Source organism: Alosa sapidissima, chromosome 23 (genome assembly GCF_018492685.1).
Source record: "Alosa sapidissima isolate fAloSap1 chromosome 23, fAloSap1.pri, whole genome shotgun sequence".
In the NCBI taxonomy this organism is placed as follows: Eukaryota; Metazoa; Chordata; class Actinopteri; order Clupeiformes; family Clupeidae; genus Alosa; species Alosa sapidissima.
The window spans coordinates 3869204-3927931 of NC_055979.1; the positions used below are offsets into that span (position 1 = coordinate 3869204).

Consider the following 58728-nt stretch of genomic DNA (forward strand, 5'->3'; position numbering starts at 1 on the left):
AGACTCATTCACAAAGTGAACAGTCTGGTGACTCTCGATTGGGAAACGTTTTCATCACTTCGCATCACGGCACTAACTTTGATCATTGGTCCAGCCACCAATCACATTGATCAGAGATTCCTAACGTTACTTCCTACTTCGCCTAAACTTTATAAACTGACAATAAACAGCATCAACAGTCAGGAAACAATTTCACTAGTTCGCCCGTTGGTATGATTGCTATTGCTGAGCGTATAAGCTAAGCGTGTGTTTCGGCATGGTAGCTGGCCGTGGTCCTGGAATGCCTGAAGTTGAGTTTGCAATGGAGTGATGGCTGCTTGCACCCCCCTGTATAAGGAGGGTGAGTACACTAAGCTACTAGTGAAATGGAGCAGTAGGGGGAGGAGGAGGGATCATTTTGCGAACGCCAGGGCGTGACGTATGGATAAGGAGGCCGGCTTAAATATCCTGGCGCCGGAAGACAGGTGAGTTAATTGCTGTCAATCATCCCAGTGGGCTTCTCGTGAACTTAGAAAACATAATTTATGTGGGTCTACATTGCCTATGGCAGTCTATGCCAATGGCAGGGCTGGGCTGACTGGCTATGCATAGAGGTGTGTATGTTGGGCATGCTGGATTTCCGTATAGGGAAGGGAGAAGAATATAGTATGCAAAAGAGAGACGTTACTCTATAGCGTCTGTTGAATAATTCACACTTTCATCAGTGGAGGTCTGTGCTCATATAGGGAGCCTCAGCATCTCTGTCTTTTTCTCTCTTTGTTATTTAAAGCTCCCAGCCCAACAGGGAGACACAGTCACACACCATAGTCTGCACTCAAACACCACAAAAGATTGGAGTGACACATTTTATTGTTTAGAGATGGCCACCTACTTTGTGGACATTTCTGCACAAAGGAAACTTATTATACAGTTGGTAATGTGGTCCATTTGAATTCATGCCCACACACAAATCTCTTTCTCCATATATCTAAACACACCAAAAGTTCAATCCCTGTCAAGTTTCTTCTCACTCTATATATATATATATATATACACAGTACTCCCTCGCAAACACACACACTCACACTCAGACAACACACACATAGGCAGGCACACACATACATACACACACACATACTAATTGTGAGAGAGATGATGCTTGAAGCAATTAGCATGCTGTGCACTCAGAGCACAGAAAGAGAAAGGTGATTCCTCTCTGCGTCTGGACGGTGAGAATGCCAGCAACTGGCTTCTGGGTTTCAAGGGACCAGCTGTAACCATAACAACAGACACCTAATTGCATTGTTTGTTTGACTATATTATTTAGTGTGTGTGTGTGTGTGTGTGTGTGTGTGTGTGTGTGTGTATTTGTTGCTAAAGTTTGTGTGTTTTCTGGCAGGTTAGTGGTTTTGGACCCTGTACATTAGTCAAACAACTGCTCTGTCACATTGGTTCAGTCTAACATATTACGCTGTCTGTTTTCTGTTTTAATTCATCATGTTCACGGTTGTTACAAGTATGGAAATGTGTGTGTGTGTGTGTGTGTGTGTGTGTGTGTGTCCATGATGAGTACTCACCAGCATTACACACACAGACAGACAGACAGACACACACTCACAAATATACCAAACATTCCAACCTTTTTAGAGCTTCCATATTGTGTGGTTTACATCCACTGATGAATGTGCTATATGTTTAACAATAATCACATAAATGGCATGAAAACAGACGGTGATGTGAATAGCTGGTGTGCCTCAGCCGTGCTGCATTGTGCTTCTGCCAAGAGTTCTGACGCCATTCAGAACACACTCCACCTCGTTGCCATAAACTCATCTCCACGGGGACTCCATGGTAACTGCACATTTTTGCTCAGAACCGTCTATCAGTCTATCTATAGTGTGCAGACATTTTATTCCACCAAGGTCCATTGCACAAGTTTTGTAAACATATGGACACTATGTTTGTGTCTGTTTGTGTTTCAGGATGCCATCAATGGGATAGCAAGCATGGCTGAAGTGTGTGCACTTTGTGTAGGTGTGGATGTGTTTGCACACTGCTGTGTGTGTGTGTGTGTGTGTGTGTCTGTACAACTGAGAAAGAGAGCAAATCAGTGTGTGTATGTACATCTGTGAGTGAGTGTGTGTTGTCTGCTGCTGTGGTAAAGGGGTGTAGGAAACCTGCACCTTTTGCATTTTCAGTATCCTGGAAATTGTCACATTAATCTAGGATGCTAAGTAGTTGTGTTTCTATTAAATCCATCTTTCTTCTCAGGTTAGAACAGCCTTCATCAGTGCTCAAGCAAACGGAGCTTGCCTGACTTGATCTCCTGTCTGAAATCACACAGGGCCATTGTAAACAGAGTAAAAACGCTCAAGACACAGGGGAACGAGTAGAAGAGCTCAGCACCAATCAACCACTGTGTCTTTCTACACCCAAAGAGGATTATTTATATCCATTTAATTCAATTGAAAAAACTTTATTTATCCCTCAGCGGAAATCCCAAAAAATCAGGCATAGTAAAGGGTATAACCTACATACGCACATGACAGACAACACATGGATTACATTACCAGCTAACACCTCACGCTTCAGAAGGGAGCCACACTAACACTCAAACTTCTCCTCTCCCTACTCATGCAGGAGGGACCTGCTTAGCGTGTCTGCTGTCTGCCTGATAATGAGGCCCCTGACTGGAGAGCTCCACAGGGATGTGTGGGGTGTCGGAGGGGCTAGGAGCCAGCAGAGAGGGGCGGAGTGCGGTCTGGAGGGTCTCCTCAGAGCTGAACCAGTGACCCGTTTGGCTTGGAGACTGATGGGCTGGCTCCTGGATACAAGAGAGAGGATGAAGAATCTCATTCAAAGGGCGATGAGCACCGCAAGGACACACACAAGCACACACATGCACACACCTGCTGTGCTTAAATACACGCGTGTACTTACACACACACACATACACACACACACACACACACACACACACACACACACACACACACACACACTTTTCCATTTGTGGGCCAAGAGGCCTCCAAGCAAACTTTAACAGAGTGAAACTTCTCTCACAGATCACACAGACCCCACTCTGTGGAATGGGTCACAAGAACAAGTTGAGTGATACAAGCAGATAGAAGCACTGAATACTAAAGCTGTGATATGACAGGCTTCATCTATCTGTTCTATTGTTACAGCATGCAGCATGCCATCCGCTATGGATTTTTACATTTTCATTCATTTTGACAGGACCTGACTGATGTCAGACTGATATCCTATTTTTCCATCTTATGCTCAAAGTTCAGTGAGAGTCTGGTTGATATCTTAACAAGGCAGGGCTTGCATTCAATCAGCCCAATTCAAAGAGAAGTACAAAATATCTATTATCTTTGGGACAGCTGAACTATATCTGTCTAGCCATATGTACGGCATTTACGGCCAGAGTTTATAAATGGGTAGTTTCTTAATCAGGGTAAGCACTGGACAGTATCCACATACATATCTGTGTATTTAAAATATGTCATATGTGACAATATTAGATAACTTTGTGATTATTACAGTAATTACTAGACTTAAAGGACAGTTTCGGTATTTTACACTTAAAGCCCTGTTTTCAGATAGTTTATGATTAAATAGAACGCAATTCGGAACTGCACAAAATCGCCTCATTTTTAGCTGTCTGTTGCAAAATACTTCAAGACAGCAATCTTCTGCTTCTTCTGTGTATTCAATGAAATGCCAGTGGTTTGCTTGTAATTGGCAAGACGGTGTAAGGTGCATTATCGCCACCAACTGGGCTGGAGTGTCTATTATTCAAGCTCTCAACGGAAGAATGTACGGGTGTGAGGCGTTTAGAAAAATAGCTCCACAGTTTTACAACGCATGGTAAACACCTGTTGGAAAGCATCTTTTGCAGCGATTTTTGTGTGAGCATATCAGTGAACACCCCTGACCACTCGGTGAGTTTCACGTCTTTGTAAACGAAAGTTTAATGCGTTTTAGGAAGGATTGTTCCAGTGCACCTATGCAGCGTTCTGGAGGAGGGGGGGCGCTACCACAGAAATCGAAAATTCTCAGGACAGCAGCATGTGTCCAAATTTCAATCTTAAACGTTCCATTTAATCATAAACTATCCGGAAACAGGGCTTTAAGTGTAAAATACCGAACTTGTCCTTTAACACCACCAATACATTTGTGTGTGTGTGTGTGTGTGTGTGTGTGTGTTTGGGTGTGTGACCTCATTTGGACCACCTGCTTTTCAGAAGAGCAACATCGTTTCAGTCACATCTCCAGATCCATTCCACAGATTGAGAGTGGCGTAGAATTGCTTTCCAGTGGGTGAATATTTCAGGGCTGCCTCCAGCTAAATATATTGCCATTGAATTTAAGTCAAGTTAGTGCTAAATGCTCTCAATATGTCTAAGTCTTTCACCATCTCCTCTCGCTCTCGTTGTCTCTCTCTCTCTCACACACATATACACACACACACACACACATTCACATACACACTCCACCCCCAACACCAACCATATTGATTTACCAGTAGAATTATATTGAAATAATGGAGGCAGTGATGACCTCCAGTGTGCTCTTACAACAAACAAAGCGCCCTGCCGATCCTATTATAGCTCCCCCTGTGACGTCTTCTGCAGTGGCCTCCAGCTGCACTACAGAATGCAGATTTAGAACCAGAGTGCTGATACATCACTTGGCTTCAGCCCTGAATAACTTTTCCATGGAAGGTCTGGCAGTAATAACTTGTATTGTCTTGAGGAGATCTACGAGCTCTGCTGTGCTGATGAAATGTTACTGTGTGCATAGCAAGCATGCCCCCCCCGCCCCAGCCATGTTGCCATAGACTCTAGTGAGATTTGACGAGGCTTAAGAGACTCATCGGACTCATTCGGGCTAAAAGAGGGTTGGTGCTTTGATGTTGTCTACTTTCATGTATAGATTAGATATGGTGATATAGTATGTTGAGGTGTGTGTGTGTGTGTGTGTGTTTGTTTGTCTGTGCGTGTGTGTTATTACTGTAGGTTCAGTGTTGTCAATATAAAGAAGATGCTTTGTTAAGTTGTAACTCAAAATACATAAAGGAAATCATATGACAAATGTTACCGATACCAATACATTTTCAAATGTGTGATTACTTTTTAATCAATTAATCATGTTGATGGTTCATTAAATATTGATCATAAACAAGCATGATTTTACTAAGACAGGGAGATCTGAGGTATCACACATGCGCTTTATATAATGTGATAGTCTCCCAACATTTCAAGCCTAGGACAGTAATCAAAATAGACACATTTGGGTGCGCTTTGAGATCACCCTAGCTGCCATTCAATGAGCCAACATCAGAGGCAATGTAGTGCAGTATAGATGCCATTTTAAGTAGAGCAGATTCCCTCCGTGGGAATGTGCTTTTGAAGCCTGAGACATACAGGTGTTTATCTGCATCAGAGTGAATTTACAGCTTTGAAATCTTTGGTATATGGTATTCTTTAGTCACTTTAATGAACTTAAATTTGCTATTAAATTACATTTCTTTTTATCTTATTTTGGATCAATTACAGTGAGGTTTACAAATTAAAATTGTAGTTTGATTGTAAGATTATGGGTGGCCCAACATAGCTATCATACCACAAACAAGTAATCACTGAAGCCTTTGCATCACAGCTGAAGCTCGGGGACAGATAAACAGCTTTGCTAATCCACAGCAATGAACACAAGGTACGTTGACTGTTATGAACTCCACAAGGTTTACAGAAGATTTGAAATACTCTTCTGGGGAAATTTGCCATAGAGATCTTTGTTATAAATAAGAAAAGATGATAACATTGATGTTTTTTTCTAAGAGGTTATTAAGACAATCTGACTCATTCGGTGTAAAAAGAGAACATCTGACTGAAACTGAACCTGTATTCATGACGAGGAGCAATTAATAATTAACAAAGGTCCAGAATATTAAACAACATAATGCATACAATTGCTGGTCACGTTCATCCAAGATGTGTGTAACACACATGCATAGATTTTCTCATTGTCTCACTCTATTGGTCTTGTCATGACTTGAATCATGCGACACTGTTGCAATGGTAGAGGCTGTTACCGGTATATTGTTTTATTCTCCCAGGACAGTAGTCATCATTTGGTTGCGTTTTTTTTTTATTATTCTCTGTAGATATAGACACGACACAAACACACACACACACACACACACACACACACACAGAGAGAGAGAGAGGGAGAGAGGCCGAGATACAGAGAAAGATGCAGGTGTCACAAGCCCATAACTTTATGATCATAATTACTTTCCACCAAGAATGAATTTCATAAACCCTTGACTTAATTAACCCATTTCCTGTGTTTGTGTCCAGGCGCGCCTGCAGGTGTACGTCCGTACGCACTGTGCGTACCATCAGGCTCAACAACGAGAGAAAATTTCCCTGTGTGTGTGTAATGTGTATTCACACCAAATTGGCCCACCATACCTTCCCAACTATGCACAGTATCCCATTAGCTGCAATCAGGCTATTTACAATTTTCTATTACGTAACTTAGTGAACACTTATCAAAATTAACGCGCACACATTTTGTTTGAGCAGGAGACACAATACGCATGCAGGCACGTAGGCTACTTGTTTTCTTTTACTCGGCTATCTATCTATATATGGTTATCAGCACACAATGTTGAGCTAATTCACTAATTCAATACTCATGATGGATCACAAGTTTAAACAACAGAAAGTATGGAGGCAGCAAAGCTAGAGGATTTATTCCAGATGGGCAAGAACAAGGTAGGCAATTGGTGTGCTTGTCAGACTGCATTACAGCTGTTTAAAGCCAGACGTCAAGAACAAAACAAGGTAACTTTAGCCTGTATAGGGCTGTATCAAGTTGTCCAAATGAATAGGTCATAGTAGACGTTGTTGTTGTATTATTGCAGGTGGATGTTCCTATGTTATGTATATTGTTATGTTATTTTTTTTGCGGGGGGGGGGGGGGCGATGGGTCGGGTGTGCGTACCATAGCATTAATTCCTGCAGGCGCCCCTGTTTGTGTCTGTGTATGTGTGTATGTGTGTGTGTGTGTGTGTGTGTGTGTGTAAGGTTTTATTGAGCGGTAAATCCAAACCACAGTCTTGAATTATTTACTACATTCTGGTTAAATAAAAATCAGCAATTTGGTGGGATATCAGTGTGGCTGAAATCTTGGTCAACACATAAATGTTATGTTTTTCACCTCTATCCTTGTACATTGTCAAATACCCTCCTGAGAACAGTGAATAATTAAATTGATTTATGTCGCATTTATTATGATTTTCGCTTACCTTAATAAATTCATCCATTTAGTAGGTATTGATTTGATTGTGCCTTCATTTGAAAAGGCAACCTTTGGTATACTCCACAGTGCATGTGTATCTTCAGCCTTAGAAACATCAGTCACCACCTGACAACCCTTTGTTTGAAATATTAGGGTTAAAGGTCAGACACATGAATGATCACTTCATCACTGATTGGACACTTGGTCCCAGTTACTGACTGCCTCTTGCTGCAGGATTCCTTCTCTCCTTAATGGAAACAGTCACAAGTCCCCCCGTCGTTTACTTAATTCACTCAGTAATGTTCCCATGATGTCAGTTTTGCATATAATATGAAATATGAGGCAAATATTGTTTTCCTGTGGGTAAAAATGGGAAAACTTAGCTCATTTTATGTTGAATTATTCCGTGCCACTCTAGTGTTACCTTTGAGGGGTCTTTAATTAAGGAAACCAGAAGTCTCCTGAAATCCATCAGACTCTATTGGCTATCTACAGTGAGGTTGCATTTTAATTTACAAGAAGACCTGTTGCTCAAGGTCACCAAGTACTGTTTGCTACCTAACACGAGTTAGCGTGCTAGCAGATAATGCAGCCAAGTAGCTACAAAGCTATTCTCTGGGGGCATCACGTAGGGCTATATTTTGGCGATCTAAAACGCATGGTCACTGGCAAATAGTTTAAACAAATTTAGGGGTTTGTCCAGTCCATATTGGGTGTGGTTTAGTTATGAAGCGTTATGAAACATCCGGCGCATGGCGCAAGAAGGTGGGCCTTATGTTTCTTAATCAGTCATGGGTGTGTTTTAGGCGTAACATCATTTATACGAATGAGAATGACATATGTCATTCCCTTTAACAGCAAGCAACGCAACTTTAAACAGTGCATCGGTATTTTGATAGTCAGTGGCACATTTGAAGGAATCTGCTTGTACACGAGACCATATGGAACAGTTATTCCACTAAACCATGCTTTAAAACCTAGCAGAGTATAGCCTATACACGCATTTGCACTCGTCTATTTGAACTCATTGGCAAAGTGAAGCTAACTTCACCATGGTCTCATAGTCAACAACAAAGTTATACAGTTACTTTCACTATTGACTGAAATAGATTACCATCGAAAACAGCCTGAAAAAAGCAACATTTACCCCAATAGTGACTGAATAAAAAAACCTAAGGACATTTATCCTGCAGAGGAGTTGCTGCTTACATCTTGTGACAGCGCGTCTTCAGCTGTGCTTCATACCTGCCTCAATAATATTAACAACTCGCCATGGACTTCTGACCAGGTTTCTCTTGGTCAGTGGCGTAATGCGTTTTAGGTAGTGTACAATAGCGTGCAAAATAAGAATTTAATGTTGTGCTGGGATAATAACCCGCTTTCCGCCATGCGTCAGGTCGGAATATAGGGGCCTTTATGTTAAAAATGGCCGGATTTCTCCTTTAAATACATCCTATCTACCAACCTTTAAAATATAATGGCATGACAGCCATGTTTCCTTCTAAAACTTTCAACATCAAGCTTTCCCTCTTTCACAGACACAGACACACACACATACAGTACATGCACACATATTAAATACACACACACACACACATACAGTACATGCACACATATTAAATACACACACACACACATACAGTACATGCAGACTTATTGACATCCTGCATTGCCTCGTTGCCAAACAGGCTCCTTCCGCCTCCGCATACACTAAACAACCAGACCAAGCCAGAGATTTCTACAGCACTGATCAAAGGACCCATCCGTCTCCTTCTACCTCTCAGAGAAAAGGCACAGACAAACACTCGTGCTCATGATGCTCATGAGTCGTGGTGCAGTTAGTCTCAGAAATGCTCAAAGCTGCCCACCACTGCCTATTCCATAAAGCCCCAACTCACATCATCAGACCTGAATGACCTCATAGGGGACACCAGGGCTGCCAGTGTGTCATCCCTCAGGGCTAGGTAATGTATCACACACACACACTCTCTCTCTCTCTCTCTCTCTCTCTCTCTCTCTCTCTCTCTCTCTCTCTCTCACACACACACATACACACACACAGCGGATGCTGGCAGGCACAATGAGGTGTAATGACGCAGGAGCAGCTTCAGCTGCTGTAATGAAGACCGTTTGTAATGCTGCATTATTTATACCGCCTGTGAGAGGGGAGGCTGTGCATAGCAGCCTGGAGCAATGTGTGTGTGTGTGTGTGTGTGTGTGTGTGTGTGTGTGTGTGTGTGTGTGTGTGTGAGAGAGAGAGAAAGTGTGTGTGAGAGTGTGTGTGTGTGTGTGTGAGAGAGAGAGAGAGTGTGTGTGTGTGTGTGTGTGAGAGAGAGAGTGAGAGAGAGAGAAAGAGAGAGGCAGAGAGAGTACATTATAAAACATTATAAAATTTAAAGTAGGCTGATATCCTTTGTTGATTTTGTGCCCTCACTAGAACTGATTTCATCAAAATATGAAGATAAACACACACACACACACACACACACACACACACATTTACCTGCCTCAACTTCATTCCACCTCAATGTCAAACTATCTCCTACTGTATATGCCCATGCATTCACACACATCTATATAGCCAAACACACACACACATCTAAACACACACGTATCACTCATGCCTTCACAAACTCAACTACATCAGTCTCCATAGTTACTGAAGGATCACAAATGGAATGGCACCCACCTGTGTGTCATCCTCAGAAACACTCCAGCGCATCAGGTATGTGAGCGGATCTTTTGGGGGTTCATAGCGATTTGTTATTGTAATATTGCACTGACAGCACTGAAGTATAGATGAAGTAAATGTAAACTTTTTTTCCCCAAAAGGAGTAGAAAGCATGAAGTGTATGAGGATGCAGATCAAATAGCTCACTGTTGAGACAGTTTGAAAAGAACAGTGGAACAAACAAACAACCAAAAAAACAGCAAACAACTAGTGAAACCAATATTCCATCAGGCAAACAGCATTGACTGGATAAAACCACTGTCCAGCGTGTCATGTCCTCAGCGATCTGTGGAGGTGACCAAGTGAGAGGACAGATTACTATTGTGCATCAATACGGGGCTTTAAAGCAAACCTCTAAACCCCTCTCTTCTGTCATAATTTCATCGCTCATGGCATAAACACCCTGGCATGGATGTGTGCACAGGTGTGCTTTGCCTGCGGCACTGTATGCATGTGTGATGTGAAGGAGGAAGTTTGTGTGTGTGTGTGCATGTGTGTATATGTGTGTATGTATGTGTGTGTGTGTGTATCAAGGGAGAGTATGATCAGTTACCGTAACACCAAAGAGAGTGAGGATTGGCTTGGATCCCAGCAGCCTATTGATGCAGTCCTTTTAAAGAGGGCTGGAAGAAGCTCCTGTGGCTTTAATGCTGACATGCTCTACTATCAACCCTTCAGCCTAACAAATCAGCCCTTCTGTGGAATAAGAGCACGTTTGCCATATCCTATACTTAGCTCAAATCTCTCTTTTCCTCTTAGCCTCTACCTATTCAAATTCATAAAATGATTCATCTATTTCATCCATGACAGGGGTACATTTGTAGTGCCAGGCTGAGCTCATAAATGAGATATTTCTGAGGCCACACAGGAAAGCTACACTGGGTGCGTAACTGAAGCGTTCTGTTCGCATTTCCTCTACTGCAATAATTAGCTTCCACTGTAATCAATGGATGTAGCTACACCAGACGTGATAGCAGCGTGTACGTTTGAAAAATAGACCAGTCTTCTAAAATGTTTTTGCGCGTTGGGAACGGAACGCTTCAGTTACGCACCCGATGTAGATTCCCTGTCAAAGACCCCTACATCTGGTATTGTTCATGCCTGTAATTACAAGCATGCATCACTTCTGGACATAGAGAATTGTGATGAATGTATGTATGGATTTCTGACTTATTATTTATACAATTTATTTTGAGTACATCCATCAAATAGACTCGTTTAATTGAATTACTATTAATCTAAAGGAATGTGATTTTTCATTACCACACTATTAATGTTTTATTTGTGTTGCAATTCACGCTATTACGATGAAAGTGACCCGTTTTCAATTACATTTCTTGACAATGAATGTGAATCAGGACTGGATTGGGTGAGTGATTGTGATACTAGCTGTGCTGTGTTAACTGTCTACCCAGAGACATGATCCAAATTTACCACTGAATCTGCATTCTTCTTAAAGCAGACACTTAAATCAAATCCAATTCAGAGGAAAGTCCTAAGGGTCTCCTCCAGACATTTCTGTCTATACTCTAAGCAGTCTATTTCCATACACCATAATTTCGCTTAACCACCTGTTGGTCTATAGCAGAAGACTCCCACTTGCCACCTTGATAAAAGGTGCACAGGGACATATTTCTAGACCATTCTGAGTGGGTGCTGATAACACAGTACTTCCCACTGCACACCTGTGATTTGGCTTCTCTCTGAGAACTCCCAACTTATTACACTCCTCACTATGAGGAGCCCGTCTGCCTTTTATTTTCTCATTTGTGAGGGCCTTTTTTGTTTTTATTTGTTTTCTTTTATGATGTTTCCCCACCTGAATCCTTCTTAATGCCCTTGACATCTGTGGTCCATACTGTTATGGCCCATGCTTGATTTTTGTTCTCTTGTTTTTAATTTAGTTTTTCATTCTCAAAACATCAGTCACGTCTGACATTTATGGCGATGGGGCAAAAAGTTGAGGGCATCAATCAGCACACAGAGAGCTCCCTCAGGTGCTGAGTCACGGCAGGGGCCATGGCAGGACTGGACAGGTGACTGAGAGAGCTTTCTAGAAGGTTCTGACAAATAGCTCCCTGGGTCCAAAGGTGCAGTTCAGAAAGGAACAGGCTTGCTAGAAGCTTATGTCATGACAAATAAACTCCAAAGTCCAAGTCAGAACTGGTTTGAGGTTCTTTAGCCATGACAGCATCTTAAACACAATGACTCCTGAGTCACCAAATTAAATCTGTATTATGTAATACCACAACTTCAGGTTCGACATGGATGGCTGTCAATGACTGAGAGTTGTAAAATTTCAGCCCTTTTCTACAGCACTTTAAAAATTTCACTAGTTCATTAAAAGTTATCCCGCTGGGAACTGCAAAGACAGCTCTTAGTCAGTGAAAAGTGCAACACATAAGATGGAAATTACAGAGAAATTATAGTGCAAATACGACAGGTGGTTACCCTTGAAGTAGTGAATTACCTGGCTGTTTCTGTTTCATGTGATTGAAAGGGACTGAAAGCTTGTTTGCTCATTTGAATGACTAACATCTGCAAGATTCCACACCCGGGAGAAGTTGTGTAGGCCTATTGACCAGAACAACCAGCTAATAATCTCTTCCGCTATAACATGTGCAATGGTTATTGAAGTGAAATGCAATAAGGCTCAAGGAGGGTATCTTTTTCCATAGAGCAGAGAGCACTGCCTACGCCTATTCGGGACTGGGGAGTTCTAATCAGGTAGGCCTAATTATGTGATGTGTATTAAAAGAATCATTGTCTTTCTTGATTGCTAAGATGTACTTAATGCAACTTGGATGCATGAATTACACATAAAATGTGTTTTGAGTCTTTTAGGGCCCTATTTTCGTGACACAAACCTGGTGCAAAACGGATTATTATCCCGACGCAAAGTTTATTCCTATCTCACTCAGATGTTTCACCATGCACTGTACTTTTATTAAGCTTTGTACCCAGGGGTGTGGCAGAAGGTGTGTTCTGGCGCAAAATCCAAAATTTAACATTATTCAAACATTATTGGGGTAAGTTTCAAAACAATCGCCTTACTGAGAGTCCACCCTCACTGAGAATTCCTGTGTGCATGTTAGGGTATTTTCTATCTCCTTACTGAAAATGTATCCACACTAAAAAATCTTGCTATAGCTACAGTATAGTCTACTATAACATTACCTGTTATATGTCTCTCAATGGAGTTGCATGAGTAATGCCAACCTTTTTTCTGGCTTGTGTTTGAAGTTGTGAATTCGTCATTGTCATTGTGATCCAATCATTGGCTGTGTAGTGCTTTTTCTGTGTGAGTCTTCTCTTACATAAACCCATTAGAGCCCCCATGTGGTGAAGACCCTGTTAGTCTGACCTCTGACCTGTGGGAGCCCTCAGCCATGGCGGGCCTCTTCACCTTTGCCATTCGTGTGTCTGTTCTAAATGGAAAAGTGGTATTTTGTGGGGATTTTGTTTGTTTTTAGCTATTTTGGCCTGAACCCCTAAAATTTTGATAACAGCAGCTACTGCAAATGCTCATTGATCTCCATATTATTACGTCTGAAACTTCAGTTGCTTTGGCCTGTGTAGGCATAATGCTTTTACCTGAATACAAACACTTGTATAACAAAACAACAAAAACACACTGCATCTTTACCTTTACGTCACATAAATAACACATCCAATAATGTAGTAGAAAATGTCAAATCTAATCTATATACAGTAATTGATCTTTGACCAATATGTTATTTAATGACAGCAGGGCATTGGGCCCTATTTCAGTAATCTGAAATGTCTGGTCAGAGATGTATGGTTTAAAGACATTTAGGGTGTGTCCAGTCCACATTCGCTAATTTAACAACGTGATTTTGTGATCAGAGGATAGGCGCATTGTTCAAAAGGGTTGTTCTTATATTTCTTAATCAGTCATGGGTGTGTTTTTTGCGTGACTTCTTTTCAAATTCTAAAATTTCTCTTGGGATGAATAAAGTATCTATCTATCTATCTATCTATCTATCTATCTATCTATTTATCTTAAACCAATGAGAGTGACATCTGTCACCAGCTCAACATCAAACGTTAGTATTTTGTCAGTCAGCCATCTGAAGGAATTCCACTAATACTTGCTTTACTAAAACCTGTGACTAGCTGAGTATATCGTATATTTATCTGCACTCGCCTATTATTTGAACTCATAGACAAACTGAACTGAAACTAACTTCACATGGTCTCATAGTCCATTACTGAACAGTTATACACTTCAGGCAATGAAAAAAACTATTCAGTTAAGCTATTTACTTTCACTATTGACTGAAAAGGGGTTTCTCTGAAATTCTCTGCCACAGCCTATGTTGGTATTTTTCTACCCAAAGGTCATTAATGCTGGCATTGTCATTGCCATCAGCAAAAACCTAAACATATTACGAGCAAATAAAACTGTTTACTTTAAGCCAACCAATATCTGTCATCATTTGTGTTTAATATCTGTGTTAAAAAAAAAATATAGCCTCGACAAATGTTAAGGTATCGCTAATTTTATTGTCTATCTTATGGCTTACTGCCAGAGTTTGCATTCTCTCTCTTCTTTTCACTTTTGTGTAAAAGCAGGCCTACGAAACACAACAATAGTTTTTGTTCCAACCTATCCTAAATATTTATAGTTCCTCTACATCAGTGGTTCTCAAACTGGGGGTCACCAAAAATATTGGAGGGGTCGCAAAATGATTTGCAGTCTGGATTAAAGATATTTTTGTAAAGGTTTTTAGTCAAAGGCTGCCATTGACATAATGCCTTTGATGTTGACATACCTATGAGAGAAGACATTTTCTGCCTCTGCTTCCAATGCCCATCTCACAACATTTTGAAACCAAATTCCGCCGGTTAGAGATTAGGGGGTCACGAGACTTGGCCCATGTTTTTTGGGGTCACCAGACAAAAAGTTTAAGAACCACTGCTCTACGTTGAGAGACCATTAGGAACGACATCAATTAAAAACTAGATGTACCGGATAGCGGTACAAAATATGACCGCCGCTCAGTCCTGTACATCCGTTCCGCGAAAATAAATCACACTTGAATTTGTCTCCCTATTTTACTCCATCCCCCACTCTTGAAACTTTTGTGTATGCTTGTTTGGCATGCCTGAGTGTGTGTGTGCGGCTGCACAGAAAGTAGCCTACTGGTGCTGAAAATGTGAATAGATTGTAGAATAGCCAAAGAAGATGTAGCATTGTTATAAAACCTTTAAAATCTCTAAACAATCACAAGTAGGGCAGTTCATCACAGTTTATCCATTGCAACTGGATTGATGAAAGGTCACTTACACCTGTAGGCTACATTGTATTTGGGAAAAGCAAAAGATATCAACATAATGTTATTTATTTATTTATTTATAAACAAAAACATCTCTGTCAGTTCCATACCGTTTTCAACAGCTATCAAAAACAAAGGTCATTTTTGGATGGATGGATTTTTTGTGAATGTTTCTTCTTCTACATAAGATTTTAGTCATCTTTAGTTCATGTAATACTTTATTGCACAAATTAAGTAACAGTAGTCTGAAACGTTATTGTTAATGCACAAATTAAGTAACAGTAGTCTGAAACGAAATGCTGTTTTACATCTAACCAGTGGTGCAAATAACTGACTTGTCCAAATGGGCCTTGATGAAATGCGTCGCTAGACTGTTCATACACATTTTAACAGGCCAAAGTTGAAGAGCTGTTGTCCGTTATTGTTCGTGCAAATATAGGCTGATTCATGTTCCCTTGCATTGTGTAACTGAGGTCCATGGCTGGCTTTCACCAGACCAAGCTCAATCTTTTAAGAAATCAAAAAATAAATAGCGGGCATCAGGCTGGGTTCACCCAGCCTAGTCCATAGGCACCCGATATTGTTTAATTTTCCGATTGAGATATCCACGCTCTGGCTATTCTAAATGCAAAAATGCATCAGGGAGTTATGACAAAACTGTAACTAACAAACTAGATCCTAATAGAAAGCTGTTAGCTTCCCTAAGCTACAGGTAGGCTTATAAGGTAGGCCTACTTACAACATAAATTGTCAATAGGCTATGCTGGCGACACAAATAAAATCTCCTTTGGAAACTAATGGCTTACGCCTTACAGTATCAAGCAGACTTAAACTGCCATATCGTGGCGAAAAGTTGTAATAAAATTCACGCAGCTCCAGGAGTCAAGGAAAGCGCGAATGAAGTAGCCACTTCTAAATGGGACCCACTACACAGTAGCTTAAGGTGTGTTGCTAAAGCAGCCATAATGAAATGAAGGTGTCATTGGATACTTCACACACACGTGCTTTTTAATTTCACAGACTACAACTACCAAGCTGGAATCAAAGCATATCGATTCCCCTCTCACACCCTGCACGCACTTAAACAAAATAAACAGGCGTCTCAGTCTCACGCATGTATAGGCAAAAATGTATCAGACCGGTGTAACGTTGGTAAATCCTCCATTGCACAGAATGATTTTGTAGCACGTGCAACAAATGACAGTCGAAAGATACAATTACAGTGCTGCTATCAATTTGCTTGGTATAACCGCATTTATAGTTTTCTACAAATGCAATCAATCAAATTGGCCTCCATCACTCAACCAACGCTAACGGTAACATTACCTAGGTCCAGTTGTTGGGTTAAATTTAGTAACCCAATTTGCTTGGTTAAGATAACCCAATGCTGTGTTGGACCCCATTTTACTCAGCGGCTGGGCTGTTTTCAACCCAGCATTTTTTAGAGCGCATGTTCCACTGTTTCTAGACTGCGCCTTGTGCACTGCTCACATATACCATCTACATGTTTATTCATAAGAAACAGGGTGTTATTTAAGTAGGTGTGACCAAGCCTCAGCCTAGTCAGCACCACTTCTTCATGTCTGGATCTGTTAGCACTTATGCTCATGTCTTTCCTCACGTTAGGTTGGAGGTAATAAAGATGCCTCCCAGCGGTTCCATTCTCCCAGGTGTACTGCCATCTCTCATAGGACCTTACCTTAACTATGCTTTTAACCTCTGCCTTGCTGAGCTTGATCTCCACCTCAATGTCATTAGCTGCTGCTTTCTTAGCATATTTGTCAGCCAACTCATTCCCCTCCACCCCCTTATGCGCTGGGACCCACAAGAAAGAAAACTTAAAACCTGCTTTTTGCATTCCACTAGCCAGTTGTAATATTTCTAATAAAACGTCTTTCCTTGATGTGAAGCGTCCATTGTTTTTCCAACCCACTTTTAACTTCCAACAAAATTATGTCTCACTGCAACGACTCGCCATCTAGTGGACAAACGACTACTTATCGCCAATACTGGAAATGCAGCCATGATGATGATGATGAATATTTATTTTGGCTTTCTTTTAATCCTACTGAATTTGTAATTATGTATCGGCCGTTCTAATACCGATAGTATGTGCCTGTGTGTGTGTGTGCATGTGTATATGTGTGCACCGCCATCTACAGGCCAATGAGTGTACAGTCACTAAATGTACACATAACCTAATTTTTTTTAGACCCCCCATGGATGAAATTCTACAAAACTTGGCATACCCCCAGAGAATGCTAGGTCAAAAAATCATACACATAAAATTTGGTGCAGTTCTGAACATCTTAACTGAAGATAGGGGCGATTAAAGCAGAATAATATTGCATTTTAATTTTTTACCGGGGGGGTGCGAATCACAAATGAGTGATTATGGGCCAGATTGCTTTTTTTGCGGTTCGGGGAGCCTAGCACGGGGGGGGGGGAGTGGCCCTCGGGGAGGAAACAAAATTTTTCCGTAAAAGTCTAGTGGGGCTACATACCTACCAAATTTCATGTGCCCCGGTGGTTCGGTGTCCCGGGTATCGTTGACCAAAAATTCAGGAAGTAGATGATTTTTTAGAAAAAAAAAAACTTTGACAATCCCTATATGACCGCTTCGCTAGCGGCGGTCATAATAATTTCTACAGCATTATTTAGTATGCTATTTCCAAGTTTCAATACACAAGGTCAGAAACAATAGTGCAAGCTCACCAAATGAGGGGATAGAACCTACCTGCTTAAGCCAAGTCACCTGCTTAAGCCACAGTACCATTGAGTGTGCTTAATGACAGGGTCTGGGAATACCATAAGAGTAGCCTACCAAAAGGTAAACCAACACGTGAATTAACATAAGTAGCAAGAATGAGCCCAGCAGGGGAGTCCGTCTTTTAATGAACATTAAGCTACAGCATAGATCAATCATTGAGTCACGAGAAAAACAACCACCTTGTGATTTTTAGTTAGACGGTTGTGATTTTTGGTTAGGCACTCGGACAGGTACTGCGATTGAGAGTTCGAGCTACCATTTCTAGAACCACAATATCCAAGCTGTGATGGATCAGACTACAAAGGTTGCAACGGAAGTTAGTCAACCACACTTTCTAGAAGTGCACCACTGGAGCGCATTCATCACTAAGATAAGATCGAGCCTTGCATTGAGCTTGGCGCCGAGTGTACGATATAACCCATTGTCTCACAAAGTGCCACTGCTGATATCGTCATGTAATAACAATAGTCATGTAAAATATGTGTGTGTTGGATTTAGCATTGAATACATATTAATAAATAAATAAGACCCTCAAGTGTTTAGAAACTGGACAGTGGGTATTCTAATATTAGCTGAGATAGATCTGTGGATATTCCCCTATTAGCTGAGATTGATCAGAGGACAGTCCTGTATTAGCTTATTAGTGGCTTGAAGTGTAGGAGTGTGATGCCCAGAAATCAATGCCTATTTTTGGTAGTGTAGGCCTACTCTGTACTCTTCACTTGCGAAACGAACACAAATTTTATCAGGCAACCATTGATTGCCATGGAAACACCTTCAGAACATTAAAAGGATAAAAAGAGAATCATGGAGAGAGCAAGTGCAGATATGACAGAAGCACTTTAGTTGAGTTTAAGCCCAGCACAATGGGCTGGTTTTTAACCATCCACTCGATGGGGGTTAAATGCTAAATCCCCTTGTGCTGTATCTGAGAGGCTCCAAAACAATCTCCAGCCAGCAGCCAAACACACTTCCTCCCTCTCCGTGAGTGATATGCAGCCCTCATGCACTTTCACAGGGCATGTCAAGCTGGCGTTCTGTCACACATATCACTGAACATACAAGTGGTTTGCATCTTCATCAGTCCACTGATGTGATGTAGCATCCATAGACATGGGGTGGGGGTCGGGGAGGAGATCATCAGCTCTGGTCGAATAAATGTCCAATCTATGAGATTATTTTCTTTTTGGAAGGACAGGCCGGATTAAAAAGAGACTGTAGCTGGGAGACAGAGTTATGGCAGCATGGAGGACATTGAGGGGAGTGAAGCACTAGCTTCAGAATAATCAGCGCAAAACCGCCTCTGACTGAGAGACGAACAATCAGGCTTGGCAGCCCCAGTGTAATTTTTGGAAAGCCAGAGACAAAGAGAGAGAGGGGGAGAAATGAGGTGGGGTAGAACGAGGGAGGGAAGGAGACCGTGTGAGAGAGCAAGAAAAAAAGATAAGTGAGAAACAGATGGATGGAGGAAAACAGAGCGAAGCGGAGATACCGACAGGAATAAAGAAGAAATGAGACACAGAGAGAGAAAGAGAGGGAGAGGTATTAGCTAAAATGAGAAAAGAGAGACAGGAAGGAAGTGAATTGAAGAAAAAGACAATGAGTAGAGTAAGAAAGGAATGAGGCAAAAGGGATAGATGCAGGGAGACACCTCCAGCAAGTACGAGAGAGATAAACAGAGAGAAAGAGAGGTCTTTGACCAGTCAGCTGAGACAGCCTTTATGCAGAGTGTATGGTAATGAATAGATTGTGAGGAACGTGCATCACTTCTCTCTCCTTCAGGGAAAGGGTCCTTTTCCACTTCTCCATTCCCGTTTTAGTTTCCATCAGTGCGAATGACAGACAACTGAGGTCCAGGCCAACCTAATTGGCCCTTTGTGTCACTAATTCCGTGATTCCCTGGGACAAGGAATGACCTGAACACAAAGATCTACACACTACCCTTATTAAAGAAAGAGTCCTGTGTTTGACTCCATTAAAGAAATATATTTATTTTACTGAGAAAACTGATGGGGGATGCCTTTGTGGAACCTTTGGCTTATCAGATTAACTGGATTTTCAACTGTGAAGAATTTAATCTCTAAGGAACCAACCAGTGATATTCCAGATTCTGAAGAACCTCCAACTTTAAAAGAAATCTATAGCTACATCCTATATAACTTTAAAGCTCATGAAAATGTCAGTTTTTCGGTGCTTTTACTTATGTATCTGGGATTGCTACCAATGCAAAAACACAGAAATAACAAAAGCCAGTTGTTTGTTTATGGGATGTCTTGAAAGCAGTGATCCAGTGAGGTGAGCTGGAGCCATTCAGAACTTTTCCCTTTTCAACTGACCAAGAATCTACTCATAAACGAAAGGGCGGGACGAAAGGGCAAAAGATTGCCTTTATCCTGCAAGGATCTCAAAATGTTGAAGCAAAGCCATCGTGCAATATGCTCATGTTTGTAATGGAATAGGAACACAAACGGAATGCTTTAGAACAGGGCTCTTCAGACAGCACACAGAAGGTATAATAATTTCACTGTCAAATTACAGTCCGTAGACTGAGGGAGTGCACAGGTAATGTGATTTTAATAGACTTTGTGGAACTCTCGCACGTCCCTGAACACTTAGTTCTTTTAATAGCCACAGGTTGTTTTTCAATAGTATTTCAATACAATTAAAACTGCATTTGAAATGTTATGGGAAATAATCATGATTCATCATCATGATTGTGTGATGTTTGCAGAATAATTAATGAATCCTTTATGCTATCTTCCTCTTTGGAAGCTGTTATTCAGCTTATGCCCATACATCACTCCTAAAACCTGTATAAGGACCCTTATTGTAAGGTGGTGCCCATTTACATTTATAGTTTACTATTTAATATACTGCTAATTTATCCACCATTCATATCTCTTCTTGTGTACTATGCATCTAATGCACCATTAGCTGATAAACTAGTTGGTCATATTGGAGGTCCATTTCTAAATTTCATGGAGTCAGATCAATCGTAGTTTCTCTAAACATTTACCACTGATGCATTGTCCTGTCCCCTAACGTTCAGACACACTTAAATCTTTCAGCTGAAGTGTTTCTCTACCTGGGATGCATCTGGGGTGCCTTAGCACTACAGTATGTCATCGTACATGTGTACTGAGAAAAAAGAGCCAACCATCCATCACAGCTGCTCTGATTTCCTATAATGGTCAACCTGTGGTCTTAGCTAATGATCTAAGCAGGAGACCATTTCATTCTCTAGTCTAGTATCAGTCTATATCCTATCAATTCAATCAAATTAATGACTATTAAATTCAGTTATTGTTTTCATATTATCATTTAAAGCATATCATTTGTTTCCCTACTATCTCTGGGATCTCTGAATGAGGAAGTCTGATTTTTTTCATGTTCTCTCCTACAGTTCTCCACTCTTCTGTCTAAATTGTTTTTGACAGCCTATCTTTCTGTTCTCTAAATTTCTGGAACAAGGCAGTGAGTCAAGAGAGTTGACCAGCTGTGAATTTAAGAAAAACAGCCCAGGGGCCTTAGAGAATAGGAATTGATACCAAATACTTGAAAACGAAGAAAGCTATATATACACTCCACCATTTCTGCCTTTCTCTCAGTCTGCTATATCCCCTGTTGCATTATTATTTCTCAACAAATCTTCAGAATCCCCTCAAACAGACTCTGTAAAAGTTGCACTTATTCATTGATATTATATTGCCATTGACCTAGCGGTGAGACATATTCAATTCATGCATTGTCTCTGCAAACTTCTATTACCCTCTTTCCCTCAATTTGAATGGAAAATGAGATGAAATGTCTGAATCATTATATCATTCTTAAAAGACAAAGAACTCTTCATCGGGTAGCTCCAAAAAGCTTGGTGCAGCAAACAATGTTTAGTGAATCTAAAAATAGTTTCATAAGGTTGACCTTCATAGAATTTCAAAGACCTCCACCCCTTTTTGAAGCTATTCCAGGCTTTTGAAGTGCTTCAGCTCAAATAGGAGCCCCATCCACATAAAGCAGGTCAAATATAATGATGTCTGAATATCACAACCTCATTTTCTATAAATATATGACCAGCGAGGCATTCAATTATGCTTGAAGTACATTATTATTATTAAAGATGCAATCTGTGATTGTAATTCAATATTATTTGTTCATGGCATTTTTTGTCCACTAGTTGTCTGTTTTGTGTGTACGCCATAAATAAACTATAAATGGGAAACCATTAAAGAGGCTCGGACCTAGTACTACAGTTAATTAACAAGTTACTTCAGGAGCATGGTAAGGAGGGACAAAGGCTTCTAGCAACAGTTAGTCATTTCTCCACACATTCACCCCATTTCTAAAATATCTCTCTCCAAGTAATTTGCAGTAAAATAAACCTGAGGGAGACATGTTTCATATTTCCCGCTGAATGACCATAAGGAAAATAAATGGTATTTATCCAGGAAGTGTGATCAGGTGCTGTTTTTTTCTGGAGTTACGTGATAAACAGAGTTTTGTCTCTCTGAGATGTTTCACCATGGTTTCTCATATTTTTAATATGTCCTTCCAACCAAGGAGAGTAAACTTAAATTGTCAAATGTCATAGCTTCCATGATGTCATAGCTTCCCTGTTTTCACATCTGACACTGAAATAGAGACCACAATCTAACGTTTAACTTATGTCTTTCTCCATACCCCTCTTAGAGTTAGACACAGTTTTAATTCTACACTGCTAACTCTGATATCTTGTGGGCAGCTTTGAGGACTACTGGTGGGCAGACACTGCTGCGGCATATGGACAGGCCCAGAGAAGATCTCAGCACAAGAAAGTGTGCAAACAGGAAGATGACATCATCCTCCCCCTCGGCCCTCGCCTCCTGTTCGCCAGCCAGAGCAGGTGGGGATCCCGGTCAGTGGGCGACGCCTGCCAGTCTGGCGGCGCTTTAGCGGCTTCAGCTGAGGTGGTGCTTTGGGGGGGGGAGGGGGTATTGAAGGGGGTCTCCACTGTTGTCATTCATGTTTAGCATTGTGCTCAATGCGCAAGCTGTTTGCATCATTAATATAGTTTAGTTCTGATTAGCCTCCTATTTTGTCTTGTCAGATAAGCGTAGATATGGGTAATGAACTGTGTATGCCAATTACCTACAGTTTGCTTTGTGTGTGTGTGTGTGTGTGTATGTGTGTGTGTCTGTGTGTCTGTGTCTATGTGTCTGTGTGTGCATGGTGTGTGTCTATGTCACTGTCACCAACTGCTTGTTTCTAAGCTTGTGTCCCTATCTCTGTGTGTGTGTGTGTGTGTGTGTGTGTGTGTGTTTGTGTCACTGTGACTGTTTCACTGAGTACTTGTGTGTGTGTTTCTCTTCGAGTCTCTGTGTTTGTGTGTCCAAGTCCACTGAGTGCTGTTTGCAGCCAGCAGGCCACTTCATCACAAAACCCTCTCACTGCCCAATTTAGCACATGGCCGAGTTGTTGTCTATAACCCTTTTAACAGCAGGAGGCAAGTCAGACCCTCAACAACAGCCAGCCATGTGAACATATGCACACTATTCCACCGACATCCAGCCACTCACCAGCGGATACAGAGCTCCAGTGGGAAGGAGAGGGAGGAGGGGGCCGGTAATGGTGCACTCTGGCTGTGCTGAGTACAGTATGCGGGATGTAACAGGTATCCCTCCCTCTCTCGCCCAGACCTGTGGGGATCTGTGGGCTGCAGTGATTATGCCTCCCTCGCCATCAGCAGCGCCTCTTTACAGAGCAAACGAGCCCCTTGTGTGCCTGTAATGCTCAGTGGGGATGTTGCGATTGATGCGGCTCATTGGTACACTTACAACAAAGCCACCTGAACTAGACATGCAGTTACGACTGCTTTCCCTGTGATGTTATCAAATTATATGTGTATAATAACATTTGCTGTAAAGTGATTAAAATATTGAATGAAATATTTAATTTGTAATGTGCAGGCAAGTGTTACATATTTGTGACTCTCAATGTCAAATCATATTCTATTGATCAGTTCTTTCTTTACAAACATTCCAGCATGTGAGCCTAGCTGGTGGCAGTAACCAGCACTGATAAGAAATTGACCATTTTCTTTTTTTTTTTTTGAACATTATGTTTATTGGATTTTTCAAAATTTACACATCATACACATACACCTAACTCTTATCAGGATCTACATATATGCATGTGCACAAGTACACACCTATACATATATACACATATACATATACGTCCATGTCAAGAAAAAGAAAAAAACCTGCTTTTTACTTAAAACAATACTGTAGCATGAATCAGTTACTCGGTAGTCTTCTAGGTAGATGATTTTCGAGGTATTCAGTAAATTGACCCCATAGTTTGTAAAAGCTCTCAATTTTCCCCTTGTTGGCATATGTTAGCTTTTCCATGGCTATGCAGTTGGAAAGGTTCTTAAATCATAATCCCACTAAAGGTGTCTCAGTGCTCTTCCATGAGGTAGCAATAGAGTGTTTAGCCTGTAGTGAACATACATTAATTATCTTTTTATGAGCACCTGACAATCTTATCTCAAGTGGAAAAAGACCAAGGATGAAAATCTTAGGGCATGCAGGAAGTGTCATCGAGGTAATGTCAGACAAAGTCCCTACAACCTTTTCCCAGAATTTTCTCATTTTTGGGCAGTTCCACAGACAATGAAATAGTGTACCCTCTTCTAGGCCACATTTAACACATAGGTCTGAGTTATTCTTATTAAAACGATGCAGAAGGGAAGGAGTTATGTAAGTGCGCATGATCCATTTAAATTGTATCAATTTAAATCTGGTGTTGATAGTCTGTGTTTGAGCTGTTTGGCAAACTGTCTTCCAGTCTACTTCAGAGATTTCCCTGCCCAGGTCACACAACCACTCCAGCCTTTTGCTATTTGAGGATTCTTCAGAAGTATCCACAAACAGTTTATATAGGAGGGACACCTGGCCACGACCATGGAGATTGTCCATTATAGCCCTTTAAAGGATGGATATAGGGGGTCTACGGGGGGACTGATTTTGTTCTTTTAAAATAAAACTTGTGATTTGCAAGTATTTGAAGAAGTGATTCCTGTGGATATTGTAGGTTCTTTGTAAATCCTCAAAGCTATACATTACATCATTGTCATTGTACATATCCATAATTTTGCTAATCCCTCGATCTGCCCAAGATTTAAAACCAGAGTCATTTCTGCCTGGAGGGAATCTGCGGTTACCCCATATTGGGGTAAATCCTGATATATCAGACTCTAAATGTAAATATTTTTGTATTTTGTACCAGACTTTAATGGTATTCTTAACAAAAGGATTATGGGTGTCTTTTATCAATTTTTTTAGTGCATCAGAATATAAATACAAATTTAAAGGTAATGAAGATGTAGTGGCAGTTTCTATTCTGACCCAAGGGGTGGTAAAATCATCCAAGAACCAGAACATGGCAGCTCTAATCTGGGCGGCCCAATAATACCATTGGAAGTTTGGAACTTGGAGTCCCCCTCTATCGTAAGGCATATATAGTAAGGAGAGTCTAAGTCTAGGGCGTTTATTATTCCAAATTAAGTTAGTTATTAGTTCTTTCAGTCTAGAAAATAAAGTGGGTGGAGGGTTTAAGGGAATGGACTAAAAAAGATATAACAATTTTGGCAAAATATTCATTTTAATGATATTGACACGGCCTATTAATGATATGGGAAGGTCAGCCCATCTTTTAACAGAGTCTGTTATAGATGTTAAGACTGGATTATAGTTCTCTGAGACTAGGTCATCTACGCTAGGGGTGACTTTTATTCCCAGATATTTAAAACCATTGGGAGTTATGAAACTCAGTTCCCACTATTGGGTTGTTTCTTTCTGCGTCATTCATAAACAGTTTTTAGACTTGGTACTATTCACCTTATAGCCTGAGATCCTCCCAAAGGACTCTATTATACTAAGAAGTGTAGGCAGTGATTGGGCCAGATGTTTTAAGAAGAGTATAATGTCGTCCGCGAAGAGGCTGATGCGGTGTTCATAATTTCCTATTGTTACTCCATTAATCAGACGGTGGGATCTGATTGTTTGTGCCAATGGCTCTAAATAGAAGGGGCGATAATGGACATCCTTGACGTGTTCCTCTAGACAGACTGAAGGGCTTTGATGCTATAGAGTTAGTCAACACTACCGCACTTGGATGGCTGTATAGTAATTTCACCCATTTAATGATGTTTTCTCCCAATCCAAATCTTTGGAGTACTTCAAATAGATATGACCATTCCACCCTGTCAAAAGCCTTCTCGGCATCCAGGGATAGAATGGCCGTATCTGGGCTTCCCCCCTCAGCATAGATAACATTCATCACTCTTCTCAAATTATGAAATGCCTGTCTGCCTTTGACGAATCCATTCTGATCTTCATGTATAAGACCTGGCAGGAACTGTTCCAATCTCCGCGCTATGACTTTAGCTATAAGTTTTGTGTCAGAGTTCAGGAGAGATATAGGTCGGTACGAGTCACATTTAGATGGTGATCTACCAGGCTTTAGGATGTCGGTAATAAGTGCTCCGGAAAGAGAAGGTGGCAGGGAGTTAGTCCCAAAAGCCTCTTTGATCATATCGAAAAAGGGGGGTAGCAGCTTATCTTTAAAGATCTTGTATATATCAATAGGGAGCCCATCTGGGCCTGCTGCTTTCCCTGTCTGCATATGAGCTAGGGCCTTGTACAGCTCATCCAGTTCCAGTGGCCTATCCAGAACCTCTCTGTCTTCTGCGGAGAGAGTAGGGAATGCTAGACCATCAAGAAAATGATTCAATAAGTTTTTGTCTGCTGTAATGTCTGAGCTGTACAATGATTGATAAAATGTTTGAAATGTTTCATTTATTTTCTTGGGGTCTGTTGTAATAATTCCGTTTGAATCTTCTATCTCGTGAATTGTTTTCTCATTCTGTAAAGTTTTAATACGCCAGGCAAGCAATCTTCCAGCCTTTTCCCCCTGATCATAGAATTGCTGTTTTAATCTATTTAAATTACTGAGGGCCTTATTTCCTGAAATTTCATTATAGTGAGCTCTGAGTAGAGTTAATTTATGTTCCAGAGCTGGAGTTTTATTAACTATAACCTTATTTTCTAATGCTTTAATTTCTTTTTCTATTTCAAACAGTTTGTTTTTAAGTTCCTTGGATTTGTAGCTAGTATAACTAATTATCTGCCCTCTGATAAGCCTTAAAGGTGTCCCATCTGATTAAGGATGACGTTTCAGATGTATTGACCTGGAAGAACACATCTATATTTGTGTTGATAAAGTGAATGAATTCTGGATCATGTAGCCATTTGTTATCAAATCTCCAACTAGGGGGTCCGTAGTATTCTTTATGGACCTTGTACTCTAAAGATACTGTGGCGTGGTCAGATAGTATTATACTGCTATATAACAATTCTCAACCCTAAATAGTGGAGTTCTAGAAATCAAGAAAAAATCTAACCGTGAATAAGTCCTGTGTGTGGTTGAATGACAGGAGAATTCTCTTTTATCAGGGTTATTTTTCCTCCATACATGGCAAAGGCCCAACTCTTCCATAAAGTGTAGAATTACTTTTCTTGTTTGACTGTGAGATAAGTCCTGACCACCCTCACGGTCGATATTGGGGTTTAATGCACAATTGAAGTCTCCTCCCATTATAATTTCCCCTCTTAATGATGCAAGTGATAGAAAAATACTGTTATAAAAGTCTGGGTCGTCCTTATTAGGGCCATATATATTAACCAAGTTGAGGTGATGACCAAACAGACTTCCCTGTAAAATTATGTACCTGCCCCAGGGGTCTAAACTGGTGGTGTTAATCTGAATGGGAATGGATTTGTGGATTAAAATAGCCACACCTCTTGCATGAGATGAAAAATTAGCTGTGTAGACCTGTCCATCTTCTTCTCAGTCTAATAACCTCAGTTGACACCAAGTGTGTTTCCTGAAGGAACACAATTTTAGAATTCAAGTGTTTAAGTCTAGTCATAACTTGTTTTAGTTTAACCAATCCACCCAGGCCACGAACATTCCATGATGATATTTTACATATCTGATTACTCATGTCTAACATGTCTAACAATCCTTATAGAATATTTCTGTATAGTAAATTGTTGTGTGTTATAACCAAAATCGTTCCCATTGGAAAATCTCAAATAGCTCACTCTTATATTAGCTAGGGACCGTTCGTTATTTATAAACGGGGCCACCGGAGGAAAATAGGGGAGGGTCATGTCTTTTTATTCTTTGTTGAGGGGAGGGTCACCTAACTTTTTTTTGTCTAGGAGGGGGGGGTCACCCATCTTTTGTATTAATGAAAACAGCAAAAAATCAAAGTGGCTTGTTTGATTGTTGATTTCTGTCGCCATATAACGTTCTCTTTCATCCCATAGCTCTGTCAACATTGAACAATGAAAATAAGGGAGATTTCCCGGGTTTCTCACGCAAAATACGGAAAATGTCAACATCCGTCCCCACGTTGGAAGGGTTTGAGCAACAAAGTAGCCTACTTTATTCACGCCTAACAGCCTATATCCATTTGGTCAACTTTATCCAGCCCTAAAAAAGCTAGATTTAACTTTGGTTTACTTAGTTTACCGTGTAGCCTAGCCTAACTTTAAACAGTGTGCATGCTTATAAAGCATACTTGTGCTTCATTCATCCACACATCCAGCTCCTAACGTTTTGACAAGCATTTCTACCAATTGACCTTGTTCCTGCCCATCTCTAGCTTTGCTGTCTCCATCCTTTCTGTTTTTGTTGTTTGCAAAAAAATATATAGTAGGCCCTATTTATTGGTAGCCAGCAACAAGTGCAATTTGTTAATCACTGTCATTCTCTCTCCTGCCAACAAAAATGTGTTACGTTCCAAGTAGTGCGTAATTCTGCTTCATACAGTTGAACAAATACATTGGTCATATAAATAGCCAGTTTATGGTCTACAGTGTAGAGTTGGTAAGTTATGATAGGCCAACTTGGAGTGAATATACAGGGGGATTTCTTTGGCTCTTAGCCTGGCAGGTGCGCACATAGACATAGCCTACGGCCGAACACTGCAAGCGCCAATGAATCGTGCTCTCACGACAACCACGTCGTTAACTTAAATAGGCCTACTGTAGGTTAACATCACTCTGAGTTCGCATTTAAGCAAGCAAAACGATGATTTGAATACATCTGTTTCTCTGGAAGGGCAAGGGGTAACAACAGGACAACACACAGGCCAGAATGCAGGACTAATGTTAGGAGAGTATTACAGTAATATGGGATATTCTAAGGGAAAATATTAAAATGGCAAGACAGCGGGGAAAAGTTAAAATGATAGGCCTAAACCCGGAAAAATTTGGCATGTTAGGTATTTTTCGGTCCCTGTGATTATTTGTGAAATTGTGCAAACGGCATTTTCAAGTCATTTGAGAAAGAAGGAGTGTAGTCAAGCTCCCAAATTGACGCTCGTCTGAGAAATTGAGTTTTGGACAATGTTCAGCTTCGACAGCTTTACAATGACTGAGGAAGCCTAGAGACGAGTCCATAGCAACAAGTTCATGTGTTGAATATGTTATTACCCAGTGTGCTTTGTTGAATGGTCTCAATGTTTTATTGTTTTATTTCATGTGAATACTTACTAGAGGAGTAACTTATTTCAAGTAGGTATGCAGTTGCAGGAAGTGTGCATTTAGTTACCATGCTTATTGTGTTTCCACAACAATGTTAGTGAGTAAATCTACTATCTTGGTGAAGTGTGATGTGTAAGATCAGAAAGCAGAGGGTGAGTTTAGAAAGATTGCTTAAGTCGATGTCTTTTCATAGCGCTTTACAGCGTGGGCGGAAGATATCGACAATTGGCCGGGGAGGGTCATGTCTTTTTTAAAAAGACTGCTGGAGGGTCGTTGAAAATTTTCTTGCAGGCTGGGGAGGGTCATGCAACTTTTGATTGAAGCACTCAAAATCCCTCCGGTGACCCCGTTTATAAATAACGAACGGTCCCCTACATAATCGACAGACTATCATATTAATTATGCAGGCTAGGATAGCCTATTCAATCAATCAACCGTAAAGTTATTTAGATGTCACAGACTAAATTCACGCTGCTTAAAGTAGCCCTCCTCACCTTGAAATTCAAGGCTCAAGAAGGCCATATCCACTAATCAGGTCCCTCCTGGGGATTCACTGTCTATATTCTGCAGGAACGCATCAACTTCTTGAGGGTTCTGAAAAATAATGTCTTTTCCATGGTATTTGACTCGAAGCTTGGCAGGATACTGTAGCCCGTATTGGAATCCCTTGGAGTGTAGCGTCTGTTTCACCACATTGTAGGCTTTTCTATGGTGTTGCACTTAGGTGGATAAGTCAGAAAAAAACTTAACAGCCTACAATTTAAGAAGGAAATTGTGAAGTTACTGTGTCTGATCCAGAGAAAACCATATATATCCCATAAGAAAACAGTTTAGTCATGTTACCTAGTGTTAGCGGTCAGCTAAATAGCACTCTTCTGATTTAGTCACCGATCAAATATCAAAGAACTGTGTAATACTAATCAGAAACTGAATCCCACTGAATTAAAATAAAGTTCCCAAAATCATTTTGATGGCACATAAACACTATGGTGAACGGCACTTCTGCCACTCTCTGAGCAGGTCTTCTTGCTTGTAATAAATTGCTATAGCAATATAATATTATATAGCAATTGCAATAAGTTGCTGTAGCGGGTCGGAACACTGAACCTCCTGGCTGGTGGACACTGCAGACGCTAATCAGAGGACCACAGTGGGCAATTGGGGATGTAGAGCTGGATCATGGAATTCAAATAGCAGGGAGCAGATCCAGTAGGGCTCCTAATAGGCCAGAGTGATTTGAATGGTCTCACGACACAAACAGGCAGGTCAGCTAACAATGAATTGCAATAGTCCAGCTTGGAGATAACCATGGCCTGTACAAGAAGTTGTGTGGCATCTTGTGTCAGGTAAGGTCTGATCTTCCTAATGTCGTAAAGGATAAACCGACATGATTTTGTGATTGAGGCTACATGCTCAGAGAAACTTAGTCGGTCATCAATTGTGAAGCCCAAGTTACGTGCCTATTAAGTAGGGGTCAGTGAAGATAAGCCAAGCTAGATGTTCAGAGATTAAGCTGGAGGTGTCAATCTTTCATCCAGGCTGAATTAAGGCATGCAGAAATATGATCTAAAAGTCATCAGGTGGGAAAGACAGGTAAACTGAGTATCATCCACATAGCAGTGATAGGCAAATCCATGGGAGCAAATGATCTCACCCAAAGAAGTGGTGGAAATACTGTGCATAAAAGAAGGGGCCCTAATACTGATCTCTGAGGCACATCTGTGGTGAGGTCATGAGACTGAATGAATATCCTTTAAGGTAGGATACAAACTAGTTAAGAGCTTTTCCAGAAATCTCCTGCTCAGATAATGTAGAGAGGAGAATGCCATGCTTACAGTATCAAAGGCTGCAGCGAAGTCAAGTAGGATTGATACTGATGACTGAGCAGAGGCTTTAGCTACTCTTAATGCTTCAGTCACAGACAAAAATAGTTTTATTCTGAGATAGAACACTGTACTTGCCCTTCAGTGACAGTCAGAGGACTCTGTGGAATCTCTGTTCAGTAGAACACAATGTATTTGTGCAGGAATTTCTGAATGAAGCCAGACTGTGTGTCCAGGAAGTGCTCACACTCACTGCCTCCACTCAACCTCCCATCAGCTGTGGAGCATCCCCCATCAGGAGGACCCCTTGTGGGCCATCTGTTCCTTCTGCCAGGCCCCTGAATAAAGCCTCCGTCTCCAGCCATCAGTCGTCAAAAAGCAGCTAGCATAAATAACCAGGATCAGAATTCCTCGCGCTCTCCCTGCAGAGCCTGGCTTATTGAAATGGTCAAGAGTGGAGGTGTGGAAGTGCCATAGCAGATGCCAGCATCTCTACAAGCCAAGAGGTGGGAGGAGGAAGAAGGGAATGATGAACGTGTGCTTAGGGAAGAGGAGGAGGAGGATGACTGATAAATTAATTAGCCAAACACTTCCACACTACCACAAATAGACACACACACAAGCGACCTTCCCCTCAGAAAAACTTAGCAGTATGCACATTTCATACCAGGCCTGTGCTGTGGCAAATGCTCTCCATTTATCTGTGACTCCCGAAAACAGTGGATCAAACTGACTTCTATCTAGTCTGTTGCATTCGGTTTAGCGACACATTACAAAAGCTGATGCTTAATGAACAATTTTGGAACTGAATGTAACATGAATGTTTGTACACATGTACTGTAAATCAGGCCATTCAAACTCACACATACTGTACTCATAAGCAGGGTTTTACACACAAAAACATTCTGGGATGAAAGACATTCTTGTATTCTCTCTCACACACACACACACACAAATGCGCACACACTGCGCACGCGCACACAAACACACACACTGTCCCCGAAGTCCAATATGAGTGAGCTGATGATGGGCATTAGTCCCTTGTGAATGACTTGTTCTCATCTGTTGTGTCTCTGCTGAGATAACACTAGGATCCTGCCTCAGATGAGTGTGTGCTCTCTGTGAGAATCTCTTAACAACATGACACCAAACACAAGCAAACACACACACAAGACACTACAAAACACAACAAACCAACCACTATTCACCAGTACAATAAGGAAACAGCTAACACCACATAATAGCATACATAACATACTACAATAATGTCATCACCACCACACTTTCTCACATGTATGTGTGCGTGCACACACACACACACACACACATTTTTTGTGTTGCCTAAGGCATAGATGCTCCTGTTTTCTCTTCATCACAGACAGATCATGCAGGAAGTAACCTCACAGTGAAAGAAAGCATGGATACTCACATGACTTGGCACATCATCTCATTGTCAGAGTTCTCATCAATCAGTTATTGCCGTCTTCACAAGGTATTGTGTGTGTGTGTGTGTATGCCTGTACAGTTTGTCACCTATTGTAGTAATTTTTATGAATAATCATATAGTCATTCTGATATTTCTGAAAATATGTTATATGTTACGACTTAACAACATGTACTGTACAAAATGTATGTGGGAGGTTTGGCTCCTGGTATTCAGTCTTTCATGAAGTAGCCTAACTCACAGTCCAGCACCACACAGTTGCTATACCAACTGGGCACTTGTGGGCAATTTTCCTTGAGACCACATTTGAAAAGGACTGCAGCACATGAAAGCTGCAAATGAGTGACAATACCCCAGTGTCCACATGTACAGTACAACATTTTACAGGAGCAGGATAGGGAGCTATGAGGAACCATTCTCAATTCTCAAACCCCCATACGAGAAGCTAGGAAAAGATTGTTAGCTATGTGTGTTAATGACCTCCCTTACTCTGAGGCGTCTAGCATCTTAGAGTTATAGGAAAAATAGCAATAAGCGCCTAGTATACTGTAAAAATAACAGATAAACAACAGAGAAAACAAAAAGCCTTCAGAGAGGAACCTCTGTCCTTTACTGAAAGGCTTTTCATTTGCAAGATCAATACAAGTACTATACAAGATAGTACTGGCATTGGACAGAAAGACTTGAAAATGCAAACAGCAGAAGGCAGGCATAGCAGAACAGATTAAATGAGTTTAAAGCCATTGTTACAACTTTTGAAAAAGTAAAGTTCAGAGCCTATTTAATTTACCATTGGATGAATTGCATTTATGATTAGTTGATGTTCTATTAATATTCATACAGCCTAAGAGGATGCCATCATGATGACTCATACATAAAAGTGGTGGTGTGTCGTATGACCTGCTCTGCTGGGTCAAAATCAGATAAATGACAAACCTGCAGCAGAGTTGTGCCATGGTTCTCCTCCTACGTAAAGAGCGAAGATGTTCTGATTAAAAGACAATTTTAGCAGCTGAACTTAAGCTAAATCAGAGTCTATAGCTTCACAACCTTTTGAACGTTTATGAACAGTCAAGTCCCCGTTTGCGTTGCCATAGCACCTGCCACCTGCCCTGAGCAACCTTTAAATTGTCATGTTTCCAAGGCGTAGCATTTTTATTTCAGATATAATTTATCCAAACCACAGCCCAGTAGGTCAGTACAAGGGCAAAACTTGCGGTAACACTTCACGGTAAGGGTACATGAATTATCATGAATTCATGCATAAATTAATTCATGATTTATGTATTACTTTATTCCTTAATATCTCATGAATCATCAGGAATTGGCATGAGTTCATAGTTTGTCATTTGTGACCTCATACATGAACAGCACATCCCTTAATGCTTTAGGTACGATGGGCACATCATTATGAATTATGATTTATTAAGCATGATCATGATTGTTTCTTTTTCTGCCAAAAATGTGGTCATCACTGCTCAAATTCTGATTTGAACACAACTTTGCAGTTCTCTAAACACGTCATTATTCACCACTTTAGTTGAGGGGCCACAGACATGATGAACTCATGAGCAATTAACCTTTAATTCATGTAATCATGATGATCATGCTTAAGAAGTCATAATTCATAATGATGTACCCATCGTACCTAATGCTTTTTTTGATGTGTTGTTCATGCATGAGGTCATGAATGAGAGACTATGAACTCATGTCAATTCCTGATAATTCATAAGATATTAAGGAATGAAGTAATGTATAAATCATGAATTAATTCATGCACGAATTCATGATAATTCATGTACCCTTACCGTAAAGTGTTACCAAACTTGCTTTTAACTTACACTTTGTTTTACAATATTCTCATGAAGATCTATATCCTATTTAACAAACATGTCACACTGGAGGCGTACCTCATAACATTATGCCTATTCTTTGATGCTTCACCGCAATTCTAACTCATATACTGTAAGACTCCTCCTTGTAAATATTCATCACCAACATGCTTATCCATTCACCAAGGTTAGAAAGGGCAGATCATGATGTAAAATGTTTAGTGCTGTCAAATGATTATTAATCGCTGAATTTCTATAGATATTTTATCACATGCTATTCTATTAGGCTTTTTTGCATTTCAGAACATTCCAGAAGTCCATATTAGCAATTTAAAGCAATTATTAGCAGTGTAGCCTACTATTAAATGCAGCTCCGCTGGATGGTCTATTAGTCCACACACGCATCCAACCGGAGAATGGATAAAAAATAAACCATAAATGGGCCCACTGATGGTATAGCCTACTTGAGTAATTCATTTTTCTTGATGAACTCTGTTTTATCTGCCTTTTCAATATCGTGAATAGTGAATGTAGGAACTACTACAGCTACAATTCTGACTGACTGATTCTAATTACTTCTTCTAAAGTCTATCTTACTTTTATTCTTAAATAGGCTACTTGGTTGTTACAATGTTTATTGTTTGCCTACAAGAAAAATTAGCATGCAGAGTGAGAAGTGAACTACAGGAGTTAGCTGGGAGAAAAACAGTTGGGCCTATAAAGAGGAATGGAAAGAAAATTTTGCGGTCATCTTACCCGGTTTTACAAAGCCTGTGTATCTGATATGCAACAACGCTGTCACTATTTAAAAGAATATCATACAAAATGGAGCGGCACCTTCAAGGTGGCCTATCCACTCCAAACAGAGGCACAAAAGCGCAATATTGAAGTTCTGATGAGGGATATACACAGAGTAGGCTAGCAGGATCTAGTGCGTTCTGGTGTTCTTTCTCATATCTGTTTAAGCACCCATCCGCAGTCTGATTGGTGAATAGGTTGTAAATCGATATCGTAAAATAAAAGATTAAAAACAATCGGCAAATGGAAGTATACAAGTTGATACAAAGGTCTAGCACAACATTAGATGGTGTGTTACTATGGATTTATAACAAGTTATAATCCAGCGGCCATTTCTGACCGAGAACACAAAACTAGTAAACATAAAAGGAACACAACAGGAGGATTAAAAAAATGGCAAGTGAGGCTTGACTGCTCCCTCGCAATACTCTTTCAAGCTCCTTACCTTGAATTAATAGGAACATAGTCATTTTTGCATGTGATCTGTCTGGACGCCCTGAGAAAGTGTCCCGACAGTTCTGTGTCCTTAATTTATAAAATTTATAAAAATAAAATGTGTCCTGTGTTCTTGAATTTCCCCTGGGGATCAATAAAGTATCTATCTATCTATCTTAATACTGCGATTAACACAGTGTCTGTCTGGAAGGTACTCTGGTCATCTCCAGAGGAACATAGGCTTCATTTTCTTTTGCCTTTGTTTCTTTCTCTCTCTCTCTCTCTCTCTCTCTCTCCACCTACCTCTCTCTTTCGCTCTCAATCTCTTCCTGTCTGATGTCTGCAAATAGCCTTGATTCAGTGTGGATGTGATAAAAACACATCATTTGAGCACATTACAGGCCTTTGGGCTTGGCTTGAGCAAGGCAGCAGGAGAGAGAGAAGAGGAAGGGAATGAGAGAGACGAGTGGAGTGAGTGGAGTAGAGAGAGAGAGAGTGTATGTGTGTGTGTGTTGCATATGTCTGCCAGCAATATTATTCAGAGAGGTCATAGCAACATTCCAAGAGCACTGCTGCATGTTGAGCTTCTGGCCAGTGTTGAATTGACCTGTCGCTAAGCCCAGCCCCCCATTGTTACCGTGTGAAAACTCGGACAAACAAACCAGACTTGATTAGAAATACACTATGGATAATGGCAGCTGACAGTATATTGTAACAAACTGCAGAGTTGTCTCTGAATGGTTTTTATTGGTTATGCACCAAAACACACAAACACATAATTCCGGCCCAGACCAGGCCCTTATGCTCTAGCACTAAACATCTATATGAGGCTGTATCTAAAACACACACCAATCAACGCTAGTTATGAACACTGTAACCAGCTGCAAACATAAACACAACAGACAGGACATACAACGTCAACCCACATGGTTTAGACAGTTTAGAACATGAACATTACACACACTGCACAGCATCATGGGAGCACAGTCATAACAGCTAGGCTCAGACGAGCCCCCCCGAGACTTAGTCCATGTCCCCTTGACTCAAGTCTTACCCTACGTCAGTCCATGAGCCTGGCTGGGACGCGACACTGGTGTTGTGGGCGCCCCGCTGTCACCGGAGGTGACTTCCGGTGAAGGCTGCACGGTGACCGGTGTTAGAGCCACAGCTCCATTGTCACCAAGTTCCACAGAGTCAGTGTCCAAGTCTCCACGACCCTCAGCTGAGGCCAGGGGTCGATACGGGGCCAGTCGATCACGGTGGAGAGCCACAACTCTCCGCCGCTTAATCAGTCTCACATGATAGACCACGTCCGACAGCTTCTCCAAGACATCGCACGGCCCGACCCACTGGCTAGTGAGTTTCGGGGAAATGCCTTTCTTTCTCTCCGGGCAGTACACCCAAACTTTATCGCCGGTCTGGAACTCCTGGCCGCGACAGTGCGTATCGTAAGCTCGCTTTTGACGTATTCCAGCTTCACTCATAGCCTGCCGGGCCAACTCGTGTACTCCTTTCAGTCTCTCGCATAGCTGCTTGTAGTATTCCAGCCCTGGCTTACCTCCAATCTCCGCTTCCGGAGGCGGACCGAACACCAAGTCCACCGGTGTGTGTAGCTCTCGCCCGAACATCAGAGCTGCTGGTGTGCATTTCGTTGACTCTTGCACCGCTGTGCGATATGCCCAGAGCACCAGGGGCAAGTGTAAGTCCCAGACCTTTTGTCGGCGGTCGGCCAATATGGCCAGCTGCACTGCTAGCGTTCGATTAAACCATTCCACCAGCCCGTCGCTTTGTGGATGCAGCTGGCAAACCTCAGCAAACGCTGTCGTCTGGGCACTCTGATCTGGCACTGCATACGCCTCCGGCCACTTAGTAAAATAGTCCATGGCCACAAGCACGTAGCGATTTCCCCGCTCTGTGACTGGCAGTGGGCCCATGACATCGACGGCTACCCGCTCCATGGGAGCCCCGACTGCACTGTGCAGGCGTCACAGCAGTGAACATGCAGTTCAACGTCCAGCCTGCATCCCGGCCAATAGCTTCTCAGCCGACGAAGAGTCTTTGCAATGCCGAAATGAGCTGCCCCCACTGCCCCATGCACATGTTCCAGTACACAGGCTCGTAATCCAGCAGGAACCAGAAACTGGAAAATGTCAGATTGTCTATCGGGATCTTGCCAGTGTTTATACAACAGTCCTTGACGTGCTACTATTCCCGGCCACTGTGAATAAATCGCTTTGGTCTCTTGATCGAGTGCTGATACGTCAGTCCATGGCGGTCGCTGACTGCCTTCGATCCATGACCACACTCGGCCGAGCGTGGCGTCCTCCGATTGCGCGTCCGTGGCCCCAGCTGCCGCTCTGCAGTGCTGCGTTGTGGCGTTGGGCTGCGGTGCGTTGTCTCCGGTCTCTCGATCACTGTAGCTGGTAGCGGAAGGCGGTGAGACGACCTCGGGGTGCTGCTGGCGAGCGTTGACTCTCTCGCTGGCGTGAAGCTGGCGAGCGGTGGCTCTGTTGATGGCGCGGCGCTGGCGAGCGTTGAGTCTCTCGCTGGCGTGCTGCTGGCGAGCGTTGGCCCCCTCACTGGCATGCTGTTGGCGAGCGTTGACAACAGCGACTCTCTCTCTCTCTTCCAGCGGTGATGCAGCCTGTAGCCGACGAGCGGGCTCCGGTTGAGCCGCGGCCAGGCTCCTCTCCTCCCCCCGGTGGCAGTGCTGGCACTGGTCTGCTGCACATGGACGCCTGGACAGTGCGTCCGCGTTGCCGTGAAGGCGACCCGCCCGGTGTCGAATCTCCATGTCGTAGTCCTGGAGCGCCTCGAGCCAGCTGGCCCTCTGGTTCTTTGAAGTTCAGCAGCCAGGTAAACGATGCATGGTCCGTTCTCAGCAGGAACCGTTTTCCGTAGAGGTAGGTTCGGAAATGGCGCACTGCCACCACCACTGCCAACATTTCTCTGCGGGTCACGCCAGGTCCAGTGAGCGGCTGAAGTATGCGACTACCTGCTCGCCTGCTTGAGAGAGGACGGCACCGACACCCACGTTGCTGGCGTCGGGTTCCAGGATGAACGGCAGTTGAGGGTCAGGGAAAGCGAGCACTGGGGCCTCACATAGCGCCCTCCGCAGCCGCCGGAATGCCGCGTCGCACTTTCGCGTCCACTCGAAGAGCTGGCCTTTGTGCGTCAAATGATGTAGCGGGCTGGCGACTGTAGCAAAGTCCCGGATGAAACGCCGGTAATATAACGCCAGGCCCAGGAAGCTCCGCAGCTCAGCTCCATCGCGCGGAACAGGCCAACGTCTCACCATCTCCACCTTAGCTGGGTCGGTAGCCACTCCGGCGGCCCCCACGACATGGCCCAGGAATCCGGTTTGCCTCCGGAACAGGTGGCACTTTTTCGGGTGCAGTTTGAGCCCAGCACCCCGTATGGCGTCGAACACCTTTTCCAGATGTCCTATGGCACCGGTGAAGTCTGTTGCATGACACAGGATGTCGTCCAGGTAAACCACGCAGCATGTTCGTGGAATGCCCGCCAGGACACGCTCCATCAGCTGCTCAAAATGCGCTGGCCCGTTGCATAGGCTGAACAGAAGTACCCGGAACTGCCACAGCCCTTGCCCGATGGTAAACACTGTCTTCGGCCGAGCTTCCGGGGCTAGCTCAATCTGCCAGTAGCCACTGCATAAGTCCAGCGAGCTAAACCAGCAGGAGCCGGCAATGCTGTCCAGCGCATCGTCAATGCGGGGGAGTGGGTAGGAGTCTTTCCGGGTTACCTGGTTGAGGCGCCTGTAGTCAACACAGAACCGCCACGAGCCGCCCTTCTTCCGGACGAGTACAGCCGGCGCAGCCCAGGGACTACTGCTTGGCTCTATTACTCCTGCCGCGGCCATTTCCTTGATCTTTTCTTCAGCTGCTTGTCGTTTGGCGAACGGTAAGCGATGAGGCTGAAGTCAGATGGGCCGGGCATTTCCGGTGTCGATATCGTGTTGGACCAGGCTTGTTCGGGTGCAGTCCTCATCTCTTGCAGCGAAGATTTTGGTGTACGCTGCTAGTAGTCTCCGCACCTGGCTACTCTGTGCTTCACTCAGCCCCTCACAGCTACGAGTGCAGAGTTCATTTACGGCTTGCCTTGTCTCTACAGAGGGCCGCGCTCTTTTTGAGCGGAGAGTGGTGTTTGCTCAACCCGCTCTCTTGGCTCCTCCCTGGTAGGCGTGAGCTGAGCAGTGGCGGCCTCAGTGAGCGGACCTGGATGAGACCTGTTGTTTCCGCGGGCTTGAGTTTCGCGGGCTTGTGTGGGGAGGGGCGGAGTCTGGGATGACGAGTACTCTTTGCGAGTTCGCTTCCTGCGGACTTGTGTGGAGCGAGTTGGAGAGTTCTTTGTCGCGCCAGCTCTCCGCACTTCATGCTCTGTTTTCCCCGCCGTGTGCAACACTACGCTGCTCGTCCCCAACTGGGTGAGGGGTGCCGGGGCTGGGCAGTACCACGCGATGTGTCCCGGCTCGCCACACCGGTGGCATCCGTCTCCAGTAAGAACACTGTAACCAGCTGCAAACATAAACAGACAGGACATACAACGTTGTCAACCCACATGGTTTAGACAGTTTAGAACATGAACATTACACACACTGCACAGCATCATGGGAGCACAGTCAACAGCTAGGCTCAGATCATTACAATTGAAAGCAGGCTTTGAGGACGTTTTGATCGACGTTTTCCTCCAGAAGCTATCAAAAGGGACTTAATTATGCTATGGAGGGGTGTATTCAAAACTTTAGAATACATAAGGTGACAAGCAGTTGTGGCGAGTAGCCGTGCAAATCACTGTGCAAAAACTACTGACGTGAATGCTAGCTAGCTAGCTAGTGGAAGATTGATACTAAGATATGTTAGGTTACGTTAATATTTGATGTAGTAAGAATATAGTAGTTGGTTAATGTGCATTTTCATCTTGGGATTTAACAGGGAACCTTTGCCCACGTTGTTGGCTTAGTAGCCTACATTACGTCGAGCTGTTGCAAATGCGAGAGAGGTCCTGTAGGCTACTGCTGATGAAAATACACCCCGTTTTCTAGCCTCTCGGGGTACCAGCTATCAGAATTACACGTCCCCGATGCAAAACGTTTGACCATGGTTATCCGTCGGGTTTTTTTGAGTTAATAAACTCCATAAATAACCATTAATTTGTCATTTTATGCCTGCTCCCTCTTGTTTCCTATGGAGTTGTCCGAGCTGATGTCCGAGTCCCATTGAGGCTGGACTGTCATTGGCTCATCAGCGTTCTACGGGTGGCGCTTAGCGACAGGTCAATTAACAGCACCAGAGCCATGGCATCCCAATCTATATCTTTATATCTGGCCTATATCTATACTGTGTGGCTGTCTATGTAGACACGTCCCATTCTGAAGCTCTTCTCTTACATAAAAGCAGCAAGTACATCTCTGGTGAAAAACGGTGAGGGGTTTAGGGCAGCACACTGCAAAAGACTACCCACACAACTCTGACAGGTTTCTAATTTCAGGTTCTGTGATCGTTTTTTCTGCGTTTATTGAGCTTTTTCAAAAGTCCTCTTTCATTTGGGGTAGACAGCAGAACACACTGAGGGGAAGCACACATTGTGAGGTTGAAAGGTTTTACGGCTTCATTTCCAACTAATGCATTTGTGTCTGAGCCCTCATCTGCAGCCCAGCATTAAATTAAAGAAAGCAGACATTTAATACTATGCTGTGGTAGAACTACTGAACATAGTCTTAGCAATATTCTGAAATTATCATAAATATTTGATTTATTAAATAATGAATTGTACCAATTACAGAGGTGCATTCTGAATCCTAATATTTTTCATTTCACACAGGTTACACAACCATGGCATACAAATGTGTATCTTTCTAGCTTTTATGATATATTTAGATAAAATCTACTAGTATTATACTGCCACAGCCACTGACCTGAGGACCATTAAGAGCAGCGGAACTGTAGGCCCATTCACATCAAAGATTTGCAAGATGGACCTGTTACAGACACTACAAGTTGCAGTGGTGTGAATTAAACATTGCAAGACATTGCCAGCTGTTGCAATTCGTTTCAAAAGATTTGTCATGTCAAATCGCATTTGCAAGGTTTTAGAACACTTACCTCACAGCGTGTGACATGTTGTCACATAGTCAGTCTAGCAGAGGTGTCAGATCAGAGTTTTTGCCCAAGGAGAGACAAAGAAATGCTTATTAACTCGGTTTTGTGTCAGTGTCTTCACAACAGTCAAAATGGGTATGCTAGTAAAGTTAAACACAGATGCACATTTACTGACCTGATGGCTTATACGCTAGTTAGTTTATAAAGCTAGTTCATATTTAGTAGTGGTTTATATTGTTATGGTTTATACTGTATAGCTCATATCTGGCTTTGAGTTGTGTAACAAAGGCGTTGTTATGGATATTGAAATGGATTGTTGCAAATTTTTGCACTGGTGTGAACCAGTTTATTGGTGTTTTATGCCACCAACGTTGTCTTCAAGGCAGCACTGCCTGGAAGGCACTAGGGTTAGCCATGGATTAAGGTTAGGGTTGGGGTTGGGGTTAGGTTTAGGATTACTGTAGGTGCCTTTAAATCAGCGGTGGCAGCACTGCCTGGAAGACGACGTTGGGGGCATAAAACAACATTGAGCTGTGAACCACCAGTTTTAAGAGCATGTGTTGCAGAAAGTTGATGGTTTAAAGAATGCTGCAGCTTGTCTCGTCTCAAATCTTTGATCTAACTTGGGCTTAAGAGAAGGACCCCCCAAGATCTTATAAACCCATCAACAATACTATGGCAAATGTAAAACTAAATGATGACGATGCTCAAAGTAGCCCGACACTTCTTTGGTAGTATAATTAGGGTCCTAACATATAAAACAAGGCATTGACAACTTACTAAATGTACAGATAGTTTATACGACACAATACCTTGAGTTGTTTGCCCTCGACACCATCTTGAAATTAAGTCCCTACAACACAGATCTTGTGTGTTTTTGACGGAAGTAACCTTTAAAAAAATTGCGATTTTTTTACCATGAGAGATGCCCTATCGCTTCCAGTGTTACCATTTTGGAAGCATCGGCTAAAAACAGGCAAATTTAGAATGCAACGGATTAGTGTGTTTTTGCTCCGAACGTTCAAACTTGTTATCATGCTAACCATATCCAAAATCCATTTTACATCGTATTTCTCCTTTAAGCTCATCCTCTATCCGTTTAGCCACAAGCACTTCACTTCACTACACTGACAGTTTACTATGAGGAATGTGTTTGAATAATATTGCATGTTCAGATATGCAACAAATTGTTAGAATGGTATTTTATAACATTGCTCATAACGTTTTTAATTTATTCATGTATTGCTTTTATTTTTCCTTCCATCTTGCTGAGGCTCCCCTGGTGCCCCCTCGCGGACCCACTTTGAAAACCACTGGGTTAGGACCTATTTTATACAGTCTATGGTTAGGACATACTCCCAAAGTATGCACCACACATAGGGTTAGCGTGTGGAGTTAGCAGTTAGGTCCTTGGGTGTTATGTTAGGTTACAAGCTGTAGAAGGCCTTTAGTTTTAGTTCACTATTAGACGCTCATTTTTTGCATTTGTAACAGTCTGATCACATAGATGAGAGACACACACAAACACAAACACAAACACATGATGATGGAATTCAGTCTCTTCTGATCATGCAAATGAATGCACACACGTCACACACTGGAGAAAAATGAAAAACCATGGATTATCAGTTTCCTCTTTCATCCTGATGCTAGAATCTCATCTAAGCAAACAGATGAACACAGAGAAAGAGACAGATACAGAGAGATGGAGAGACACACAGAGAGAGGGAGAGACCGAGGGAACACAAAGGGAACCTGGAGATTCTCATCTTTCCCGCTGCAGAAGCCTGATCTCATCTGATGAGGCAGATGCATCCTCCTGTTGTCTGTGGGCTTCCGCCTCCATCTGGGCGCCTGCTCCCTGCATCTGGGGCAAATGTGCTGCCTCAGCTCCATCTCCCTAGTGCCTCGGGACGTCTTATCTGTGCAGCTCTCCGTAGGCCTGGAGGTTGGGGGGGGGGGGGGGGGGGGGGGGGCGTGCTTCTGGACTGCTGACTGGGAGATTGTGTAGCTGTCAACCAAGCAGAGACCGCACAGAGAGGAGAGGGTGCACAGTATCGGCCAGCTGTGGATAACCACTAGAGATGTTCGTTTTCTTTACAGCATTTTTGCAATTGTTTATTCTCTCATTTGCCTTTCAATGACTTCCTCACTTAACCCAAATTGCCACAGCTTGACAGCTATAGAACAGTGTCATAGATACACCATGTATACATGCACTAATTCATTGTTTGAACTCTGTTACAGTAATTGTAACTTTAGTTATTTGTTGAACAAAAACCCTCAAACAAGCAGCGCGCAAACTTTAACAAAAATGGCGTACTACTAAATTGGAAGTCTTCTGCCAAGCATGGAAAGATAGCCTTATCACCTACAAAAAAGCACTCAATGAGGCTAAGTCAACCTACTATTCCTTGCTGATCGAAGAAAACAAAAATAATACAAAATTTCTCTTTACCACAATTTCCCGCCTGATGACGAGCCACACTGAAGTAACCGAATCTATCCCTATATGCCTAAACAGTAATGACTTCATGAATTTTTTCAATGACAAAATTGAAACAATTAGAGATAAGATTAATAACCAATCAGTCTCACCAGATATTCGTACTCCATTGCTGAACGGTAGTGAAAACATAATTGAATCACAGATGAGACTAACAACTTTGAATTCATTTACACCTATCGACATATTAGACCTCACTTCCACAATTTCCTCATCAAAATCTAGTCTACTAGATCCTATCCCTACTCATCTTCTGAAATCTGCTCTCCCTTTCTTGCATAAATAACTCACTGCTATCAGGGCATGTACCACAGTCGTTTAAGTTATCTGTTATTAAGCCATCCCTCAAAAAACCTACCCTTGACCCTAACAGCCTGGCCAACTATAGGCCTATATCTAATCTCCCTTTTCTGTCGAAAATACTAGAAAAAATAGTGTCCAAACAAATTAGTGCCTTCTTACATATATATAAAATCCAAGAATTATATCAGTCTGGTTTCAGAGCTCACCACAGTACTGAATCAGCCTTAGTTAAAGTTTTTAACGACCTCCTCATTGCTGCCGATAATGGACATATATCAATTTTAGTCCTCCTGGACCTCAGTGCTGCCTTCGACACCATAGACCATGACATACTACTTCACAGGCTTGAACATTTGATAGGCATTAAAGACTCAGCACTCGCTTGGTTTAGATCATACCTTTCTAACCGCAGACAATTTGTACAAGTCCACAATAAACCGTCTATCCAGACTATGGTAAAATATGGGGTTCCCCAAGGCTCAGTACTAGGGCCCCTGTTATTTTCTCTCTATATGCTTTCCCTAGGCTCTGAAATTAGGAAACATGGCATTAAATTTCATTCTTATGCAGACGATACACAACTATACCTTTCCGTAAAACCTGACGAATTAACTCCATTAGCCAAACTTGACACATGTATAAGAGATATAAAGACATGGATGACAAATAATTTCCTGCTTTTGAACTCCGATAAAACAGAAGTCATGGTTATAGGTCCTAAAAAGATGAGGGATATCCTATCCTCATCACAGGCTAAATTTACTGATCTTCGACTATCCTCATCCACAAGTGTTAAAAATCTAGGAGTTACAATTGACCAAGACCTATCACTAAGTAATCACATAAAACAGATTACCAAAACTTCATTCTATCACTTAAGGAACATTTCAAAGATAAGGAAGTCCTTATCCTTACCAGACACTGAAAAATTAATCCATGCTTTTGTAACCTCAAGGATTGATTATTGCAATGCTCTGTATGCTGGCTGCAATAACACCTGTCTAAAGAGCTTACAGCTTATACAAAATGCAGCTGCTCGCACACTCACTAGAACTAAAAAATATGAACATATTTCCCCTATCCTGGCATCTCTACATTGGCTGCCTGTTAAAAGTCGCATTGACTTCTAATGTACTCCCCTACTCTCTTTCTCTCAGCTCCCTCTCTTGCCCATTCTCACTATGATTTAACAATATATGTAACAATATATAGCACCACTGACCACTTCTTGACATTAACCACATTGATTTCAAGTAATACTAACCCATTCTACATTTCTCTTTCTTCTCCCTTACTGTACCTCACTTGTGAGGTATATCATCACCAGACATCAACCATCCGTGTGCCTGGCCCTCCTCTTGACCCATCCCACCTGAATCCCATCCTTGACTGCTATATTCCTGTCCCCCTACCTGGATTCCTGGCCCGTACAGCCCCATCACCTGCCTATGACAACTCTGCCCGGATTCTGGCCTGTCTGCTGACCCACCACTTGCCCCCTGACAACTTTCTTTCCTGGACAATTCCGCCGGACTATTGCACTTTCTCTCACTAATTCATGATTAATGCTTTATCATACCGGATACGTAATCATCCCACCTCTTGTAACTTTCACCTCAGGTGCTTTAAACACCATGTCCTATTCTCCACTCCTGACTGTCATATGCATTTGTCATTGTTTACAGGCCTTACTGTCCGTATTGACCCTAGGCAGATGGGTCAGGCCCTTGAGTCGTGGATATGTATCTCCAATTCTAGGGAGTTTTTCCTCGCCCCTGTTACCCATGGGCCTTCCTTCTATCTTTCTTCCTTTTCTTTTCTTTTTCTCTGATTGCCTACATTCTGTAAAGCGCCATGATACATGTGCAATGTTTTGGCGCTATATAAGCACAATACATTGAAATTGAAATTGAGGTTTTACCTATGTGGACCCCCAGCATACAGCCCATGACTCCCCAGATCTGGGCATATTAATGTCATAAATATACAGCAAAGCATTGCATACCATTGGTCTGCAGCCTGCCACAGATACACTAAGGGAATAGTTTATAATGCATGTTTATCAGGATGTGTTGCATTAAGGCATTTTAGTGTGTGTGTGTGTGTGTGTGTGTGTGTTCATTACAATTCAGCCATACTTTTCCTGTCAGTCCTCCTCAGTTGAACTACATCACTAGTCATGCGTCTACGTCACCTTTAGATTCACTGAACTCTATACCAGAGCAGTGCTTCCACAGCATCTTTGCTTCAGTGTTCTCTGCATTACTGCTGCTCCATAGGCTTTTGTCTGTGCGTGCCAACTCGGTGTGTGTGTGCGTGTGTGTGGTGTGACAACTCTCTGGCTGTCTGTGCTACTGCGTAGCCTTGGCTGGCGGTAGAGCAGTTGATTGACAATTAATCGCATCTGGAAGCTGGCTTCAAAAGCCAAAACAACTTACCCCTGGCACACTTGACCCCACACTTACAGTAGCTCTAAACACTCACATGTTCTCTCCTCCATGTCACATGCACTCACTATCTCTCTCATACACTCCATTCACTACACTGCCACCATTCTCCATTCTCACACCGATTCCTGTCACCATTCCATTCTCTCATTCGATTTACAACTAGAAGCCAACCCCTGCATTTGTCTTTTTCCGATATTAATACATTTATTTGTTAAACATTAATTTGTCATGTTTCTATTTGTCTCCTCTTCATGTTTGCTGGGTCTGGGTTTGTAGCAGTGTGAGAGTGAGACTGTGTGTGTGTGTGTGTGTGAGAGAGAGAGAGAGAGAGAGAGAGTGTGTGCATGTGGGTTTGTGTGGTGTGCATGAAGACTAGTGCATTTGAGTGTGTGTGTGTGTGTGTGTGTGTGTGTGTATGTGTTTCTATATGAGTGCATGAGGTAGTGACTTGTGAAATGTTGATTTCAGTGTGTGCCCTGATTTGTGTCCATATGTTTACTAATGTGTGTAGTGCAAAGCCGTGTGCACTAACTGTGTTTGCAGAAAGCTGTGTGTGTGGCTGTAGGATAATGAATGATCCCTTGAGGGGATGCCCGTGTAACACTCAGCATTGAGCATAGTCACACAGGAATAGAGATGCTAATCGATTTATTCCTCCTTACTTCACTCTGGCTTTCTCTCCTGCACACACATACACACACACACACAAATACACACACACACACACACCATCTGATTTATGCACACACAGTGTACGGAACACTCAAGGGAAACATGTCTGAAAGAGAAAATATGGCACTCATCTATGCCCCCCCCCCCCCCCCCACACACACACACACACAGACACTGTACACACACAGAGAACTTAACATACTCTTACATATGCACAGCAGAGGCCCAGGGGAGTGTCAAAGCACAAACAAATGGGGCAATGGCAGGAAGACTGAACCGTTCATCCTGGTTGGCAAGCAATGAGCCTTGCCTCCTGGGAAGACTAATAAGGTTTGCCTTCTCTTACAGCCAAGAGAGAGAGAGACACGCACAGGCTTCAGCTTCTAGAATTCTCCTCAGGAACCGAGACCTACCCCGCCCTCATCAGCCTCTTTCACACAGCAGCTGCTGAACTAGTAATCCTGCAGGAGTTGCCATTGCTCCCCATGTTGTTGATGGATTGTATGGAATATTTGTTATGCACTAGCAAATCTTCTGAATGTCATATAGCTTATTTAACATCTAAAATGCTTGATCACTCACTTGAACAATTTATGTTTCAAAGTTTTATAATTGTTGTGAATATGACCGTATAGAGAATATGTTATTATTTGTGAATTAAACATGTTGCCTTTTATGCTTCTTGCCATAAAATTAATTTATTTTAATAGATATTCATAATTGTCCATTAACAAAATCGTGATTTTAGTCAGTGTTATGTGGAGTGATACTAATCTGACACTGTGTGTCACTGTGTGTGTGTGTGTGTGTGTGTGTGTGTGTGTCTGTGTGACATGTCCCCTGCGTCTCTCAGCAGCAATAGGCCTGTGAAGGTCTAGGGTGAGGGCAGCCATTAATACCGGAGACTGATTCAGACCGCTGCCCTGAATTAGGCGTAATGGCTTCGTAATGAAGCCCAATGTGACGCCCCAGTGACAGTCTGCCTGGTAGGGGGTGAGCTCCCACAGACAGCCGTGTAGAGCTGAGGTCTCCTAATGAACAGGGTCAGGAAGGCCACACGAGACACGTCTTATTATCAAAGAAAGGAGCAAGACCTTCTGCTATTAAGAGAACCCAAGATAAGCCATCTGGAAGTTAGCCACCATCCTTTTTACTTATTACATGACAGTTTCTTATCATTTTGCTATCGTTAGTCTTGAGAGCAGTCGACCCAAGTGTAATGTGTCATGAAAAGTGAGAATGTTCTAGCTGGTTGATGTCTTTATATTGTCCATTTGTTTCAATTGAAGCAACATTGATTTTATACTTTATTTTTGATGATTATATGTGGCAAAGGCTTTTTAGGTTGTCCCTGATACTCTTTGGTATATCTATCTACAGTACCTTCATTTATCTACCTTTCTAAACATGTTGGATACACTTTATTATAGGCCTATCAGTGAAAAATGAATGGCAGCCATACCTTTGTTCAGGCTTCGAAGACATTGGCCCCTATTTTAGCGATCTAAAACGCATGGTCACTAGTGAATCGCTTAATTAAATTTACTGGGTTTTCCAGTCCACATTGGGAATGGTTTTGATAACAAACATTATCAAACATCAGGCGGATGGCACAACAAGGCTTTTCTATGTTTCTTAATCAATCATGGTGTGTTTTGGGCATAACATCATTTAAACCAATGAGAATGACATCTGTCATTCCCTTTAACAGCAAGCAGCGCCACTTCAAACAGCACATCAGTATTTTGATAATCAGTGGCACATTTGAAGGAATCTGCTTGCACGTGAGACCTTATGGAACAGGGATTCCACTAAACCATGCATTACTAAAACCTAGCAGAGTATAGCCTATACACGCATCTGCACTCGTCTATTATTTGAACTCATTGGCAAAGTGAAACTAACTTCACCGTGTTGTGACAAAACAGTTAAACACAGTTTGCTTTGACTGACAATGGGTTACCATCAAAAACATAGCAACACTTACCCCAATACTGTTTGAATGACTGAATAAAAAACCTAAGGACATTTATCCTGCAGAGGAGTTGCTCCTTACATCTCGTGACAGTGCGTCTTCAGCTGGGCTTAATATGTGCCTCTTGCCTCTCGCCTAGTCACTTTTATCTGTCATTACCAATTTGCAAATGATGGTGAATAACTACTCATTGTGAGATGTATTTCGTAATATCTTTATTATAATTATGTTTCCCATTGTAATCGTGTAATTTGTAATGTTTTGCATGTGTGTCCTGGTGCGCGTTCATATGGATGAGAGAAGCAGGGTGCGTTGTGCACCCATTCATATCATTGTTGATAATGCGCTCAGTGACGTAATGATTTTTAGAGGGTGTACGATAGCAATTTGGATCGTGCGCCAGGGAATGGCGAAAAATCCGAGAGTAAGGTAGGAATAAACTTTGCGTTTGGATAATAATCCACTTTGCGCCAGGTTTTCTGTCGCAAAAATAGGGCCCATTGTTTATGAAGTGTAGGCACCAAGTTGTAAGGAGCTACTGTAGATGAACTTAGTAGTCTATCCAAAGTGTTGACTGCTTTCTTTTTCATAAAAAGCATAGCGTAGGGACTGGGTTGTCACCTCAACTTACCTTGAGTGCTTTTGCACTTGACGGCTGAGTTCATAACACATTCATAGCAGCTGTCATAAACTGCACATAAAGCATTCATGACTGTTTCATGAGACATGACTCAACATTCATACCAAACCTTTCATGAATGTGGAAGACAGAACAACGACAACTTGTCAAAATAAAAGTCCAACATCGTATTTGTGTAACCTGGATACCATATATATTTCATGAATATCTTATGAAGTCTACATCGAATGTCACTTTACTATACAAGTTGTGAAGTATTCGTAATCACTGAGTGTAACACTGGAAGGTAAACTAGCCTACATTCAGCTGACCCGTATTTGTGTAACCTGGAACGGTTAGACATTAGTAGCAAAAGATGAGAAATCATCTGCAAAGGTTACATCATAAAACAAATACATTTTTATGAAACAAAATTATTTGCTTGACCATGTTCTGTCTTTTTGGCACTAGAGTAGCCCATTGACTCAGATGTGACGTGATCAGGTAAGAGGTTTGGACCAAAAACGGCAATGCTGCTTTCATGAAAGGTTTGGTATATGTTGAGTCATGTCTCATGAAACAGTCATGAATGCTTTATGTGCAGTTTATGACAGCTGCTATGAATGTGTTATGAACTCACCCGTCAAGTAAAGTGTTACCATACTTTTACTTAAGTGCTATACTTAGTAGATTACTTTTACTTAAGAAATTTTCTGATCAAATATCTGTACTTAGTAACACTTTACAATAATGGTACACAATTTAGCATTAGTTAATTCATCATTATTAAGTATGTTTTCAACATTACGTAAGGATTAACAAATGTACTTTTACTCATTAATAGAGTCTTATTTAGTAGATGCAGTGTGTTTTCCTTTGTTATAAATTATAAATTCCTAGTGTGTGCATACTGAACTCATGATGAAATCATAATGAACAAGAGATTATGGCAATGTTACTATAGGTGAATGCCTCACTTATTTCATTGGCAATTCAATGTTATTCAGACTTCACACATACAGGCCTACTCTGTGCCAGCTGGTATAGACAGTACTGTGTGCAATGATTAAATCTCTTCAGACACCTCTTGGTAGGCTCTTTCCCCGATGTTGCAATGCAGAGGCCTGTGTGAGAACACATGATGAATTCAATATAATCTATCTATCTATCTATCTGACTGTGCAACCTTTCTGGATAAAGGACAATACATGCAAATAAAACTGTTTAATTGAACCTACAGACCTACAGCTACCTGAGTCACAAATTCAACACTGCTGGAGAATCAGTTTATGATTAGACTGGATCTCATTGATGAATCACATCTCCCTGTTGTCATGAAGCTGCAAGGAGTAGGAGACATAGCTTCCTCCAAAATCCAACACCTATTCACAAATATCCACATTCCATGACAAGTGCTGCATTAAATGAACGATACAACTGTGCGGGTGGTGAGGAAATGGCTCTGTTTTAATACACATTCCACCAGATGCTTCATCTTCCTGAGACGGCAGTACAGGGGACTGGCAAGAGTATCCTTACTGCTGGACTCTTGAAAACGGAAGGTGCTACATGCATGCAGTAGGGAAAACAACTTCCTGCTTCCTGTTTTTGTTTGTTTGTTTTTAAAGAAAAGCCTATGGAAAGCTGTATGGATGGGCACAGCAGTTTGATGTGTAGTCAGAGTGGCCAGGGCCCAGTTTCCTGATAATGATGAATGTATGCACTTAAGATGGTTCTATAATTGATCTTACAAACTTTCGTTTGGTTTTTCTGTGTTTCCCAAACATGCTCATAGCGTGAATTATGCGTGCACTGCTCCTAAAGTGTTCTTAAAGTGTAACTTTAAAACACATCAAATAAGCCGTGGCGACAGTATTTTTCATTGATCAACCACTAGAGTTTGCCCTGGTATACACTATAGCCCCAAATCACAAACAGTGGATTACAGTAGCTAAGGGCGGTGAGCTAAACGCTTCCCAAATAGCATTTTTTAAACAGTAATATTGTTCAAAACAGCACCAACAAGTCAGTAGCTTGCTCAAGGTCCCTACACATAAAATGAAGCAGCAACAACGTAGTTAGCAAACCCAGAGTTTATTACAGAAAGAACACTTACCAACTGTTATCACCTTGTCAACAGAAACTGTTGACGTATGCTTTGGTTGTGGCAAAGAAATGGTTAAACTCCTGCACCTGGAAAGGATATGTAATGGTTTCTCTTGTCAGACAGAATAGAAAACTTTAATAAGCTCTGGTCTCCCCTTGTCCAATTCCTTGACCTTAAAGGAGAATTCCGGTGTGATATTGACCTAAAGTGTGTTGAAACATGATACCAAGTGTGAACATACGTCTCATAGCCCATCACGGCTTGTCCCCTGCACTCCAAAATCTGGCGCTAGTTAGCCGATGCTACCGTTTGCAGCCATCTTGAATTTAGTCACGATAAGTCGAGCGACGAGTAAGAGTAAGATTGCTGCTACTGGAAGAAACTGGAATCCATGCATTTCCACTGAATTATTTTTGGAATCTGATCCCTTATCATACCTGTTCATTCTTACTCGTCGCTCGACTTATCGTGACTAAATTCAAGATGGCTGCAAACGCTAAACTTCGTGAAGATACTGTCTGCATAAATCGTCTTGTAAGTAAACTACCAGTGCTTTTTCAAAGTTCTCAATGTCTCGTTTTAAATGTCAGGGAAGTGTGGAGATACATTGAGCCTCGTAAATGGTGTAAAACAGTGATTTATTTGCATGGCTAGCCCGATGCCGAAGCACCACCATTGAAAAAGCTGTTGGTAGCATCGGCTAACTAGCGCCACTCGGTATCATGTTTCAACACACTTTAGGTCAATATCACACCAGAATTCTCCTTTAAGTAGGATGAGTTTTTCTATAAAACTAATTGCATGCCTCAATACAATTACATATCAGGAAGTCCCAGGATGGGTGGGTGGGATGTGGTATTTTTGTTGTTGTTTATTTGTGTGTATTTTGTTTGTATTTTGGTTGGAACAGTTTGGACAGTTTTGGGGGGCGCTGTGAACAAGGTATTCATCACAACTTTTAAGCTTTTGATACATTTTGAGCAATAGAATTTCCAACCTGTATGCATTTTGCATATCGGACACACATTTTCACCTCAAAATAGGCCAGTACGATTTGTTGTTGCGGAGCACGTCATTTAGAATCTCGTGCAAATCGATTAGCCTACATGTGGCAGTGAGAATGAGAGATTCAAGTTCAATCTTTAAGATTAGAATTGCTGAAATGCATTACAATTACAGAAACTGAATGTGTTACGTATCAACTATCTGCCTATAGAACTCTTATGTCATTGTCATTTAACCTTGAAACAGTACCACGAAAAAAGGGTAGGATCATTTTCTTGTCCAGTGAGAGAATGTTGATGAGGGGAAAAAACTTGACATGTCTAGTCATCCTTATGTAGGTTTGGTATGGTTTCATTTCAGCTAATGATGGTTCTGATGATACTGCAATTGTGGCGTGTATCAGGGACGAACAAGAGGAGGAGGACATGGAGCCTGGAGGACTTTGTGCAATGGTGCAAACTCAACCACCTTCAGCTCAACACTTCAAAGATCAAGGAGATGGTGGTGAATTTTCACAGGTCAAAGCCCGCTTTGCTACCAGTCTCCATTGATGGGGTCAATGTGGAGGTGGTAAACACCTACAAGTATCTGGGCTTACAACTGGACAATAAACTGGACTGGTCAGCCAATACTGAAGCACTCTACAAGAAAGGGCAGAGCAGGCTGTACTTCCTGAGGAGGCTGCGGTCCTCCAATGTTTGCAGTTGATCAGCATCTTGGACAATGAATGTCATCCACTCCACAGCACTATTGTAAAGCAGAAGAGCCTGATCAGCTGGAGACTTCGCTCACTGTCATGCACAACTGACAGACTGAGGAAGTAATTTGTCCCCAGACAGAGGAAAAATTACTTGAACGCAAAGTCGGGTCGGATTTTTTGCTCAGAGACTCGTGCAGAGACTCGTGCGGAAGTCTTGAATTCTCCAACCACAGTGGCACACAGTGGCACTTTCACACGATGGTCATCCTAGCTCAACTAACGCCGATCCAGGATGAGTAGGAGTGACTAGGACGTACCAGATATAAGTAATTCAGGATACGTGCACATTCTCGTTTCTCCCCCAAAGATCTCACAGTAAAAAAAGACGCGGAAAATAGCATCATTCATACAAAGTGAACAACCGCTTTTGATATAGACTAACAATGTAGGCTATTCATCAAACGTCTATTCAACAAAAGAAGCAAACATTATTAACAAGTAGGCTATGTTAATAATTATAAGGCTACAATAATTAAAATGATAACCATATGGTATTTGGCAGACAATCTGTTGTGTTTTGCGAGTAAATGCAACAAATAGCCTAGTATATAAATAATAAAGCTCTTAAAAGATTACATGGAGGTCTGATTTGATGGACAGCTGGCTGAACCACTAAGACAACATAATTAACATTAAAATTAACTAAGCCTGTCGGGACCAGGCTAGGTGCAGAGAATAAATCCCCATGGTAACTTATATGCCATCTCTTTTGTGAAACCAAGTCAAGGCTAAATTCATCCAGGATAACCAAAAAATTATGGGTGTGACTTTCGAAACCGACGTCTCGAATCAGTGTCGAGGCTTCGAAGCACAAGTGTTTCGAAACACTGCTTCGAAACGTGGTTCAAAACAGCCATGTCATGTGACCAAAGTTAAGTGAACCTTCGGTGCATTTCACCGGTGTCGGCAGGCATGCCCGCGCGTTGTAGTAGTAGCAGTGTAGCTTTCTCTTAAGCAATAACCATGATGGTGTAGTGGTAGTGAGGGTATTTATTGCATGGTAGCCCAGGCTGCTCAAATGTGGTTCGATCCCCGTTTGATTTGGTATTGTTTCAGATCGTATCTGTTTATGTTTTCTTACTTCACCATTAACCACACAGTTTCAACTAAACTCTCAGAATGGTCAAAAATCGAGAGTTTTTATAAGAAGAAAGTGATTTAGAGAACACATAGTGGCAGCAATAAGACTCCCTTTATTGTGACTTCATGTGGTCTCCCATCCAGTAATTGACCAAGGGCATGCTGCTTAGCTTTTGACAAAGACTGAACACAGGTAACACAGCGAGCCACGAACTTTAAAGACTGCAGCCCTAATACGAAGCATTTGACAGATTTGTTTCACCCTAAACAGCTCTGAGGTGTCGGAATTGTTTCAAAGCTTCGGAACAATTCGGCACAATTGCTTCGAACGTTTCAGTGTTTCATAAAGCCTTGCTTTGCCCATCCCTACAAAAAATCCCAGCTTAATTCCTTATCTAGGTTTCGTGAAATACCCCCCCCCCCCCCCCATGCAGAATTATGTTCCATTAGATAATCATTAACTTTACTTTAAATGTTACCTTTGCCTTCTACTCTCTGTGTACCCACTGTGAACAATTTATAAGATGAAAACAAACAATTAGGGTTAAGCAGATTGATGATGAATTCTGTATTTCGTACTGTGGGAACAGGCAGAGACTGCACACAGGGGCTGACATATTAAAAATGTATTAAAAGTGCTGAAAATGTATTCTGTATTTCATATTAATAATAAATGATTCTGTTAGAGCTTCAGGCTATAGCAATATGAATAACTTCCTGGCACCTACCTGATCCTCATAGGTTTTCATAAGTTGATTGTAATATTTATAACCTTAATAGATTAAAAACCCATAAAAGAAAACCTGTAGCTTTGCTTGAAGGATACTGATTGTGTTCCCGTGTAATGCTTCCCCTGACAGGCTTTAAGATGAAAAGCTCAGAGTTGCACCAAAAAGCCTGATGAAACAGGGGCTATTTTAGTGAAAGAGAACTGTCTCTGAAAAGCACTTGAATTGTGTTTTTGCTATTTCAATTTGAGTTCCTGGACCATCACATGGTGCAGAGACCCCCCTCTCTCTCTCTTGCTCTGTCTCTCTCTCTAAAACGGGTCGTGGAGCTTGTGTTTTTTTTTTTTTTTTAAGAAAGAAAGAAAGAAAAAAAGGATATGGATTCACTTAAATTGAGACAAAATGGGACAGATAGCCCAGAGTACGGTGAATTGAATTGCTAGCACATGAGAGAAAATGCCACATGGAACAACAGGTGACATCAGGAATTGAAGACTTCACAATGTAATGCCAAACATCATCAGGCCTACACTCACTTTGCGTTTTACCATGTAGCTCACCGTATCCATTGGCTTGTTTGCTAAGAAAAATATATGGGTCATGACTGAGCATGGGAAATTGTGCCAGATCAGTTAAGAACCACTGTTCTAAGTCACTAACTGTAAATATAGGCCTACTTGTGCATATTAGAAGATGGCTGTTACTGAAGAGGTTCTGAGAACACAAGACTGCTGGAGCCTGTTTGCAAGTGACAGAAATTGCATTTAGGACATTTCTCAAGCATTTCCTCATCTTAAATCTATATTGAGATTCAATCCAAGCATGGCTGCATTTCTCCTCTCTAATAATGCAGAGGCGTCTGAACCTCCGGAATCCCTGACCGAAGCTCAGTTAGTTATGATGCAGCTCTGAGAATACCCACACCCTCTTGGTTCACATTATTATTGGTGCAATATTTCTGTGTAATTGGAATAATCCTCATTAGACCTTCTATAAGAATAATCTTGTGTGTTTGCATCATTAGGTCAATAAAAGAGACTCCCGCATTCTGAATGGTGTTTTAATCTCCTGCTGGAGTGGTGCGGAATCTAATAATGACTTAAATTAATTAAGTCCAGAATTAGTTCTGTGAAAGACGGGCACGGTATTGGCTCGGGGTTGGCTGCTGGACAGTGCCGTCTGAACTCCTGTTAACAAAAACGAGAGAGAGCATCAGCAAGTACATTATGATCAGTAATATAAGGGAGAGTTGCCACTGAAGTGTCCCAATATACAGAGTCAAGGCCATGTCCTTTAGTTCCATATATCGGGACAACTTGAAGGCCATTTTCATGCTTATCCCCTGGTTGCCATATTTATGTGTGCATTTATGTGTCTACATAAATACACACATTACATACATTATGTGTGCATGTTATGTGCATTTTGTGTGTCTACAAAAGAAACACAATGAGTTTTCTACACAAAAAAGTCTTGGTTTGTGATGCTAGTTGCTCATCGAAAAGTAGAGTAGGCTACATTTGATATGGCTACCATTCAGAGTATCTGCTAAAGATAAACGTTAGTTTGTCCTTGTAACAATGTTAATGTTTCTTAGCTTGTATGGAGGTGAGTGGTGATGGACAGATGACTAAATTATCAGTGCTTTGAGTTTACAGCTAACTAGCCAAGACGAAAAATAATTATAGTGAACTTCACTTGCTAAAGTAAACGCATGAGCTTTAGCCTAAGTTAGCTAAAACATTAGCTCCATTATGAAAGAAACGGCGTCAGCCTATGTTCCCAGAGCCCAATGGTCCCACAGCCCTATGTTCCCACAGTTCCTATATTTCTAAGGTTTTTCTCAAAATGAAACCGTTCATTTCTAGGACATTTTAAAATTAGGGTTAGGGGTTAGACATGATTAGGGTTAGGTGGGAACATAGGGCTGTGGGAAATGTGGGAACATAGGACTGTGGGAACTTAGGCACGCTCCCAAAGAAACTACTTACCATGGTAGACATACAGGCTAATTTACTGCACTTAAGGGGTGATGCAACAGGTGAACACAGTAACATTTGTAGGTGATCTAACAAAGCCATCACCATTATCATATTGATATGCAAATGAAGTGTTAACTAATTAAAATGGTCTACTACTACTGCTTAACCTACATTTTGTCTGGCACTACAAGTGGATTTGTTTTTTTTAAATATCACCATGGGACTTAACTACTTACACAAACACAGCATTTCCCCCTGATAAGGAGTGGTTGGTGTATGAAGGAAGGCCCTGCCAAGGTAAACAAGTAAAAATCATGCAGCAATTAAAATGTGCATCTGTAAGGGATGTTAGCTAGCTTAGTTGTGCGTGTGGAACGTTGGTAAACCTCACTCCCGGAC

The 58728-nt window shown here is 41.8% G+C and overlaps 1 long non-coding RNA gene across 1 annotated transcript; it reads left to right on the forward strand.

The window, feature by feature from the left end:
- The first annotated feature begins 31777 nt into the window (after window positions 1–31777).
- On the forward strand, window positions 31778–48695 carry LOC121699022. The gene is made up of 3 exons (XR_006026931.1): window positions 31778–32020; window positions 32893–33006; window positions 48422–48695. It is a non-coding gene; the product is annotated as an uncharacterized LOC121699022 (long non-coding RNA).
- Window positions 48696–58728: the final 10033 nt, after the last annotated feature.